At 34.8% G+C, this 70,212-nt stretch overlaps 9 protein-coding genes and 1 non-coding gene across 17 annotated transcripts in view; 4 read left to right on the top strand and 6 right to left on the bottom strand.

Annotated features, from left to right (window-relative positions):
* The window catches only part of LOC18034803 (scarecrow-like protein 30), a 2,662-nt gene extending 1,584 nt beyond the window's left edge, over nucleotides 1-1,078 (bottom strand). Inside the window, exon 1 of the mRNA XM_006424794.2 lies at nucleotides 1-1,078. This exon is cut by the window's left edge and continues 1,584 nt beyond it. Within this exon, the coding sequence (XP_006424857.1) occupies nucleotides 1-657 (657 nt within the window). The 5' untranslated portion in view covers nucleotides 658-1,078.
* A 1,957-nt stretch (nucleotides 1,079-3,035) lies between these two features.
* LOC18035228 (scarecrow-like protein 9) lies at nucleotides 3,036-4,934 on the bottom strand. The gene has a single exon (XM_024179932.1). It carries the CDS (start codon nucleotides 4,932-4,934, stop codon nucleotides 3,036-3,038), a length of 1,899 nt encoding a protein of 632 aa, XP_024035700.1.
* Nucleotides 4,935-6,842: 1,908 nt separating this feature from the next.
* Nucleotides 6,843-10,524, bottom strand: LOC18034429 (scarecrow-like protein 33). The gene is made up of 2 exons (XM_006424792.2): nucleotides 7,469-10,524; nucleotides 6,843-7,184 (listed from the first exon to the last, which is right to left on the bottom strand). Exon 1 carries the CDS (start codon nucleotides 9,931-9,933, stop codon nucleotides 7,531-7,533), a length of 2,403 nt encoding a protein of 800 aa, XP_006424855.1. The 5' UTR covers nucleotides 9,934-10,524; the 3' UTR covers nucleotides 6,843-7,184; nucleotides 7,469-7,530.
* Nucleotides 10,525-20,492: 9,968 nt separating this feature from the next.
* LOC18035362 (telomere repeat-binding protein 5) lies at nucleotides 20,493-26,093 on the bottom strand. 8 transcript variants are annotated; one of them, XM_024178789.1, is made up of 10 exons: nucleotides 25,777-26,093; nucleotides 24,467-24,642; nucleotides 23,500-24,376; nucleotides 23,171-23,395; nucleotides 23,003-23,065; nucleotides 22,819-22,898; nucleotides 22,202-22,443; nucleotides 21,715-22,032; nucleotides 21,455-21,518; nucleotides 20,493-20,837 (listed from the first exon to the last, which is right to left on the bottom strand). In XM_024178789.1, exons 2-10 carry the CDS (start codon nucleotides 24,545-24,547, stop codon nucleotides 20,667-20,669), a joined length of 2,121 nt encoding a protein of 706 aa, XP_024034557.1. In that variant the 5' UTR covers nucleotides 24,548-24,642; nucleotides 25,777-26,093; the 3' UTR covers nucleotides 20,493-20,666. The 8 variants fall into 8 exon arrangements, with proteins under 8 accessions (XP_024034557.1, XP_024034555.1, XP_024034558.1 ...); XM_024178787.1 differs by having other exon boundaries at nucleotides 25,796-26,093; XM_024178790.1 differs by having other exon boundaries at nucleotides 23,171-23,380; nucleotides 25,796-26,093.
* Nucleotides 26,094-36,860: 10,767 nt separating this feature from the next.
* On the top strand, nucleotides 36,861-38,763 carry LOC18034766 (uncharacterized protein C20orf24 homolog). The gene is made up of 4 exons (XM_006424785.2): nucleotides 36,861-37,312; nucleotides 37,592-37,695; nucleotides 38,253-38,382; nucleotides 38,495-38,763. The coding sequence occupies exons 1-4, from the start codon at nucleotides 37,184-37,186 to the stop codon at nucleotides 38,531-38,533; spliced, it is 402 nt and encodes a 133-aa protein (XP_006424848.1). The 5' UTR covers nucleotides 36,861-37,183; the 3' UTR covers nucleotides 38,534-38,763.
* Nucleotides 38,764-39,307: 544 nt separating this feature from the next.
* LOC18034764 (PGR5-like protein 1B, chloroplastic) lies at nucleotides 39,308-42,315 on the bottom strand. Its single transcript, XM_006424784.2, has 7 exons — nucleotides 41,970-42,315; nucleotides 41,171-41,233; nucleotides 40,983-41,069; nucleotides 40,604-40,841; nucleotides 40,303-40,376; nucleotides 40,049-40,147; nucleotides 39,308-39,632 (listed from the first exon to the last, which is right to left on the bottom strand). Exons 1-7 carry the CDS (start codon nucleotides 42,210-42,212, stop codon nucleotides 39,546-39,548), a joined length of 891 nt encoding a protein of 296 aa, XP_006424847.1. The 5' UTR covers nucleotides 42,213-42,315; the 3' UTR covers nucleotides 39,308-39,545.
* Nucleotides 42,316-42,597: 282 nt separating this feature from the next.
* Nucleotides 42,598-42,669, bottom strand: TRNAG-UCC. The gene has a single exon. It is a non-coding gene; the product is annotated as a tRNA-Gly (tRNA).
* Nucleotides 42,670-46,655: 3,986 nt separating this feature from the next.
* On the top strand, nucleotides 46,656-49,334 carry LOC18034763 (RHOMBOID-like protein 1). The gene is made up of 6 exons (XM_006424783.2): nucleotides 46,656-47,104; nucleotides 47,299-47,462; nucleotides 47,703-47,866; nucleotides 47,950-48,209; nucleotides 48,709-48,835; nucleotides 49,085-49,334. The coding sequence occupies exons 1-6, from the start codon at nucleotides 46,656-46,658 to the stop codon at nucleotides 49,205-49,207; spliced, it is 1,287 nt and encodes a 428-aa protein (XP_006424846.1). The 3' UTR covers nucleotides 49,208-49,334.
* A 722-nt stretch (nucleotides 49,335-50,056) lies between these two features.
* LOC18034593 lies at nucleotides 50,057-55,440 on the top strand. The gene is made up of 4 exons (XM_006424782.2): nucleotides 50,057-50,359; nucleotides 51,189-52,374; nucleotides 53,770-53,886; nucleotides 54,014-55,440. Exons 2-4 carry the CDS (start codon nucleotides 51,241-51,243, stop codon nucleotides 55,001-55,003), a joined length of 2,241 nt encoding a protein of 746 aa, XP_006424845.1. The 5' UTR covers nucleotides 50,057-50,359; nucleotides 51,189-51,240; the 3' UTR covers nucleotides 55,004-55,440.
* Nucleotides 55,441-64,236: 8,796 nt separating this feature from the next.
* Nucleotides 64,237-66,823, top strand: LOC18034411 (expansin-A4). The gene is made up of 3 exons (XM_006424780.2): nucleotides 64,237-64,464; nucleotides 64,549-64,867; nucleotides 66,009-66,823. Exons 1-3 carry the CDS (start codon nucleotides 64,314-64,316, stop codon nucleotides 66,316-66,318), a joined length of 780 nt encoding a protein of 259 aa, XP_006424843.1. The 5' UTR covers nucleotides 64,237-64,313; the 3' UTR covers nucleotides 66,319-66,823.
* The last annotated feature ends 3,389 nt before the right edge of the window (nucleotides 66,824-70,212 follow it).

Here is a 70,212-nt window from a genome sequence, read left to right as displayed (position 1 = left end):
ATCATTTTTCCTTCCTCTTGATCCATAAGATGAATGGTGCCTCCCGTCGTCTGCTGAGCTCAAGAGAACCCCCTCTCCGTGCTTTGATAGGCTGACCTTCGGGGCAAAATTAACCCCCTCCCTTTTTAAAAGGGACTCTATCTCACCGTGTAAGTTTGGCACGAGAAGGTTACTTTCTGGTGAATCAAGCAAACAGTTGGAAGTACTAAAGCTGTGATCACTGCTACTGCTGCCGCTGCTGCTACTGGTGTAATGAACATCTGGGCTATCGATGTTTTGCCCCAAACAAGGCAGGACATGGTTCGGCGAAGGAGGGTACTTCTGACCAAGGACATCATAAAAGGACTTTTCAGCAGCTTGGAGAGCCAAGCAGTCCTGTAACATGCAGGTCTTCCCTTCCAAGTCCTCTTCCATGAGAATCTCACTTATGTATTTGAGAACAGCATTGGAGAAGTCACTGCTGTCCGGAGAGTCTCCATCTGAGTTTAAATTGTCACCAGCAGGAGGATGAGGATTGGTTTCAAGGAAAGGTGGATGATGATTTGTGGAGTTATGTTTCAGTTTGAATGCATTAGCAAGATTCTGATTCGAACAGGATGAAGCTGGAAATTTGAACCCATCCATGGATCCTGGAAATCCCTCAAAAATGGCATCCATACAAACCTTTATGAGAGGATATATCTAATGGGAAGTTTATGATGAAGAATTTAAGTTTTGAGTCAAGAAATGAAATAAAATGCTGCGATTTTTATGGCGGGATATATCTCAGAAACTCAAGAACAAGACCGGAAATTTATGCAAGAGTACAAAATCAAGCACAAATAATTGACAGATTGAAGAGAATATTAATTGAATCAAAGAAGAATGAAGGGCACCTCAATCAAACCTCGGCATGTTCTCGAAGTTGAGTTTTCACTGGTATGTGATTAGCATTAATGCCCTAATCCTATATAATAAAAAAAAAAGAGCTATAACTTAAAAGTTTTGATGAACTTTCCGAGAAAGTCAGTTACGCCGAGCCACAGTCGGCCGCCAATCAATACACACCGTTTTGAGACTGGTGATCCCAGTTACATTGAAGGGCTTTGGGAACATAATGTTATGTGTATTATTAATTGTGTTATATTATGTTTTAACTTTTCAACACAAACAACAGCTAGCCTTGGTCCTCAAGTCATTTGACCAGATGTACGTGACAGATTATGGCATTATCTATAGAAGTGCCGTGGGGCTTTGTCATTCTTGTTCCGATCATGAGTCAATTATTATTTTCACCTTTTTTTTTTTCAATTTCATCGTAGAAGTTGACTAGTCCTCCTCTGAATAGCATATCTTACTTGCATTCCAAAAATTTTCACGGCATGGCCCACACGAGACCGTCCGATGAAATCACGCCATGTGTTGTATTAGTGGCGTGCTTAGGATTTAAATTCACTTTTTTTAATGGGACATAAAGAATTTGATTTTCCCAGGTGTTTTTATTTTCTTTTTTATTTACATACTCAATTACAGTGATTTTAGTGGCGAAAAAATAATTTTAAACCTATCTTAAGATTATTTAAATCCAGGAGTTATACGTAAAATCTTTTATTAAAAAAAAGTAAAAATTTTTAGATGATACTTAAAAAATTATTTTTTAAACAAAAATTAGGACCAGCAGGGACAGTGCGTGTCGTTGATAAATCATTGATCCATTGGAATATATTTGTTTCAATTTTATTAAACGACCCTACTAATAACGTGATAGTCAGAATGCTGAAGCATATGGATAATATAATGCAGCTGTTCTATTCTACCTAAGTGTTTCTCTCTCTACCCGCATAATTAGAATCTGCAAGACCATTAATTTGCATATGGGATAATTGATGAGACTTTTTGTGTTGGTTCAAAAGTTAGAAATTTATACAAGTATAAACTTCAACGAGACAGATACAGCAATAATTAGAATATTCATGCATGTGCAATATATATAAACAAATAAAAAAGAGACGATCTCCAATGAAACTCCTGCGAGCTGTGATCTGACCTAAAACCCACCATTGATAATTATATATATCAAGTTTGTTGAAAGCCTCCAAGCAAGGAAAATTGGCCACAAATGATTATTTGATGACTTGGGGCTTAGAAGATCCAGCAGTCAAAAGCGAACCCGTTGCTGGTTATTTATATATATATATATATCATAATGCATATCAGTCAAAAAGAAATTGAAAAACCATAATGCTAGGAGATATGTCATAAACGACGATAAGCACATTCATGCATCATTCATCTGAAATGGAACTTTCCCTTGCATTCTCTTGAGGGCTTTGAACAACAATATAATTAGATTGCCCCCACTAAAAAACAGGATTTTGTTGTCAGTCCCTCTGACTTTATGTATCTTTACTCTTTTTTTTCTTCATTCTTTTACTAACAATATAATATGACGATAAGGTCGTGTAGTGAATTCAAGAACTAGGAAAAAAAAAAATGTAGGAGTAGTGATTTGACAAAGTTAAAAAATTTCAGTAATGGGAAGAGCCAATCTGGCACGAGCATGAAGATTTGAAAAAGAAAAAACTTTGATGGCTGCGTTCTCTAAAAGTACAAGGTTTCGTTCTGTAGTCAATGATAACAAAGGGGGTTCAATGTATACATAATTATAAGCTTAAGGTAAACTACCTTAGAATATACCGTTTCCACTCTGCCACAACACTGTATCATTGATGGATTTCATTATTTAACTCTCTGTGTTATTACAGAATTCAGTAAATTTTGTAACCATGAGAGTTAAAAGGGCATTTTTTTCATTTTTGTATTTAAATTCAATACATATGTCATTTACTCATTTTAACTCCCAATTGTTGGCCTGAATGCTTGAAAATTTAAAGTTACGGAGAATTACACGAATTCATGATATAGTGTAACCTTGGAGTTGCAGGAGTACAGAAAGGACTAGGCTCCTCCAAGTTGCAAAGATAATCTAAAGATGAAAACTTGGAATCTGAGAGTGGTTGATCATCACCTGTAAATTGGTAGTAACTTGTAAAGTTTCAATTTTGTGAATCCTGAACAGGTTTCCAGAACGAAAGAGCATAAAGTATTTTCCCCTTCCATCCCTGCAGCATCCACTGCCCATTCTCATCAGCATCGAAGTCCTTGTGATAATCCATTTTCACCATTTTCTTCACTCTCCTCAAAAGCTCTTGATCCACTGGAAGCTGTCTGAACCCAGCTCTCAAATTTCTAGATTGCCATTGCCTGTAAGTCTCAGGATTATCAATTCTCTCTAGTCCCTCACAAGCTAGCACATTCATAGCATGTCTACCAAATACCTCTCTTTCATAAATCAGCCTCCCTTGATCTTCAGTAGGTACAGTAGCCTCTAACATATCAAATAAAGCAGAGAAATGGAACATAGCCTCCTTAAATCTTGACACAAAAAATGGAGAATTATATGTCCCATTAGCAACTCCATGCACAAATAAATCCGGGTTAATTCTCTTGATCAATCTTAAGACAGCATCCCGCAAGCTGTCCTTCACTTGTGTGTCATCAGGGAGGTAATTTAACCGGTACATGCAAGTAACAACAGTCACCTCATCTCTATCAATCTTGAGATCGTCAAGTTTGATAGTTTCCCATTTCTGTGCTATCGCACTGTACTCAAATGGGACATTACATCTCTCAGCAGCCTTCTTTAAACGATGACCGGTTTCTTCAACTCTTTCCGCTGGCCGGAAACCTGGTTCAGGGAGTTCAATTCCTGTTATTCGAATCTTCGGAGGCCCTCCCGGCCTAAATGATTGGCGCTGGATGAAGCATGGCCATTGAAAGCCATAAGAAATTCCAAAATCAATGATGTGAACCTTTGTTGCTTTCTCTGTTGTTTTGCCAATCATCCTATTCGTCAAGAAATTGGATGCCTTCCTGAACGGGCTTGCTGAAATGTACACAATGTAAGCTTTTAAGACATCGGCAACTGATGTCTTGCTAATAAATGCTGGCGAAAAATATGGTGTCCGGGTACCCGACAGGCGAGCCTCGAGGCCATTGGCAAAATAATGAGCCAGCCTTTGAGTTCCATCACCATCTGGGGAAGAATGCTGCCTTATCTGCTTTAATAGCTCGATGGCAACCCTATGGTCATTGCTTACCGCAGCTTGCGCGCATTGAGTTAAAAGACTCGACAAATCTACTACTTCACTTGTATTGTCTTGCCTCATCATACGCAGTATTCTGCTATTTGACCCTTTAATCTTCGTTTTGTCACATGGCAAATTCCGAGCAGCTCTATTGCCTGCAGCTTCAAAAAGAGGACATTGTACTGAGTCATAGCTCCCGCCCTTAGGAATCATCACCTCAACGAACATATCAGATCGTTCAGCTTCTTCAAGCAAAGGCACCAGCTGCTTGTTGCTTCTGCCTTCATCCAAGAAATCTCTATCATCAATCTGATGAATTTTTCTTCCCCTCGAACCTTTTAATGAGTAGTGCCTTACCTCTTCATCTGATGCGTTGTTAGTAGCATCACAGCTATTGTTGTTATCAATACTGCTACTACAATCGATGTCATCATCCGGGCTGTTGCCATTTGGATTGAAACAATGAGAATACTGGTTAGGAGATGGCGGATATTGCTGGCCAAGAACATCATAGAAGGATTTTTCAGTAGCTTGGAGGGCTAAGCAATCCTGCAACATGCAGGTATTAGAGGCTACGTCTTCCTCCATAAGTATATCATTTATATACTTGAAAACAGCATAAGAAAAGTTAACATTCTCAAAGTTGTATCGAGAGGCTCCATCCGAGCTTGAAGCCAAAGATGGAGCTGAGTTAATAGAAAGGTGATGATCAGTTGGATGATCCATGAACTCATTCATTGCTGAGTGATCAGATTCATGATTTGAACAGGCCCGAATTGAGCCCCGGCCAAATTCAAATCCATTCATGGACCTAATCGAAATATAATATTGAAATGTTTGGCTGAGAAGCTGTGCAACTTATGATAAAACCTGAACTAAATATGTAATTAAAATTTGATGCATAGGCTTTGACTGGCCAGTTTACATCTTTGTTTTTGTCTTTAAATTAAACCTGGAGAAGAAGAAATGGCCAGGAAAGTGGATTGAAGGCAAGACAGTATAATTATTGCACCGGTACAGTGTCAACTTTATATCAAGCAATGAAATTTCCCGGACGGTACCATTTAAAATATAAAACTTGCCGCCGCCGCCTTATTATATTCAGCAAATCACTTTCAACCATTTTCGGACCTTATTTTATTCAGCAGATCTCTTTCCACTGTTCTCGAATGTGTAATGTCATCATGTTGAAGTCAAATGAGAGCCACATACCATCATTTGCTAATGGCTAAGAGCAATCTGATTATCTTAACAAAGCCGTTATATCCAGGCAAGGTAAACGGTCGGTTACTAGCTTAAAATATTGCGATTTTGAACATAGCAGTTGGGTTCTAACTGCTTCAGCATTCAAAAGGGAATTGGTAGCTCCTAATTAACGGTCGATCAATTTTTCTTCTTTTTCTTTTTTAATAAAAATGTATTCAATCTGTTCTGTTCAATAGAAAAAACCGGGGGAAAAAAAATGCCAAGAGTATCGTCATAGTGGCCCAAATTCATGTCACCTCTAATGGAAATGGAGCTTTCCTCCAAAGCCTTAATTACACGAAGTTACATTACAAAGGCCCGAGTTGTTTGATGCATTCATGGCTGTTCAGAATCCAATCCTATCCGCTCAATTTATCTGATCCGTAAAAATTCGATTCGTAAAAATCCGATTGGTGGATTGATGGATTGGATTGGATTGAAAAATTGAGAATCCGTAGTCAGTGGATTAGATATGAATTTACTTCTTTGAATCCGTAAAAATCCGCGAATTCGTAAAAAAAATTAAAAAATATATTAATTTAATAAGAAGTAAACTTGTAAATATGATATTATACTTACTAATAAATAAATAGGTTAAAATATAGTTACATTAAAACTATATTATGTCTTATTCGATAATAATATAAAATAAAAATAATTAAATAAAAAATATAACTTCCCAAGTAGTTAATTTTTATGTACTGATCTAAATAAATGAGATTTTTTTTTATTTTAGTGTGTTATATTTTAAAACTTTGAATGTATTTTCTAGCTTTATTTAAACAATTTATTTATTTAAATATTATTTAATTTTAAATTTAATCAGTAGTAAAATTATTTTTATATTAATTTTTTTATTTAGTTAGTTCATGAATAGGACACGATTAAAAAATTTTAGCTCAAAAGTCAATCCGCAAAATGGTGGATTGGAAATGAATTAAGTCAAATCCGCAGACGCATCAATTGAATGTGGATTGAATTTCACTAATACATAGATTGAATTGGATTAAAAATTTATAATCTACAAAATCATAAATTGAATATAAATTGATGTGCAATCTGTAAAATTCGATCCGCGAACATCTCTAAATGCATTATTCTTAAATTGACTGTCGCATAATTTGGGATTTAACGTTGTGAGGAGTAAATATTTCGACATCATGAAATGATATATTAATCGTAGTTTAATCCCCAGGTCCCGGAAAGAAAGAAGTGATAACAAATGAGAAACCTTTATTAAATCAAAAAAGAATTCACCTCTTCCATCACTGTGACATCCGCTGATTATCATTCACTGGGTAGCGGCTAAACCATGAGCAGATTTCATAGACAGAAAAGTCTCACTCACATTAGCAGTACTGGAACTCTCAATGAACTTTTGATTCAAACACAAAGGTGAGATGAAAAGCAGACATAAACCAATCAAAAGCAGTGCACATAAGTTTAGAAGTAATGATGAACATAACAGCAAAAAGAAATAATGAAATTTCAAATTTCACTTTCATTATTACTGATAGAACCAAAACACAACTAATGTAACTAAAGGAAATATTTACAGAAACAAAAAGATGAGGTCTACACTGGAGTACCATCACAAACAGCCCCTGCAACAGAACTTAGGGGATTGGAGAATGTCCCCAAGCTTTTCTCTACCACATGAAGTTTCTAAACCTATAATTGTCTACCACCAACATCATCAAGATAACCATACTTTGCAGAGTGACCAACAAGCTTTAACCATACTACAGTAATTGCACGATCATCTGCTGGTTTTTTTTTTTATTCACTGATGATAAACACCAGGTCAGGAATCTGAAATCACAACAAAACCACAAACAGTTAGCTGTGTTCTAGATTTCTGCATTAGTCAATTTTCTAGAACCAAGCTTGTATTGCTGCATATACTTTAGCTTTGTTCTAGATTTCTCCATTAATCAATTGTCTAAAACCAAGCTTATATTGCTATATATACTATGATTATTCTAATTTTCATACATACATGCATAATGAAATACGTACATGGACATCTCATATATTTGAATGTACGTGAAAGAGAAAGCAGGAGAGAATAAAAATGAACTTGTTGGGGATAATACCTTCATCCACTTCCCAGGTTATTCTTTCCTGACTGGTCCAGGAAAAATATCATACCTCCCAATCACAACTCCGGCGCAGGTACCCAACAAGAGGAAGCAAAAACAATTCTCCCCTTCCATCCCTGCAGCATCCAGTTGTTGTCTTGATCAATTACAAAGTCCTTGTGGTACCAAGCCTTCAACTTACCCATAAGTTTCTCCATCAGCTCCTGGTTCAGTGGCAGCTGCTTAAACCCAGCCCTTATGGTCCGCGCCTGCCACTGCTTGTATGTCTCAGGCCTCTCAACCCTCTCCAAGCCCTCGCAGGCAATAACATTCATTGCCTCTCGCCCATAAACTTCTCTTTCAAACATCAACCTCTCTGGATCTTCACGGGGCATGGTAGTATCAAACATATCAAACAGGGAAGAGAAGTGAAAGATTGCTTCACGAAATCTTGTGACAAAAAAAGGAGCATTGTAGGACCCATTGACAATAGAATTGACAAAAATATCAGGCTTTATCTTCCTGATTAGCTTCAAGACGGAATTCCTCGGACAGTTCACATCCACAGTCTCATCAAGGAGGTTCTTAAACCTGAACAAAGAGTTCACAGCAAGCACCTCATCTGGGTTTATCTTCAGGTCCTCAATTTGGATTGTTTCCCAGTTCTGCGAGGCTATGCAATTGTACTCAAATGGAACATTAAACCGCTGACAATACTTTGCCAAACGACGACCAGTCTCCTCAATTCTTTCTGCTGGCCGAAAACCAGGTTGGGGAAGCTCTATCCCAGTTATTCGTAGCCTGGGAGGGCCACCGGTTCTCATTGAGAGAAATTGAATGAGCATCGGCCATTGGAATCCATACCGGATACCAAAATCTACAATGTGAAGAGTTGATGCTTTTTCAGACACTTTCATAATCATTTTGATGGTAAACATAATGGCTAACTTCTTAAATGGGCAGGCAGAAAGATAAACTTTATAAGCTTTCAACATATCAGCAGCAGATTTCCTAGGAGCGAGGGACATCAAGAAACTTTTAGTTCCTGTTCCACTGCCAGCCATGCGTGCTTCAAGGCCATTGGCAAACCAATGTGCCAGCCTCTGAGATCCATCGCCGGTCAGGGAAGAGTGTTGCCTAATCTGCTTAAGTAGCTCATTAGCAGTCCTGTAGTCATTAGAGGAAACAGCTTGTGCACAGAGAATAAGTAGAGTCCTCAAATCCACAGTATCCTTCCTCTTCCCCTGCTTCCTGGAGCGAGATTTCTCACCAGATCCATTTGATTGTCCCTTTTGCAGCAAGCTGTCTTCACCTTGACCCTTAGTACACATTATAGGCTTACCATTTGAATCAACATGAAGCAGCAACACCTTATCAAACATATCAGATAATTCACTCTCTTCCGTGTAAAGAGCCGATTGCTTATTACTCCTCTCTTCATCTAAATCCACATCTTCCCGCTGGTGGTTCTTTCTACCCCTTGACCCTTCAGGCGAGTTCTCCCTCTCTTCCTTCTCCACCTTGACCACCACTCTGGAAGTGTCTTCCTTTTGTTCTGTAGAGAAACCGTAGCTTTCCAAATCAATAATTAGTTGATTACCAGTAGGAAGGAACTTGCTAGCTTCCTCCATTCCTTTCTTGAACTGCAGGACAGACTCCCTATCACTAAGCATGTTCTGAGCCAGAAACTCATTCACAGAACTCATCAACCCAGTGCCAATAGTAGTCATGCTATCTGGTGGGTTGACAGAAAATTGCGAACTCTGCTGCTGTGAATTGGACTTCGAATGGTAATCCTCAGGTAAAGGGTTTCGTAAAAAAGAGCCATTAAATTCTGCAGTATCACCAACCAACAGTGATTCGACAAAATCACTGCCGCCGCTACTGGTGCTACTAACAGCACCAGAATCACTATTAAAATCACTGCTATTATTAGAAAATATATTGCTTTTCTCACCGCTCCCGGAATTCAGGTAGACAGAGGGTTGAGGTTGATTAAGTGATGGAGGATAGTATGGCTGCCGCTCACCAAGTACTTCATACAACGATCTCTCAGTGGCTTGTAAAGCCAACGGATCATAAAACATACACGGCTTCTCCTCCATTTTCTCTTCCATGAGCATCTGGCTTATGTACTTGAGAACTGGGTCTGAAGAATCACTGTCATCCGAGGGAGAGGAAGCCTCTCCTTCCGGACTCCAGCCTGAGGACTGAGCAAAGGAGCTTCCATCCGGGCTCAAACTCGTAGAGGCGCCCAAAGATTCTAAGTCTGGACTCGCAGTTGAGGATGGAGTGATGATACCAGGATCAGGATTAAGGGGATTAAAAGAGATATCTAAAAAGTTTAGATCAGGTGAGGGAAGAGTGAACTTGAATCCATTTTCAGTATTTGAGTACTGATTTGCATTTGGTACAACGGTTTCATCATCAACTTTGAAACCACTAATGAAATCAGAAAACCGATTGGAATTTGGATCCATGGAAATCGCAACAGCCAAAAGCCTCAACTCTAAAATCTAAGTTCAAAATAAAATAAAGCTAACTCCTTCAAGCTAATTTTGTAACAATTGAAAACAAAGGGGGGGGGGAAAAAGACAACTAAACTAGTAATATGTTGCAAGAATCAAAACAGACCCAGAAAAAGAAACTGAAGCCAGCCAACAACAGAAAAGCAACGAGCTTTTCAAGATATAAGAGGATTAAATCGAACCTGAGAGATCTTACAGACTCTCACCCTGAAAGTGAACATCTATATCATACATGTATATAATATATATAAGCAGCACGGCAAAAGGAGGAATTTTTTTTTTATTTTGGGTATGCAAAGCAAAATAGGAACTTTCTAGGAAGAGAAATTAATTTATTACAAAGCCAGCCAATCCCTTCGTGGCTTATCAATCTCTTCAGTATGCTAACACTTACAGAAGGCTGCGTTTGACTAGTTGTGTTGCAGTGTTGTGTTCTTGAATCTTGATCCAATACAGTAGACAAGATGGAGTTATTGGCCCATCAACGGCACCAAAATATGGAACCCCCGCATGCAATCACGCGGCTGGGATGGGATGGGGAGCATCATCTTTATGTGCTAGGGGCATGGAATGTCAAACGGGGTCCAGTAAGTTACACGTGACAGTTACCTGTTGACTGACAAAACCAGGATTGGTAAACTTGTTGCTTTGTGGACACGGAAAGACTGTCTTAAAATTACATGTGCTGCCAATTGCCCTTGCCAAAAAGTCTTTTTCCTTTTTTGTATTTTTTTCCATCACAGTCAAAGGAAATTGTCATCTTGTTTTATCATTATTATTATTATTATTGTTATTTGTTTATGCATTTTCGCAAACAAATTAATGAATTATCTCCCGCGTACATCGGAACGGTTTCCAGTTCCAGCCCTCTTCTTACACCATCTCTAAAAAGTATGATTAGTTAACTAACAGTTACAAACACTCACGTGAAGAAACAAATAGAAATATATGATGGGAGCCCCTATGTTACATTAAATGTACCTTACATAATTCATAAGAATCACATAAATTATAGGACCCACATAATTGTATGGTTCTTGTTAGTTGTGTATGGTCCTTTCAATGTAACATAGCAAAATCCATATATGATTAGCACCCACGTACACAAATGTTTTCCATTTATTGAGAGAAATACTACATACCGTACCATCGTCGTGCCAACCACAGCTCCCACTTTTTGCTGCAAACTTTCATTTTTTGGTTACCCCCAAACCGAAATTTGGGGTTCATAATCAAAAGCTTAAGAATGTAATTGGAAATTTCCGGTTTGTAACATAAAAAAAAAAAAAATGGCATTTATTGAGAATGTTAGTATACCGTTTAGACTAAAAAAAAATACATGTAATGAGATATGTGCATATTTCACTAAATTTCAGATATATTTCGAAAGCCATAACTTAGGCTACATGTGTCTGTTTTAAGTGTATAATATACCGTTTCGAAGCTTACGACGAGACAAATTAAATCCAAAATCATATACTCTATAAAGTCATTGGGTTTATGTGCGACAGGCACTGCGTTTATGTGAGACATGCACATGTCCTACTGTCTGTCTCATTTGTTCTGGACTTCATTTTTTGCCTGATTTTTCTGTGTTTTCAATGATTTTTCTTCATTTCTCAACTCAAACTAAGTACTTTAACAAATCACATTATTTTATGAATGAAAAATAACAATATTTACAACAAAATTCACTTTAATTTCGAACTTAGTTGATAAAATCAATAGATTAAAGGTTTACATTGTGTAAGAGCATAAACTAATTTTAAGAAGCTCTCCAATTGATGATTATATCTTCAATTATGCAATGTTTGTTTGATGGAATTTGTTGATTTATTGAGAGTGATGAAGTTTGTTGAGAGTGATGAAGGTTTGTTAAGTTGTTGAGGAAGATCCGTATTTAGTTGTGCTGGAATTAAAAAAGTGACATGCCTTTGTAAATTTGATGAAAGTGTGAGGGTAATCTAGTCCAAAAATATGGTGTTTGGCTAGTTATGATAGAAAATTTTTTGGGGGGTTAAAGTTAAAAAATGCAAAAGTTTTATGACCATTTTTATAAATTTCCCAAAAACTTTGCTCACTAGACACTAATCTTTCTAATGTTATTATTATTCATACTCAAACGATCAACCAGATTATGTCTAATGGGCCATAATGGTTGTAGTTTAGTTATGCCCTTATTTCCAATAATATGTATTTGAATTGAGTATTTTTATTATTGATATAATTGAGTCATTAATTTATTTAAGATAACATAACGTTATCATGTTAATTACCCTTCTTTCCCCCCCACCCAAAAAAAAAGACTTGACAAGGTAGAAAGGGGATGACTTGGGAATCAAGGTTAGTTTTTCCATTGGCCCTTAATTGTTTGAAGTTTGAATTTTGTATGGTCCAAAAGAAAACTAAATCATGAATCGTCGTCTTCTTTTTCTGGATTAGTAAAAACTTGAGAAGAAAGTTTCTCTTTCTCTCAATATTTTAATTCAGTTGTTCAAACGAGCTTAATTGCTATTCAAACAAATTATAGTACAGTCCAAATCATGTAAAGTTCCGCTGTATTATTGTACAAATTATTCATGAAAATAACAACAACGTACATTTAGTACCCACCCAGTGTGCTACACCCTTGCATGGCTTCATCCAGGCTAATTTATAGTACTGTTTTATTTCTCAACAAAAATCCCATTAACCTTCTTAAATTTTTAATGAAACTTCAACTAATCTTTATAGTTTTTGAAATTTAGTAAAAAAAACTCCCTTAAATATTTTCTAGAATATTCTTGGTTGCCAATTTGGTGCAGCTACCAAAACAATTTATACAACTAATTAGTGAGACTTCATATTAATTATTATATATTAATAGTTAATAATGATAACGAAGGAGTTACTTCATCCTGATAGGACCAATTACACCAACCAACTCGTTGAATATTTATAATTTGTTGACTGAGACCTCAAGAACACAAGGAGAGAAAGTAAATATTTCTTTGAATATTTATTTATCATAAGAATGCTTATCATTCTAGCGATTCACTTTCACCTTTAATTTTCTAATAAAGCTATGATTGATAGTTCATAAATTAATAAATGACAAAGTGGTGACGCCCCCACCACTCGTGATAATTCATTGAATGTGTAATGTTTCGCTTTCAGTCAAGTTTCCTAGGAGCAATCAATATTCAAGGGTCGTTTGAATATTATATAATAATGGTTAATGCTTCTTTTGTTTATCCACAAAGCTACTTTTTTTTCAATCGAATTTGGACGTTATTTAGGAAGAAAAATTTAGGATAATTATTCACGGACAACCTTTTTTTTGTGTTTTTTAAAAAGTATAGATATATATTTTTAATTTAATTTCACTTGAAATTGTATTTTTTTACACCCGTCCACTTTCATCTGTATTCTTTTTAAACTTTATTAACGTCATATGAATAAAATTATCATTTTATCTATACAACAAAATTTCATCATTTAACTCTCACGGTACGTATCTGTGTTGGTTTCTTTGTTTATCGTCTTCAAGAAATTTCTGTCATTTGATCTAAGAATCACTTGGTTAAGAATATTTGTTTCAATAACTTCCAATTATTTTTTTCATTTTAATTAGTTAGTGTATTATTGTAAGATCCTTTCATTTCAATCAGAACCACCGTGCAAATTACAGCTAATTTGTGTTTTTAAAAAAAATTGGTGAAAAATAATCATAGAGAAGAACCTAGCAGCCACCACCGAATATATAATAAACGACCCATGGTAGAACATGATCCTAGCCAATTGGAGCCATCAACATTAACATCTAGCCAACCAGCCTCACGACGAGGATGCCCTCACCGCATGCTGACGGCATCCCAGCCTTACTCAACCGCACGATTTCTTCAGTCTTCATTGGCGCCTTCCTTCGTTTATCAAGACCTCCATCAACTCAGAAGGAGTCGGCCGGCGAAAGCTAGCTGAGACCGCAATTTCTCATTGATCACTTTGTTAAGGATGGCAAAAGTATATAGATCCGGCATGGATCCACAAAGATCTAGAAGATTCGGATCCACACATTAAAAAATGCGGATTCGGATCTTTAAAATTAGAATCCGTATAGATCCGAATCTGGAAAATCGAATATTCGGATCCGCATTATTTTTTATTAAATTAAAATTTAATAAAAATATATAAGTTAAATGAAAAACATAATAGGATTAGTTAAAAAAATATAGAAGTCAAATTAAATTAAGAAATATATTGGGATCCGCATTATTTTTTTAATTAAATTATTTGTTAAATTAAAGTTAAATGAAAAATTATATAAGTTGAATTTTAAAAAAAACATAATAGGATTAATTAAAAAATATAGAAGTTAAATTAAATTAAGAAATATTTTGGGATCCACATTATTTTATGTGGATTTGTGGTAATGCTAGATTTGAATTTATGTTATTCATTTTGTTTGATTTATGTTGTGTTATTTTTATTTGTGACTTTATGGTGTTGTATGTTATTCTAGGTATTCAATTATTTTTATTGAATTATGATTGGATTTTATTTAATATTATTATGTAAATTGTTGAATTTTAAATTATATTTTAAATTTTTACAGATCCGAATATTCGGAATATCCGTCCGCAATCCGTGCGGATATTACCTGCATTTTTTTTTTTTACGGATCCGAATGCCGTTTCGGATATAAGAATATCAATCCGGATCTAGATCTGGATGCATGTATCCGAATTTGGATGCACTTACATTCGGGTCTAGATCCGAATTTTGCCATCTCCACACTTTGCTGAGTGGACGGCGCCATGCGATTCCGGCATCTTTTGGGTCAAAGGGAAATGGGCTGAAATCATTGGCTGGGGGTTGAGAATAAGAGTGATTGAATAATTTGTTAATGGGGTTTGCAGTGATGGATGATGAAGCGTAGAAACAAGTGTCAGACTGGGCATCACGACGTCGTTTCTGGGAAATTTGAGAAAATGGTTTTTTATTGTTTTCGTGAAGAAATGGTGATTGACTGACGAACCGTATGCTAGCTTCCATTGATTGGTGTGGAATTTTTTCGTTTTTCTAGTTTCAGAATTATAAGTAGTTGAAAATGGTTGGTTGCTCAATGCAATTTGTGAATTTTATCACTTAACAGTGACCGAATTCAAGTTGTACTACTTGTACTGAATTTGCCTTTAGTGAAATTGAATTTGAGTTTGAAAATCAACCAAACCATCAATGAATGGAAGTTTTTCTCAATGGATTTTTTTTTAAGGCATTCATTTTGGGTAAAACTACAATTTTATATTTGGGGGGTAAAAAAGTCATTTGTTCAATATTCGGTTAGTTCTCTTAATAACATGCATACGAAATGGACAGGTGCAAGAAAATGCAATTTCAGGTGGATTGACAAAAATAGATATATATGTATATTTTTAAAAAAAAGCACAAAAAACAAGTGGTTAATGGATAATTACACAAAAATTAAATAAAAAAATCAGTAACTATTATACTAGATAGTATAAGAAGAAAAAGATAAAATTATTAATTAATATCATTCCACCTTATTCGTTTTGTCTTTCTTCTTTTTTATTTTGTACTTTTAGCATTTTTCTTTCTTATATTCTATTTTCACAAGATAAATTTTTAATATTTTTACTTTTTGCTTGGGCTTCAAGGCAGGAAAGGGTGAGCAGTAATGGATTCACCATGTGACCAGCGAGGCTAAAAAAATAAGATCAAACGATAAAAAAGAAAATTAATTTGAGTTTCTATTTTACTCTTATTAAATCTATTAAAATAGCCACCATAAATTTATAAACCCATAAATTTAAACTATAAATTTTAAAAATTATAAAACTTACGCTTTAATTAAAATAATAATAACTTATTGCTTAAAACATAATTCTATTCTAAAAGATAGAATTACCTCTTTCAATTTCCACAACAATAATAGAGGAAACATTTTTAGCAACGAAATTTGTTTAGTATCATCACTTGCCCTCTTTCAAAAGTCCTATGAAGGTACCAAGCATAGGAAGCATAGACAATTCGACCCTTCCATCCCGGCAGCATCTAATTCCCATCCTCATCCACTGTAAAATCGTTGTTATAACAATCATTTAACTTACCTCTCAATTTCTCCATGAGTCAAGGGTCCAGTGGCAATTGCCTGAACCCAGTGTGGGAGTTTCGAACCTACCATTGTTTGTGTATCTCCGGTCTCTCAACCCTTTCCATGCTCTCGCATGCTAAAATATTCATAACAACCATTCTATGGAATTCTTTTTCAAACATCAACCTCATCTCATCTTCCCGGGGAATGTTGGCATCCCACATGTTCAATAGTGCAGAGAAATAGAAAAGTGCATATCAGAACCATGTGACAAAGTTCATGTTTGCGATTGATACTGTAATTTAAAAAGTATAATTGTTGTGGAAAAAAAATCGTAACTATAAAACAAAAATTAATAAGATATAGTAAATATAATTTTTGAATAATAATTTTGACAAAATTATTGAAGATATAATATATTTTTCATCATACAACAAAAAAATCATAAAAACATTGTTTCCAAACTACAACAACTAATGTTTACCAAATACTTTAATACTGTAACTTTTAATTTACAATTGTCGAACTTCAATCCCGAACAGGACTAAAGAAATGTACATTGTATGATGCATTGATAATAGCTTGGATAAAAGGGACCAAGGGTTATTTGAAGTTGAACCTCATAACAATTTATTTTAAGTTGAACGAACCCCATAACAATTTAATTGTTTAATTGTAATCAGTCAAGTTATTGATAGGATTTGCCTAAACAAAAGGAAAGCACATTGATTAAAATAAGGTAAGAAACAGACAAGGGACAGCACATCTTCAACTTTACATGGTCCTAACTCATTGAACCTCTTGGTCCCTTTTTCATCTTACAAATGTCTACTAAAAATTCAAAAGTGACGATATTGAGAAAATTGGAAGTCACACCATGACAATAGTTGAAGCAAAACCAAAGAACTTTTAAATAGTTTTAGATCTAATGTTAGATTTGATCTTATACCGAAAAAAACATAGATCCTTTTAAAAAAATTAACACAACTCCGATCACTGTCGAACGCAAATTCTTCGAAGGAGTCAAAATCCTTTTAGTTTCCTGAAGCATAAGTCACCATGTATGACTTTACTTGTGTTTCTTGGAAACAAAAATTTTGTAACAAAAGTAAAGAGTTTTTAGTGTCCCACTCCCACCAAGCAATAGTGACATCTCAAAATAAAAAATGACCCCTTTTCGGAGTAACTGGTGTCTCTTTCAGCGATGTTTCCTATGAACAATCCAGTTTCGGTTTCTTACAAATTTTGGCTCTTTCAATTTTGATCTCTCCTCCTCTATTCTTGTGTTCATACTTGTATGCAATGAAACGATACTTGTAATAGTTGACTTTTAGTAGCTGCCAATAAAGTAAGTTGACCCATTTTGCTCTTCTGTCCTAATGGACGATGCACTGTTCAATGTTGAGGTTTCAACAGCACTCGACGCGGCTTTGCCAAAAGTTTACATAACCGATCTAAATCAACCGGTTCAATTTTGGGAACCGATTTGGATATATATATATATATATATATAAATTTATAATTTAAAAATTACGATACATCACTCCCAAACATACCCTATATATAATGTCTAAAAGTGAAAATAAAATTAGCCAAATCAGCTCACTAGCTACTATAATTCGATTAAGGATCGGTTTAGAAAATTTTGAACCAAGTCTCATTTATACCCACTCCTATTGCCAAAACTATACAATTGCCATTGCTAGCCTGTCTTTATTCTCTTTCTTTCTGAATTTTGTCCTCTTTGTTAGGAATTGTGCATAAGCCAAAGCCCATCAATCCAAATTGCCTGAATTTGTGTTTTTGGGCCCATTGGCCCAACTTGGCAACCCCATTTCACCAACTTAAAATGGGCTGAAATTAACAAGTAGAGTTCGGATTGGATCACACTTCCACGAGAACTCATTAAATATATGAGCCAAGCTATTGGCACTCCTGCATTATTCTTACAAAACCCCCCTTTAAATAAAATTATAATTAAAGACAACTGAAAATTAAACGCATATAATTTTTTTTTTCCCAGTAAATTACTTAATTCATAATCAATCCTTTAAAAAAAAAATTCTATATGTTACTTCCTATCTAACGAAAATAAATTGTACAAATTTAGGATAATCTATTATTTTCTTTTGATTGCTTATTGATTAAATATTTTTATACTTAAAATTGCTTTGAAATTATAATTTGAAATTTGTATAATTTCAACCAATGATTAATACTAAAAAACTTATTACCCATATAACTTTTTAATTTGTGTGTAGGGTAATAATAAAATTGAAAATAATGAAAAAGATAGCACAATAATACTTTGAGTTTTAACAATAGAACAAATCAAATGAAAATTGAGAACTTAGAAAAGTATATCTAAAAAAAAGGGGTATTTTCAAAAATAAAATGAATATAACTAAAAATAGGGTCTTATGAAGAGATTAGAGAGGTGCCAATAATCCAACTCTAAATATATAATGTTGTAACCCATTTCACCAACTTAAAAGTCCCTCGAATTATACTATTATTACATAATTTAGACTTTTAATAGATCCTTAATTGTAATATGTCGAGGTCAAAACGATGACAATTAATTGGAAAATAATAATGGAAGGTGTGAGTTACGATATTATATTGCAAAAAACACATCATGAGCAGATAAAATCGACCCAATTATGGATTTGATTATGATGAGAACAAAGGAATCTTCAATTCTATATTCCACTCCATTATTATATTCCAAGCCTATCTTGAAACATGAACCACAAATAAAATAAACAAAATATTGTTCTAGCTTGATGGGCATGGTGCCTATCCGCCTCTCGTTTAATCTTCATTTTATTGTTTTGGAACAAAACATTTGTATTTTTTTTCGTGGCCTCTTGTACTACGGATAGCCCTCGTCAGTCTATCAAGCACTAGTTTTTGTTTTGTTTTTGTTTTGTTTTTTTTTTTTGTTTTTTTTTTTTTTTCTCCCAACTCAAATAATGCAAAGATTACTTTTGGTGAAAGCGACTGAAAGTGACATAGCGAGTGCATTATTTGTTTACCAATTAGGCTAAGAAACTTTAATGACTTTAACCAACTCTTAATGGCATTTCTCACCACTTGCTCAATGAATACGTAATCTTCTTTTTTGCTCCTTATTTGATGCTCTACATAAATTTTTATTTTACTACAATATTTTGTACATGGAAATCCCACTTTCATGGATATTTTTTTTAAAATCTTTTTGTTGAAATTTCTAGATAAGTGCCGATGACATATAATAAAGTCATAAAGATATATATATTAATATTGGGATCATAAATGGGTTAGATTCAAATAAATAATAAAATTTTCGTATTTGTATCAATGGGATCATTAATTCAAATTTTATCTATATGCGGAACATTAAAATTTTCTATTACAAGTCACATTTTTTCTTCTAATATTTTGCAAAAGGAAAATATTATCAAAAGAAATCGTATATTTTGATTATTTAATGCTGTAACCATATTACTACTAGTCCTTTGAAATTAGGAACTAAAAATAAAACTAGGCTAATGGAATGACCAAAAAACATTGACATACCCAGTTTTGTTAAATTCAGCATAATGGCCTCCCCCTTCGCATGGTTGAAAGAGATCCTCTAATTTTTTATTTTATTTTATTTCTTTTAAAGAATAGCATATGAACTCTGTTAATCATTGTTTGTACAAAGAAGCTAGATTCTAACCTCCACCCTAATTGTTCGGTAAAAGCACAAAGAGAATAATAAACATTAAAAAATTTGTAATTAACTTTTAATCACATGCAACCACGTGCCTACCAGTTAGAAAATTTTCCCTTTTCTTAACATAGGCCATGCCCATAACCCAATTTTTTGCCTTCATTGTATTGTCTTTTAATAAATTAGCAGCATGCTCGAGTCCTACAACTACAGGACTCATGATTTAGGTGAGCCTTGTAGAGCTGAATGCATCCGATCCAATAAAGATTCCATTGCAATTGGAGCTTCCTTTCTGACAATGTTCAGTTTGTTAACAACTATCAAGAACTTGAAAATCTCAGTTCTTTGTCCGTTAAGAGTTGGCTTATTCTTCTTCTTCCTTTTTTTTTTTTTTTTAAGTTTTAGTTGCTGCGTATTCTTTAAGGCAACAAATACACAGGTTCTTCAAGTATAACACTTGCTTAGAATTCAGTAAAGCTGATTGAGAGAACGAGAGAACAAAACATTCACAAATGACACTAGTAACCAAGCAATGGAGGGGGAGTACAATCACTATAATTTTTTTATTAAGAAAAATGAAGAGAGAACTGTGTTAAAAAAAAAAAAAAAAAAGCAACCAAATTTTCATGTCGACGAATTGAATTCCGTTAGCAAGCTCTTATTCCGTCAGTCATTTACAGACGCCAGGCCTCTCTCCATACGTCGGAAAAGAATCAATGGCGCGAGCGAAGTAACATATTACATAGATATACCTTCATACTTCTATTCCTTTCACAACTTTTTACATAACCAAAATACAGGGGGAAAAAAGGGGAAATAATAGTAATAATAAATCGTCAATCCTTCACTAAACCAATCTGTCGGTTTTGCGAAACATGTAACGACAGTTTCTCAAAGGAGAAGGCAAGTTTCAGGCTGCTGCTTGAATTGTTGTTTCGCTTGCTGCTGAGTCCAGTAAGCATGGGCAGTCAGGACCCTGTCAAGGAGTTCTTGTGGCACAGGTTCTCCTCGCCTTTGCTGCGGGGATATTCTTGCCGTGTGCACTAGTGTTTTCCACTTATCCTGGACAAACCCAAAGAGGAGAAACCATCAAAACTGAAACTAAAATAATGTGACAACCAACATTTAATCAACAACCCACATCAAGAAGATTACAAAAGAATACAGCTAGCCTAATCACTACGAGCTGATAAATAAATAAAAGTTTTATATTATAAGCAAAAACAGAAAGGGAAAAGGCGGGCTAATGCCATTTGACAAAAAGAGGCATGTAAGAGAAGAATGGGGAACAAAAGGTATACAGGACAAGTCAGTGTAAAATGAGATTTCAGGAGATTCCTTGTGGGACAGTTGTTGTATTTACAGATAAAGCTAAAAGTTTTAATAACAAGGCTATGAAGACCATCTAATCATTTACCTGTGGCACAAGCAACTATATGCCTTAATAGAATAACATTTCTGCTCTTGTGGGTCCAAGACATAAAGTAGCCTTTTGAATTTTAAAAACAGATTTAAAAATACAACAGTCAGGGAACAATCAAACAATTTCATCGAAGTTACAGCCCCATAAATTACAGTAGAATTAAATAGAAGAACGATTGGGCAGGAAAGGGTAAACTTTTTGAGGGAAAAAAAAATGTATTTGAATAAAGAAAGAAAATGAGAAATGCTCTACTTGCCTTCAAATCCACATAAGTTCGATGCTTGGCGTTATCAAAAGCTCGCAGTTTAACATCACGCCATCTGTGGATCAAAGAAAACATTAGAACCCCATCTGTAACAAAGTTGAGTCAGTTGGCTGGTAGTTCCAAAATTACAATTCAAAGCAAGTGATCCCTATAAAATTTTACTCGGGTATCATTCCAGAATAATCCAAGATTGGCAAATATCTAATCACTTTGTCACGTCTTACAAGCAAAAATATAGCATTTCAACAAACCTTCCAGTCCCAAGTTTCTCAACAGCTTGAACAAGAGCTTCAACTTCAGCAACAGAGAAAGGTCGACGAATTCGGCGTTGCACTATTTCGGATCGCTTGGATTTCCGGTGCACTGGAACCACAGCCAGTGCCTCCACACTCATTGCTGGAACAGTTACCAGTGCTTTAGAGTCCTTTGTGCTTTTGTCTATTGACATGTCAGTAGGAGAGGGTGCTGAATCATGATCACTTTCAATAAAGTTGACAGCATTGGCCATTTGCAGCTCAGGCACAGCATCACAAGTTCCCTGGTGAACAACACCTGGAGCGGGTGGATACCTTGTACAAAGAGAATTAATATAAGCTTGAGTTACCTATATTTCTTCACGTTTGACCTAGATTCTTGCCTCTAGAGGCTGATAACTTAAAATGAAGAAAACAAACATTGCAAAATTAGCTACATGAGAAATCAAGTTTGTGGGGGAGTGTAGAAGCAAATTCCTAATACCTGGCAAGAGGCTGAGGTGCATTGGAGGGAAGCATAAAGGGAGAATCTCCACTGCACAATGGTGGGGGAGTTCGTGAAGTCTTAGGCTCCAGGCTAAAACCCAAAACATCCTTCTGGTTATCATGAGAAATCCCGGTCTGAAGTAGCGTTTTGTTGTCATCTTTGACCTTCTTTCCTTGAAGAAGTACGCCAACGCGTAATCCGCCTCCAAGAATAGCATTCACTGCCTCCATAACCCTCCTCTAAGAAACAATCGCGGGTATCAAAGAAATGAGAATGCATTGAAGAAACCAAGTTGTTGATGAATGAAGCCCATCAATCAAATGGCAAATTGCAATAGATGCTATCCTTCACCATGTTGAGTATATAGAAACAAAGCATGCATGTATACAAATATATCAAAATACACAGGTGTACCACATAAATTATGATTCTTCAAAACCAAAAAATAAAGACATGCAGACATCATCCTTCAGTCAGCCAAAATGACAAGAAAGCAAGGAATGGAAGAAGACTAGATGTAGAACAATCTCTAAGCATCATCAACCAATATGTTTTGACACCGAAGTAACTGCCAACTGCATTTATCAAGATCATCAAAATCCAAGACCGTATACCTTCAGAGAACCAACAGTTGCAGTCTCTGGTAGTTCAATAAAAAGCTCTGGCACCCTGAAAGACTTGATCCTAAGTTTCACTGGGCAAAAGGAAAGACATCTTCGTGTAAGAATATCTTTGAATGTCATACAACAATCAATTCAAAGATGTTCAAATGAATCACTCCATCAAAGGCTCTCATACCGTGAGAATCCCTAGATTGAAATGATGTGTGTGAACCTGCCACTGAAGATGATGCGCCAGTCACTGCATAACAATTTAGAATTGATCAAAGACTGCAGGTAGCAGTAAAGCTAAATCCAAATATAATAAATCATCAAAACTTAAGAAAAAGCATGTATCTTAATATACCTTCATGCATCTTTGCACACAAAGCAGAAACATCTCCATTGATGCATCTCTCAGGTGAAACACAAATACCCTCACTACGAATTTTTCGATCATAATTTGGTACTGAGCTACAGTTAAAAAGTCTCCTTTTCTTGATTGGATAATTCCGTTCAGATCTTATACTTCTGTAATAGCTATTCCTATTATGGTAAACAGTCTTTAGATCACCATCTGAAACCATCAGAACTTCCATTTATAAGATAACAATAGTCAGATTAGTGAATCATGTTTAAAATACTGCAATATAATCTCAAAATAAGGAGAGACAAAATGATGAAGGAGCCACTTACTATCACAAATTAGCCACTTACCAGTATTGGAAAGTGTTGCATCCTTCAATTTTGGAGCTACTTTCCAATATTTAGATGCCAATATTTTCCTTATTCTTCTGTCCCCAATACGTGGTGCTGGCCTAAAGGACCTTTTGGTGGTGTTAGGGTGAGTACACCCTGAGGAATTTTCGTCATCATCTCTACTAACTACATTTACATAATCCTGGCTAGCAGGAAAAGAAATATGGGGACTGTGGTCCCCGCACAAAGGCGCCTTGGCACTACTATCTGAACTAACTGCAGGAGGTTTCCCATCCCAAACCAATGGATCCTCAAAACTGCACCCATCAGCCCTAGTACCAAGTTGCACCTTTGCAGTCTTATGTGACTCATCTTTCATAAACTTATTAGTTTCGGCCTCTACTTTACAGTTACCATACCCCATGTACCCAGATGGACCCACCTCTACTTTGCTAGCTAAAGTTCCCATTTCATTCTTGGGTTTGCCATTCACCAACTTCTGATCACCAAACCCCTCAGAGCAATCAGAAGTTGTTATTACTGAGGCAAATCCAGGATGGGCATCAGCCTGTTGACATGATGGTGGCTTAAGACTACATTTCTGATCATGAGCTTGTGAGACAAGATCAGAGACAAAGAATCCCCTATCACAGCTCCCTTGATCACATGTTTCTACTTTCAATTGTTTGTTTTCGTCCTGCATTGCTTTTTGCTCAATCTCTTTTGCAACTGCAGACTGATCTTCATCACTAGGTGTGTTACTGGAACTAGGAGTACATTGTTTCTCAAGCAATAACTTTCCAGCTACGGTGGCCAATAAGTCAAATGCACACATTTGATTGTCTTCAGCTCTTTTCTTGAACGAACACCTCTTCTGGAAAAAATGATTGTCATGGATCAGCAGAAGGAAAACACAGAAGTGCAGAAATAAATTGGGCCAGACAAGCATAGTTGAATATATTACCCTAGCTGATCTGGTGGCTCGAGGTGTATAAGGCACCTGATAGCCATTAAATCCGTAATCTAACCTTTTCTGCAACACCATATCTCAAAGATCACACCAAGAACAATTCAGCAAACAGCATTCTTAATTTATTTTCCAATAATGGTGCACCACGGAAATCTTAAACCCACAAACCCCTGAAATAGTACCCAGGGAAATATTAGCGTAAAAGTTTTCATGCCTTACAGAAAATGTAGAAGTGACAACATATTTACACCCGAAACTGCTTCTATATATTAAATTATAAGCATCAATGTACCATATCATACAATAGACCAAATTTCAATCTCCTAAATGGTAAATAAAATAGAACGGCATAAATCAGTCAAAATCCTTCCATTTGCACAGAAAACGGTTTCAAAATTTGATAATTACTACCAATTCTAGGGCCTTAATTTGATTAAAAGAAAACAACCAAGACAAATTCATCGACACACACCAAATTTCACATAGAAACCTATTTCCGCAACTACCATCAGATCCACATGATCTGACCTTCTAAAACCAAAATCACTAAAACCCAATACAATAATCAATAAGATAAACCTCAAAAACACAAAATTGAGTGAAAATTATATGCAGATGCACATATGGGTAACTAACTAGAGGTGCATAAAAACCATTAAAAACCAAAAATTCTATTAAAAAAAAAACTCCTTCAAATATATGAAATTTTCTCAAAAAGATAAAACCTAAACCACAACAAAACCCCGAAACAGAGAAGGATCCAAGCATAGAATCCATAGAATTATTCCAGACTTGAAAGACAAAAATTAGGGATAATTTGGCCAGTTTGCAATCAAATTACGAAAAAAGGAAAGTGATCTAAAACCCTGAACAAAGATCGATCTCCAAAACTCAACAGCAAATTAAAAAAAAAGTTTTAAAAAGTGTAAAGCTTAGTCATTTGTTAAAAAATGTTGAGTATTTAATATAAAATATTTGGTGAAATATTGAATTATCCGTCAAATCCCAGATCGAACCCATGAAAAAGTCCCAATTGGGGTCTAAAAACAAAATCAACAATAAAATCCCAAAACATCAACCAATTTCGCAAAAGAAGATGAAATGAAAAATTAAAAACAATAAAAAAATAAAATAAGAATAAACATTTTGGTGCCAAAAGTAGTTGGAAGCAGGGCATTTCGGGGTTTAAATTTCCTTTTAATTGAATTTTTCCGGCACCCAAACACAATTGTCACCCGAAAAAAAACAAAAACAACAACATTATTTTAAATTACAAAAAAAAAAATCCAGCCAAAAAAACTCACAGCAGTTCAAATTCCTCACCTCTGAAAGCAATTTATCGTTCAAACGGGAAGCCTTTAAGCGAAATTGGCAGAAATGAAAAGATCGGATAATTGAAAAAGAGAAATCAATTCGCTCAATTTCTTTCCAAATCCAAAACCTTCCCTCATTTTCTAACCCATATTTTCCCGAGAAACAAACAAACAAAACAAGGAAACAAATCCACGTTTTAAACTCAACCCATCAAAATTTACCTTCTCAATTCCTCTCTTCAATAAACAAAAATTCTCTCTTTTTAATTCTTTTTCTTTTGTCTCTCTCTCTCTCTCACCGATCACCAAAACCCTCTGAAAACCACCCAACAATTTGCTTAAACCCCAGCACTTATACCATTGACCCTTGTCACCGAGCCTATCGGTAAACACCCATTTCGCTACTGGCTATTGCCGGTTTCCATTAAACCACCTTAAGACCGGTTCTTCCTAATTTGGTGACCCTCCAATTTTTCCTTTGTGCTCCGATTCTGCCACGTGGAAGGTTGCTGTATCCTGTGGCCATGTATCGCCTTCCACAATCGAAAAAAACGTTGGGTCACAAAGATACCGAATTTTTGTACTTTATTTATTTTTACCTTAATATTTGGTAGAATCTAGGGATGTGCACTTAGCACTCAAAATTTTGTATGAATTAGGCATCTTTTTTTTTTTGGTTCACGGTCACACAAAAGTTTGGTACAAATATATGTAGCGCAGAAGCTCAATCTTATTTTGCTGATTATAAAATGTGAATGTATATGTAATTGTCAGCAATTCAATATTGATTGTGAAAATTTCATGCTAAATTGTTGTGAATCATATAAAAATTTCACCCACAAATATTCGTGACGTATGTATCCACATTGTATTATGAGTTTTATTATTATATTCTTCACTTTATTTGTAGAATCTCGTTGTTGTATATCAAAATTTTGTTAAGAAATAGGGGATTAGAGGACAATATTAAGTTCAATAAAAATTGGACGTATAAATCAAGGTCTTAATTTGTACTCATGCGCAAATTATGGGCTTCAACCACGTTAAAGTACAAATATTAAGGTCAATTTTGGATAAGTTTGAGGAAAAACCATCATTTTTACTATTCAAACCGATTTCTTTTTTTAATTACTAGTAGAATCACACTTAAAGACGTTGGAGAAAATTAAAAATAAATAAATAAATAAATAAACACGCTCAATTAATAAAATAAATAAATAAATAAATAAACTTGTTCAATTAATCGTGCTAGAGATTTACCGCACGTTTAATTTAAGGACGAGGACAGGGGAAGTTACCGCATACAACTGAAAACTCGCAAGCCAACGCCAGCGGGGCAGTTACATAACCATCACGTGGCAAACAGATCTGATACCAATATTTTATTCTTTTATCAGATGGCGGAGATTCTCAGCCCAGATCTACAGGGGATCTGATGTCCTAATGGGCTAATACACAAAATTACAGGGGCGTTTACGTCATTTAAGCTTACATTTTTCATCGTAGATGGTAGGTTGATTGAAGCAGTTGTTAACTTGTTATCCCGATAAGCATGTTTCGTACTTTTTTCAGTTGTAGCAAGTATTTGTAGCCATATGTTTTTGTGCCACGTTGGATCTGGTAGAAGACAAATTTTATGACGTGGCAAAGAGAAAGGTTCCTATTGGCGGCTTTTTGGTCAGTATTATCAGGACGCTTTTTTTTCCTTTTTTAATTTTTGGGTGGTATTTGTGCGTGTTGCGGTGGTTTTAAATTTTAAAACTTTTTAAAATTTTGAAACGAAAGGGAGCGCAGACTAGCCTAGGGACAGGTGGTGCTATCATTAACAGTGACGGCGTGAGGGGAATCTCCGTTTGGGATGGAATGTCCGACGGCAGGGTTGCGTCTCACGTGGCAAGTCAAGGATAAGGATCGTCAACGGCGTTATGTTCGGGGATAAGGCGTATGGGGGCTTGTGGTGGGTCCGACGCTAGTGGGGGGCCCCATATTGGATTATTCGTTTTTTAAGGTGTAAAAAATTTTCGGTTCTTAATTTTTTTAAATGAAAAAAAAAGACTAGTAATTAATAAATGAAGCGAGCGTCTTATTTGATTGACACGTGGCCAAAGGTCCGAAGTTATGGGTTAACCGAAATAGAAAAATATGTTGGAAGTTTATTTGTATTCATTTTACGTGTTATTATTATTTTGCGTTGTGGATGGGATTTATTCAATTCTCTGAACCACAAAAGGCCATTATTCTTTTACCGATTCTTTGGTAAGTGGTAGTTATGTCCACTAGGTGAAAGAAAATTCTGAATAGAAATGAGATTAATTTGGATATTAGCCATAACTTTATTGACGTTATTTTTTTTTTATATTATTTAATTTATTGAATAGTTGTTTTTAATTGAACCAACAAAATGGATAATCAACTTGATTGATTCACTTAATTATATATTGGAAGAATCTTGTTTTGCATAGCAAATTCGTGTTTTCTTTCGCGATAGGAATGATCGTTTACTTAAAAAATTGAATTAGTTCGAACCATAGACTTTCTAATTTGTGTAATCATGTGTTCTATCATTGCACTTCATTAAACCACTCACCAAACGCCCTTAGAACAACATCTAAGTCATTGATTAGGATGAAATTCTGTTTTTAACTCTTAATATTATTCAAATCATCCTCAAGCCAACAATTTGGGTCAAATCTTTTAATCTAATTATAGTAGTGCATGTTAAAGAACTCTTTGAAAAGATAAATTATACAATATATTTATAAAGTTGTTATACTATATATAAATTGGTCATTTATCATATTATCTCATTAGCCATTTTCATGTGGTGAATTTCTCTTTTTTATTAACATATTTTCAGATTTATATAAATAAAAAATTTTCATGTGGTGAATTATATGAGTTTCACACGTGAGCCACATTAGGTCAAATGCAAACTTTGTATACTAATAATATTAAAGTGTAATAGATGACACAGAGCAAGTAAAGACTGTCATCGTTGTTTTTTTTGTCCCAATCTCTTTTTGCCTTAAAGCGCCAATAACAAGATCAATTTTTTTTTTTTTTGAAAAAAATAATGTCATTTTTGTAACCTTATCACAAATAATATAAATTTTTTTTTATAGGGTTGGTTAGTTTATAGTTAAACATAAATGATTTAGTGGATAATTTATCCCACCACATAGATCAACAAATATTACATATAAATATTTTTTTATCTAATACCGAAACCGTCGGTTAAATAAATAACGCACTATAATGTAAGTAATGTCCCTCATTACATCATTGATAAATAATTATCATTTGATGTGTCAATCTATATATATTATATACTTCCACTGTACTCACAGAGTGTGAAGGGGACTAATTACGACAGAAAATCTCTCACTTTTAGCGCAAAAATTAGACTGAGTATGCGGTTGGCAAAACCGAAGGCTAAGGTGAAATCAAAATTCCATATAAATTAATCAATCATTAATTGGTCGGCCGCTAAATGCGAATATATCTGCAAGTGTTGCAAGGGCATGACTTCTTCATAGACTTGTTGCATCGATTAAGTTAAAATGAACTATGATTATGATTAAATGAAAAAAAAAAGTTTATTGATATCTTTGCTTTTTCCAAATCTGTGATGAACAGTTACAGTTTATGCACCGCAGCAAATGAACTAACAATTATTACTTGATACTGGTAGATAATGGTTCAATATAAGCCCCATAACAATTTACAAGTTGGGTATTTAATAAATAATCTCTCAATATAAAGCCAACCTAAAAGAAAACAAATTCTACAGTGATAAAATGACCTATAAAATTAAATGCACAAGGATATTTTCACTAAAATAAACAGAATCGGTAAGCACGCAAAATTTAGTCAGTTAATGGAACTTTTTAATGACAAAGAATATTCAGTTTTATTTTGAAAGGAGTTGATATCTCCTCGTGATTGCAGTTTAACTCTGTATATTTGTATAATAGCATGCAGCTTTGATCTCAAAATAAAGAAATAAACATGCATGTTTTTCTATTTAATTATTTAATCGTTAATTTTTATTTGAACTTGAAATAATTAATTTTTAATCCATCACAAACATAGATTTGGGAGATTAATGACATATGTACTGATTGGTCCTTATCATGGAAGAAAAGTTACCTTCATTTGGTCGTTTGATCATCCATATATAATGAAAAAAAAATTGCATATACAATTATTATTATTATATATAGTTATTAAATTAAATATAGACAGTTTGGAGATCGCAGTTTAATGAAGTTTATTATTAGAGTTCCAGCTCATCAGTTATGAAGATGGGACAACCAGACATAACATGCAAGATGTTAGAAGATAGAAATAGGGGTAGGGGAGCCTGTTAGTGTTACTACCAATGTGAACTCCGGCTCATTTGAGCCTGTTAAGTGTCAACGAAAGTTACAAATAATTATGCTAATTTCATTGTTGCGTTATTCCAGAGCTAGCTCTTTCATGCCATAAAAATTTTCACCTTCTTTTTATCTTGCACATCTTTATTAATTCCTTATTATATCTAATCTAATAACCCACCAACTTATCAAATAATAATAATAATATAATAATAATAACCCACAATCATTTCCCATCTGTCAAAATTAAAATATTTTTTAAAACCCACGAAACCCCGTTTATACGCATGCATGTTTTGATCATGAATGCATTGAAATGAAACGTTAAGAACAACGAGCAAGCCAGCTACCTTTATAGCAGTACCACGCGTACTAATACGACAATCTCTGGTTTGCCTTGTAAGCTTTTGCAGGCTTGGCTGGATGGAGAGAGAAAGAGAGAGAGAGAGAGAGAGAGAAAAGATAAATAACTACACGCACACACATAAAAACTCCCCAAGAAAGCTGGAAAGGGGCGGCATTTGTTGTCTATTAGATTGAATGCATGAGACTAGATTTTGCATTGCATGCAGCAGAATGGAGGTAGAATAAATACGTATGACTCCATTAAACTTTTTAGAAGCCAACTCTATTAAATTTGTACTGCAGATTTGTTGTTTTCTTTTGTCTTTCTGAGGTTAAAAAGTAAGTACAGTACAAATTGTAGGAGCTGAGAATGGTGTGATTAATTTGCATGAGATGGCTAAGTGACATATGTGCCACCATGTTGACTCGTGCACAGCCAGCTAATCTTTTCATGCTGGCTGTCATCGATGGGGCACCACAACAATCCGCAGGACAAAATACAAAAAAAAAAAAAAACACACACATATATGGGTAAAGGAGAAAATTCCCCGCTTCCCCCCGGACCCCGAAAAACTACACCTCCACCGTATTAAAAATTAACAGTTATATGGTATTATTATTATAATTGTTGTTGTTATTATTAGAGTAGTGTTTAGCGTAAAGAAAGATGAGATAAATTTATCCTCTCTCTTTTTCTTTTTTCTTTATTTCTCTCATATTTCTCTATACTTAGCATTTTTCATCTTTTTTATTTTGAGTTTCATCTGTTTAGATTTTAGACAGATGATTTTGGTGTGCATAATTTTTTTTGGTATATTAAACTATTTGATCACATTGGGCTCCGACTAATTTAGATTCGAGTCGGGTGGGACCACTACAGTAGCAAAAATTTCTCAACACGTATTTAACGCAGCTGCATTCCCAAGTTTCGAATCGTGAACCTTAGTTAAGATAAAACAATCTCATACCAATTAATTTACGCACTTATTGGTGTGCATAATATTGATCTACACGCTTATTGGTGTGCATAATATGATAATACATTAATACTAACATAATTTAAATATCCATTCATTTTTAAGCCGTGAGATTTAATCTTACATTCTTAAATCAACGGGGCTTAACTATCAACTGACACAAATTTTGGATTTAGGTGTTTTTAAATGTGAAATATAAACTTTGAGTAAAATTGCATTATTTTGTTTGATAAATGCATTAACTTGTGTAGCAATAATTATTGTGTTTCTTGTTTAATCACATTACTAAAGTATATTTTATACATGTATACACCATTGGCAAACGGAAGTTAAAAGAAAAAAATCATAATATATCACATTGGGATTGAATGTTGTGGTGGTTTGCTGACAATCTCGGAAGCCACAATGATTGGATTTGGAAACGAAAGTCACGAGAATGTAAATCGTTGAATTATCTATTACGGGCAAGCAAAAGCACCAATTTGTTACAAATTAAAGGGCGGGAAAGAATAACAAGTTTGGAAGAGATTATAGTTTACGGAACTCTTTGAGCTTTCTTGACGTTAAAGCGACTATCAACTAACTCATTCATTAAATTGAAGGTCAATGGAGATGGTGTGACTTGGATCAGAAAATTCCTTGCTTTTTATTTTTTTGTTTCCTTTTCTGTTCGGTGGCACCTTTCAATGCGGACTTTGTAACCTTATGATGGAGAAGAGAACTTGATTCTTATTTTGGGTAATCAATCAAGAATTAATATTTTACTAATAATAATAAGATCAGGCTACGGTGCAACTGTGGTACCGTGCCACAGTTGCATCTAGCCGTTGGATGCAGTTGGATTGGTGGAGTCCACTGACATCCAACGGTTAGATGCAACTGTGGCACGGTGCCACAGTTGCACGTAAGGTTCCCCCATAATAATAATATTAAACTTTTTAAATTTTACAAGATATGAAAATTTATCATCAATTTTGCTGTTCAATATGTACAACATCTCCTAAAATTTATTGGATTCATTGTTGGTACCCTTAAGTTTTCGCTCTTAACTCCTATCTTAAGATATTTCATATATAATATATAAAAATTTGAGGCGTCAAATATCGACAACGAAAAATTTAAAACGATAAAAAAATTTAAAATTTGAAATAAAAAGAATGTGAGGGACTGTATTGTAAACAACGGTACGCTATAATTGCCTCGGTAGGTATGTCTTTTAGCTTTGATACCCAAAACTTTAAAACCAACTTTTAATGATGGCATTGTTCGTGCTTGTTAGAGTGTTTGACTAACAACTGAAAAATAAGTACACTCGGAAACTTAACCATGAAGTAGTCATGAAATTTTCTAAATTGGATTCTGGGCTACAAAGCAAGCCTCATGGGCCAAGTTCCCGGCAACATATGTATATGCTTTTTGGTTGTTGTGAACATAGGAAGCATGCACCTTTCACTGGAGGAGCTTGCGAAATAAATGAATCTTTACTTCTCAGGGGCCAGCACAGTAATAAATTATAAATGTATGATGAAATCGATCTTGAAGATTTTTCTGCTACAAGAGTGGGAGGTTGATAACGATGATTCACACAAATTCAAAATTTAGATCATGGGGCCAAGTAATAAGTAATTTTGCAGATTTATTTAAAATTTTGATCGTGGGGATTGTTATTCCAGTTATTGAAAGAAAGCATGGCAGCGCCAGCGGCTAATACCCCTTCCCTTCTTTTAATATATTCAATTTGCTACTAATCTTACCGCCAATACTCACATCATCCCTGCAATGGTAACCGATAAAGACCACACACACACACAAAAAAAAAAAAAAGGTTACTCGAAAGAAGAAGGTGGAGCACAGAATTTTCGGCATCAGGATTAGATACTTGATAGGATTGATGAATGAATAAATATACTAGGATCTGTCATTGGGACGTAATGCATGGTAGCAAAAAAACAACACATTGCTTCCGTATCATCCCAAGAAGATCTATCTACTAACTGCAGATGATCCAACAGGCATGGGTTGAATGCGATTGATCTATAACATCAACCTCATTAGTTCATTATATTTGCCATTGAATTGGCAGATTCCCAAGTCACCTCAAGGCGTAGATGTAATTTCCTCTGTTAAATCGAACCATCGTGGGGTAAACACTATCTCTTTTAAGAGTAACACGGATTCTGCAAATGACGAAAATTACATGAAATGGGTAAGTCTTTTGCAAGATTGGAAAGGAGTAACAATGAATTAAAGTTGTTATTTGTTAATCTGGTTGCAGTCCAAATATAGCTTTTGCTTCTACTTCTTATTGGCAAAGCAAAATCCATTATGAAGGCAAGAAAGATCAGATGATTACTAGCATAAACTCCCTAATTGAGCCCAGCCATCCTATTTCCCCCAACCAATATAATAACAACAGTCATTTCAATTATTTTCAACCTCCAGAATACAATAACAATAGTCATTTCAAGGACTTAACTAGACTCTCACCTTCCAACAGGGTAAAAATCAACAGAACTCCCCAAATATTTAGTTTTTTAACTTTGATGTCACATCATAAGTAAAGTGCTCATTTTCAGATGCCCAACTCCTATTGGAGGAAGATGACTAACCTGATATTCAGATGTATATAGACAAATGATGAATAATATAACAATTGAGTGGAGAGAAAGAGGGAGGGTGGTCTTTGCACGTTCTATATTAGCTAACCTAATTGAAAAACTAAAGAGAGGAGGAGAAAAGCAGGACACACTCTGTTTGGTGGGAAATTTGGTATCTAGACTAGTAAGCACGTGACACTTGGGCTTGTAGCCCAGTGGTGAACCATTGCCCTCAAAGTTAAGCATGACTATGAGGTCAATGGTTCGAGTCCCCACGGATTCAATCTCCCTCAATTAAACATAATTGTGTGGAGATTTCTTATAACGTCTTTCTCCATTGCGAAATGCAAGTGGAGTAGAGACATCCCTCCTCTGTGAGGGGTATTTGGATGGGCATGTACTTCATAGAATAAAAATGTAATAATATAAGTCCCATGTATATATATCTTATTGTAAATATCAGTGTAATGACCTGGTGTCATAGCAGTTGTATATATCTCTGTGTAATACAGTAACCAACTGATGCTTAATCAGTTTAAAAAAAAAAAAGACTAGTAAGCACGTGGTCAAAAGAAGCCAACTAGAATGCAATTAGCCCATTTGAGCCAATGAGGATGTAGGTTTCTTTAAGCAAAGCAATGAGGGGGAGCCATGTCAACTATTCTCTGCTGCTCCAATGAAACAATCAACATTCTTAGCGGCATCTATCAACCGCAGATAGGGATCCTCACATTCATCTGTCTTGATCCAACAAGTGGCAGTATTCCATCAACTGTTAAAGGCATTACACATCTTATATGGTAAGACATATTTTAAGCTGCGTATAGAGGAACACAAACTATTGGTGTTGCCAATAGAGGCAGCACAAACCTCAGGCATCTTCTGAAGCATAGTCATTGGCTCGAACATGATGACTGGAAATGTCACCATTGATGTAACATCTGAGCCTATATATTTCTGCATCATCTGCCAGTAGCTATCTCGTTCTTTTTAGGAACAAGAAATAATAGATCAAACCATCAGCATTGCAATAGATACTGCATATCTATTAGCAGCAAGATTGTTCCGCACTTCTCATTATGATTAAAAAAAAAAGAAACACACACACACCCCCTCCTGCTTCCATCTTCTTTTATCTCACAAAAATTAAATTGTCAAAAACTGTTTAAGGAAGCTCATGACTGATTGGCTGCCCTAATTATTTAGGCAAGGAGTCTTAGTTGATTATCACTTCTTTAATTTTTTTATGGATTTCTCTTGGATGAAAGAATTAAAGTTATGTTTTAGGAAATTTTTAATTCTCATATTATAGCATTAATAACAAGGTTATTCTTAAATGTTTGAAACATATAAAAACATATCGAGACAGTTGCAAAATGTATTGAATAAAATATTTTAATGAATTTGTATTTTGGTACTTGTTAGAACATATTTTAAAAGTATTATATTACTATTTCAACTTATCCCGGTTACATCGAATTCCCGATATTGTCACTATTTTTTAGTACGAGTTAAGCCCGTAACGTTCCATGTTTAATTTGAATTTAAAAAAATGAAAGATTTTTAGATCAACCTACACACACTCGAGTTGTCAAGTGCCTCCCTAAAAGTTAGGGGTAGGCATTTGGTTCAGTTCAGTCCGAACCAAACTGAACCGAATTGTATTATAGTAATTTGGTTCGGTTCAGTTCGCATTATAAAACTAAATGGTTCAAAATTTCTGAACCATTTGGTTTTTAATTTGGTTCGATTTCAAACCGAACCAAATTACTAAACCAAACGGTTTAAAATTAAAATTAGAAAAAAAATAAAGTGAATATATATTAATAGGAAAATGAAGAATATTAGGTAATGAAGTTAATACTTTTATTTGCTAGTTAATACATGTGATTGTATTTATATATGTCATATCATATATTTTTATTTATTCTATTTAATTGTTGGTGCTTGGTTAATGACTTATTTTGACTTGGAGAGATAATATAGGCATTATGAATGTGAAAGGATGAAGAAGTGGTGATAGGAAGAGTGCTCGTTGGCCATGGAAGTTTGAAGTTTCTTTTGTAATATATAGTGAATTTTTAAATTATTGTTGGATTTTATGATGTTAATTTACTATTGTTAGATTTGGTTATGTTATTTATTGTGTGGGTTTTTAGATTATTGTTGGATTTTATTATGTTAATCTACGATTGTTAGATTTTTTTTTTTATGTTGTTTATTATTTGTGGATTTATAGACTAAGGATTATTGATTTATTGTTGTAGTAATAGTGTATTACTATTATATCATTTTTATTAAATAATGAATGTATAGGTTGAAACTAAATCAAATCAAATTACCGAACCGAACTAAATTAATTTGGTTCGGTTCAGTTTGATTCTATAATTTAATTCGTATTTAGTTCATAAATTCATAAATCATTTCGTTTCAATTTGGTTCGGTTTTAAGGCTAAACCGAATCAAACTTAATAGTGTCCACCCCTGCTAAAAGTGGTTTGACGATCAAATCTTAATGCATGAAAAAAAAATCTAATTAAGATCATCTCATATAATGATCCTCATTCAAAGAGTTCCCTATACCAATAACTAAATAGTTATCGGCAACCAACTGATTTGATACTATAAATGAGACATTTTTATTTGACTCCTCCTGCCAACAATCGCCCTCCCTTTTATTTTTTAAAATTATTATTATTATTATTATTATTTATAACATTACTTTATTTAATTATCATATGATTATATTCATATTTATAAACTCTGAATGCTGATCATATATATAATCACGTGTAGTACTACACTTAGTGGTTAGTTGCGTTAACGAATGATTATACTTACATAAAAGCAGTTCCCAGACTCTCGGTTGCTGTCGCTCACTTCAGATCTACAGCAACGCATTTCAATTATTAATATTATTATTTTTTTATTTTTAATTTCAATTTCTCAATCCGATCACTTTCTCCAATTTGCGAAAACCCTAGTTCATGATTATTGCCGCTCTTTATTTCATAACGAAGTCATAAATTCGTTCTGACTACTTGTTAATTAATTCATCAATTAATCTGTCGCGATTTTGTAAGTCGTCGTTGAGATTCGGAGAATGAAAGAGGGAAAAACCGTTAAATTCAATCTTCACAGTCACCAGCAACAGCAACAGCATGCCAACGGCGGCCACTTGTCTCCGTTCAAATTCGCCAAGTTGTTAGATCCAGACGCGTCCTGGGACAAGGTAACTGGTTGTCGAATCGCGATCCTTGATAAACCTTCTCTTTTTATTGGTTTTATTTGTTAATAATTTTGAAATTAGTAACTGCTTTTGTGAGTATTAATCCCCGTTATTGCAGTTATTTACCTAATTCTACTAATTAAGTAATATTATGGCCGTGTTCTTTTGGTTTTTCTTTTTCTTCTGGGTAAATGAAGTGGATTAATGAATTTGTATTTGCAGTGGCAAACTTGGGCATGAATTTGATTTACTACTGTTTGTTGTGCTTAATTTTTGGGGCAGGATCAATTGGGAGATGTGTTGCATTGGATTAGACAAGTGGTGGCTCTTGTGTGCGGGTTGCTATGGGGCTCCATTCCATTAGTTGGGGGCATATGGATTGTCATGTAAGTTTATGCTTACGCGTATTAGTTTTGCATATTGATTGTTAATCAATCTCTTAGTTGGGTGGAATAATGTGGGTTGGTTTTAGTTCTTATAGGATCATAGTGTTGTGTTTTTGTGAATTATGTAATATGGTTGTAGTTGAGGATCCTTTGAAGGTAGGAAGAGGTGGACACAGGGTTTGATGGATTGGTCGGCTTCTTGGTAGGAGGATTTTTGTTGGTTATAAGAATAGTAGAAGACGTTTAGAGCTCAGAATGCCTAACGGGTTATGGTTTTGAGAGTATTGTCATCATCAGAGACCTTTCAAGTATTTGGAGGGCAACAGTGTCTAATTTAATTGGATAATCTTATCTCTTGGAACTGAAAACCAAATGGAAATTATAGCTATCGGTATATTAACATTTCACCTCAGCAAATAATAGAGTTGTCGGTATATTAATATGACGTCTACATCTGCTGCTATTCGATTTAGAAACCAGATATAGTTGACATCTCCACAAAGTAATATATTGATGCTGTATGTGCCATCTTTTCTATGTTGATTTTGATTTTGCAGTTTTTTGCTGATATCATCTGCAATTATATACGGTTATTATGCAATGGTACTAAAGATTGACGAAGAAGATTTTGGCGGTCATGGAGCTCTCCTTCAAGAGGGGCTTTTTGCTTCTACCACTCTTTTTCTGGTATCCTGGCATCCCATAACTTTTTTTCCTTTTTTTTTTTTTTTGTGCACTTGAGTTGAATGAGAGTGCATTTGCTGGTCTTAAAACTAACACATGCTTTTATATTGTTCAGCTGGTATGGATTCTAGTATACAGCTTGGCACACTTCTGATGGGTTTGGCATCACCAATTTGACTGTCCTCGATCGCCCATTGATGTTTGAATGAACTTAGTTACATGTGGCACCATTTGCCTCGGCCCTGAAAACAATTAGAACGAATCGTTTTGTTGTTATTTTGCTTTTCTCTTTGGATTGTGACACATTTTGTTTTGGCAGAGCAAAAACATGCTAGTTTTTAATCTGTAGTAGATAGATGTTTCAATTTGACAATCATTGGTAAACATCCCACGCTATGTAGCAATTTATCCTCCACATACTGATCATACGCGGAATTTCCATACTGCAAATAAGATTGCTTGGGAGAAAGCTTCTGGTACACCTGCTCTGATTTTGTATGCTTTTTGAGAACTCTGAAGATTTTAGCTATATTTGGTTCAGTTTCCTTTTTCGTTTTATTTTCAAGCCCATGGTGCATTGTAAATTTAATCTTTTTTTCTTTTTTCCCAAAAGAAAAGAGGATGGAATCACATATCTCATGGTTAAGCATTAGTTTACAAAGTGTTTCATTTGTATCTGTCATTCTACTCTGTGTACGGTTACTTTACTCTGTTGTTTACAGAATGGGGGTTGTATACGTTGATTTTATAGTACCTCTTCTAGGATGTTTTACTGCGGATTTGAAAAATAGGTTTCCGTTCCCACAGCTGCGCTGTTCCTCAAACGGAAAGCTGTTTGCATGTATTAGAAGCGAATGAATCAAAATTGGGTTTAATCACAAGAACGAAGTACATTTTACATGCAGGTATCAAGGACCACAAGAAGAAGTTCCGAGAATGAAACACAAACATTTTCTATAGAAAGATATCAATCAACTTTTAACAAATCTCCCATATTCAAGGAGGGTATCGTAGCAACAGTTAATTCAAGAATGAAGATGCCCGACAGTCCATTGGATTTGTCAAATGTAACAGTGCGTTAAGATTGTCACTCGTCACCAAGAAAGGAAAGAATTAAGCTTCTATGCAGTCTTTGAGAAATGTGCGTCCACTTGTGGGCAATGATTTTACATCCATCTCTGGCGACGGTTTCTTCTTGATAGAAGATATATGCGGCCATAAACCCATTGTCTACCTAGTCTGGAACTTGATTGCTGCACAAAGCAGTCAAATATATGATTCTACTAACAAAAGTTGCCTTTACTTTACACCTACTTGGTGATCATATAAACAGCAACGAGCAACCAAATGGGAAAATGAAGAATGGCTGACTTAGGCATTTCCAACACCTCAAAAGCTAAAAAATTAATATCATATATCAGAAATTCAGAACCATGAAATGTCAGAAAGACTATGGAACTACAAATGTGACAAAAAGTCATCGTTTCTTCAATATCTTTTAGTTCTTTTCATGAAATCATGGGAATTTAGAAAAAAATAATAATAATTTACTCAAGTCTTGGGAGTTTTAATTCATTATTAGCTACTCATAAGTATGACAAAAGCCATTAAGCTCATGTTAAATAACACATTCATTTTGAAGGATGAGCTACAAAAGAAACTTACTTACCTCAACCTTGGTGCGGAATTCTAGTAAGGATCCACACACGTGACAATCTGATCTATGGGGGGAATTTTTAGTCTGATCAGAATTCACAAATGCAAATACCTGCAGGGAAGGCACTGAAACCAGTAAGCAACAGCCAATTTGAGGTTCATAAGATATGATCATTGGACATTCAACATGTGCGCAAAAATTGAGGTTGAAGAGAAAAGCAGAATAAAACTGCTTCTACAAGATGTATCCGATTTGATAAGACTGACCTCTTCTCCACAATTAGGGCATGCTCCTCTTAATGCCACCAAGTCATTCCTCCACAGGCCTTGAAGAACTCTAACTGCAAGAATTGTGGTGCACAAGTAAATAACATTATCACGTACAAAATAACATGTTTTCCCATCTGTTGCAGAATTCTCACATTCACCATTTTCTAATATCAAGGGTTACCCACAAAAACCTAACTAGCTAATGTCCCCGTCAAAGAATTTAGATAGTTAATATTTCCTAAAGTTCCTTATTTAATCGATTATTGAAGGAAAGAGTTTACTATCAGTGAAACTTTACCAGAAGCTGATGCAATCGGATATCCAATTAATGAGCCAACTGCCATGAAAAGAATGACATTCACCGCAGCAAGAAACCCCGACACGGATGCGTGACTGCCATAGGAAATACCTCTACTGAATGCATCTTGATAAGCTAGAAAAACAGTGTAGATGATTGGCACAAAGCATATGGAACTGCCAAACGCTAATATCAGGATCCAGATGATTCCTAACGCCAAAACCTGTGATAGATCTTCCTGCCCTACATCCATGTCAACTCGATATTCACAGGGAGAAAAGAAATAAAAAATGCTCTTACTCAGTATCTCACACAACTCTTAGCGGTATAGCCAAATTACATTTTTTGGCATAACAAATGTAATGAGTAGAAGAGTTACCTCTGCATCTGCATATGTTGACTGTCTCCTAATACTACAACGGGGATACTTGATAACAGATTTCGAGCCATACCACCGCAGTTTTAGCTGTTTCAATTTGAAAACAAAAGGTAATTTCTAATGACTGCAAAGAACAGGCATCATATAAATCTAAACAAGATCAATCATGGTATGGCCTGTGAACTCACCTCCACTCTATCAAACATGTCGTCAACTATCAAAGGTTTACCACTGTAATATGCATCCCTTGCCTAAACAAGATCAACCACAAATATCATATGAGTTTCTCACTATTGCTACACGTTGCAAATAAAGGAACAAAACTCTAAAGAAAAACAGAGTACTGTAGGATCATATTTCATCCATGAAATTCCGAAAAACAGTAGTTATGAACTAATTTTAACACAATTCCAAGTAACTAGTAAAACTATAGCTTCAACAGAAACCTTTAGTAAATAGAATCTTGAAACATAACTAAGGCTCTGTTTGGTAATATTGGTGTTCTGGCTTAAAACGCCAAAACTGCTGTACAATGCAAGGTTTAGCTGTGAAGAGAGTTGATGGGTATTTGGTAAACATCATTAGTCATTTAGTTAGGAGTTATTTGTTGCTATTTTCAAGGTTATTTTTTCAGCAAACAACTGTGAAAAATAATCAACAGTGTTGCCCAACCCAGGCTGCAAGTATTTAACAAACAAATTTGCAGCTAAGCTGTCGAAAAATTAAAACCAAATGGGAGCTTAAGAGTATGTTTGTAAACTGTTGCGCTTCTGCTCGATTTTGAAAGCACAAAGGCCTACTCATGTACATCTAGCCGGAATTACCAGCACTTAATTCTCGAGATAAAATTACTTTCGTTTCAATAGACAACAAGAAAATGTTATATAGATACATAAAAGAGAAATAAATTAAAATATTTTGAGGAATTTAAGTAAAAAAAAAGAAGAAAAATGTTCAAATATTATAGACGATAAACGCAGAAATTACTTGGCGATAGAGAGCTTCTAGAGTTTCTTTACTGGCGGTTTCAAGAGGTCCGACGAATATACACGAAGGACCCTCCTCGTTCTTACACATGGTGGCGGCGGCGGCAAATCCTCCTCCTCCGTTCCCATGGCTCTTCGTGGATATCCGAACCGAAAACGGAGCTCCAGTTCTGCCGCTCCGAGATAATTCGACGAAAGTGGATCCGATCACGTGAGGAGTGATGGAGTTGCCCGTGCCGGCCATGAGCCGAAGATTACGAGAGCTGCTAAGGCGAAGCTTACGCACATTGAATGTTGAATAAGGTCGAGATTCGAGAAAAGAAACGGTGCGAAGAAAGGGGAGTGAATGTTTTTAGCCACAAAACTTGAAGCGGGGACCACATTAGTATATATACATACAGTGGGGGCAATAATTTGACCGGATTGCCCTCTGAGGTTCTCGTTTGGTTTTGGCGCCTAAAATATCCGGTTGGCTTGCTTGATTGGTTGTGTGCGGACTTTCATTTTGCTTCCGGGATTGGCCTTGGACTTTTCTACGATAACAAAAAGACACCAACGACGTGTCGTATCCAAAGTCTTCTGAAAATGAAAACAAAGTGTCTTGAAAATTTTAAGACATTTAAAAAAGCTGCGTTTGCCGGGAGTCGAACCCGGGTCTATTGCTTGGAAGGCAATTATCCTAACCGTTGGACTACAAACGCTTGTTTTGTAAAAAGTCTAAAGAGACGTTTATAGAATTTTCAAAAGTAGAGCTTTTACTCAAAAAATTTTATTTATTTGGATTGTCAATTAAAACTTTTATTAAAAATTATAAAATTATTTTAATAGATAAACTTTTTAAAATTATGTTATGAAAATAATAAAATAAGATTGTCAAATAAGTAAATGATATATTATATATTTTAACATTTAAAAATATTTTCAACCTCTACTCTCAATTCTCAAAAGTTTAAAATTTAAATGTTTACTAATAGAGATAAAATAACTTATTTAATCTTCAAAAACTCTACTAAAAAATAACTAAACAACAATAAAAAAATTTAAAAAAGCTTATAAGATAAAATAAACACTTACTACAATTAAATAAATCATACCCAAAAAACACTAACAAATTTATCATTTATTACTGAACTTCACATAGGTTGCCTAGAGTAGGGATGGCAATGAGACATATATGGGTTGGATCTACTTTGCTCCATATCTAAATTCATAATAATAATTGAGATCCGTATATGCTCCAAATCCATCATAAATCCATATTTTTCGCTTCATATTCAGTTCAAAAAAAGAAATAAATATCCATATCTCTTCCAAATCCTAAAAAAAAATAATAATCCAAATATGCCCTAGGTTCGTCATGAATTCTAAAATCCAACAATGAAAGAGCAATAATTTTTTAAAATAGAAATTAAAGACTAAAATGTATTGATAACAACTAAATTATATAATTTGTCTCAAAAATATAATAAATATTGTAGCTTATGCTTTTAAACCAAAACAAAAAAATAAGAAAGATAATAAAATATTCTTCAAAAGTAATTGTAAAAGTAAGATTAATCTAATATTATAATGTCTTATTCATCATTCTAATATTTGCAGTACACCCACCATCATTCCTAAAACATTAGATAATGACATATAAATTAAATGTGATTTATATTTAGTATTTTATTATTTTTATTATGATCTTATTTGACTAAAATTAAAAGATGTGAATGTGAATGTAGATTTAAATATTAAGACAGATCCAGACTTGCTCAATATCCGTATTAGATCCGCACATTGATATCTAAATTCGATTCAAATCAATTTTAACCAATTCAAATCCGATCTAATTGAATTTGGATTACGTGGATCTTGAGTTACATTCAATCCGTTGCGATCCCTAGCCTAGAGTATATGTAAAATCTCGTACCACAATATGAAAATCTATATTTTCTTGAAGCTCTTCAATCTTCATTGATCAATGGTTTTACAGTTTTGATAGAATTTGTGAAATTTGGCTTTGAATTGCCCACAAATGAAAAACAAGTTCCGGACCAAGTCCTTTGTTTGATGTGAACTCACACCACACATATTAGTCCGTTTACTGCTAATTGACTCGCAATGCGTCAGCAAATCTTCATTGAATCTGTTTTGAAGATGATTCACAAAATCACACGTGAATGAAGCTACCCTTATAACCCACTCATTTCTTTAGCTTTTACAGGATTCAAAATCTAGCTTATCGGTAGCTTTCTTAACAGATATATAGTGAGTACTCAAGACTTCATCAGCAACTTCTACCCAATATTCACCCCATGTGAACAAATATTCAATGGGATTGCTACCATTTGTTTCTTTCCTTCGCATTGTGACTAAGCTCTTAGTTATTAACAAAAGTGCCATGATTGTGGGCTAAAAAAAGTGATACTGGCCAGAGTTTATTTTAAAAAGTTTCAACTTCTAATCTAGTTTCGTCATTATTATTATTATTATTTTGAGAGAGAGAGAGAGAGTACGTCATTAGCTCACAGTTTCTAAAAATGAGAGCTTTAAGCCAACTGCAGACAGCTTGGATATATTAATGCCATTTACCGCATTTGGTCAGCTTATAAATAAGCTTACTGTTAATGAACCAAACTACGGTATCTTCTAAATCAAGTGGCTTTCATAATAAGCTAGTAGACATTTTACCAAACAAACCATTTATGAGTTTGAAGTTGAAACTTCGTTGAAAGACATAAAGTTCAGCATCTTCAAACCGTTTGGTATCTCTGGAGGCAAAACTCTCTGCTGTTAACTTAACTATTAGGTTTATAAAGAGTACAAACTTTCGTGTTCGAGTCTTCAAATTGGACCTCAATTTTCATATTACTCTTTAGTGTCTAAATTTGAATGAATAGGTACGTTGATATTGTTAACGTGGTGTGTTCATCTGATATAAGTTTTTCAAGTACATTCTTAATTAGTTTTTAAGTTTGGGTTCCGATATTCCATGTCAGAGCTTTCAACTTATATAACAACATCTTGAACCTTTGAAAACAAATAACAGTTAAAAAGGTTGCGTTTATGATGTCTTGAAGTTTTGATCAACTAAAAGTAAAGTCTTTCCAAGAGTTAGGAGAATGTCTTGCTCTACAGGGAAAATGATGCGTCCTAAAGCAAAGTGTATATTCTCATTGTCAGAATGAAATCAGGTTTCGAAGTTTTTTTTTTGTGCTTTGTTTTTACTTAATTCCCATCATGTTTGTAATTGAGAATTTTATGCATGGTTAAAAAGACGAGTTTTCCCATTTTAAAACAAAAAATTTGGCCGAGTGGTTAGGGCTGGAGGGTAGCACACAATGTGAGAATATTTACTTTCTTAATTATAATGTATAATTGACTGAATGTAGTTTTCTCTCTTACCCAAATGTGAGTGGAGTAAATATTTCTCGAATATTAGACAAAGCTCTATAAGTATTGATGTAGTTGATCCCAGTAATAGTCTGATTTGTAAATATCAGTTATAATTTCAATATGAATTGTAATTTGAGTAATAGTCTCATGTAATAAAAAAAATTAAATCAAACATTAAACATTTTCCATCGCTTCTTTTGTAGAGAATTAAAAATAGTCAGAAATGAAAAAGTACATTTCTATCCTTTCTTTTTCCTAAAATACCAAAGAGTTTTTTTATTTGTTTTTTTTTTTACATTTTTAAAAGAAGAAAAACTATGTTAATCATGTTAATCAACCACTCGCTTCTTAGCATTCATTTTTATTATGTAATTATTTTTTTAAGAACCATTATCATGTTAATCATGAATAATCTCTGCTAATACTAAGTTGTGGCAAGTAACAAACCAACCAAATTATTACTCCTTTCAACTTATTAAGGTAAAAGTAGCCATCAATTTAAACCGAGCATAATTCCTGCCACATTGGTGTTATCTGCGCATCATCATCATCATCATCATAATAATAATATTTAAAAAGTAAATTTTTAATTCATCCCAAAATAGAATAATAATCTTTAATTTATTTTAAAAATATAAAAACTTTAATTTATCTTATTTTCATTTAAAAGAGGTTGATTTTTTTAGTTTTTTAACAGTAAATAAAGTAAACTTAAACTTCCCCAATTGACAGCAAAACACACACTGCTAGGTTCCATATTGTTTGAGAAATAGGCAATTAGAGTCCTTTTATTATTGAATTTTCATCTACTTACATCGAGATAACGGCATTTATGTACTTTAATCTTCATCATTAACAAAATTCACTAACAGTTTGAAACTTTTGAGGAAACCTATGGGTTTTCCAAAATTACCTATAAATCGCGATGAGGATGAGCAAATATATTTCTTTTTCTTTAAATAAAAGAATGTTTTAGGTAAAAAGAACAATTAATTAATTAAATTAGAACAGAAACGAACCGTTTTTCAATCACTTGAAATTCCAACGACAATACCATTTAATTGTTTAAAAATAGACACAAACCCAGAAACAATAAAAACGTTTTCATAATTCTTCTTCAACTTTCAAACGCGAAACAAAACGAACCAATTTGCCCCTTTTTTTTTTTCTTTTTTCTTTTTGGCATTCTATTTTATTCTAAAACTCAACGCTGTAGTTGTTGTAGATGTTGATGTTGTCCTTTTAGCGCCACTCACAGGATTTTTTATTTCAAATCAGACGGCGGTGATTAAATCAACCACCAATAATGGCAACCAACAATAACAAGACGCCAAATGACTTTGAAATCACGGTGATGAGTTCGCCTCGGCCTCGGCCTCCACCACCGCTTGAGGCAGCGAGTTCGCCGGCGGAGACGGAATCTACATCATCAACGACAACGGCAACGAGGAGAACTTCGGTATCGTCACCGGGAGGAGCATCGTCTTCGTCGTCATCACGGCCAGCGTCCACGGCGCCGCCACGTGGAATCCCCGAAACGGCGATGTACAGTGATTTTTTGAGCCCGTTTAAACGGCATTTCCCGTGGATGGTCCCGGGTTTCGTCGTAGCCAACATTGTTTTGTTTGTTATCACAATGTACGAAAATAATTGCCCTCAAACTTCTGCTACTGGTTGTTTGGGTGCCAAATTTTTGGGTAGATTTTCATTTTTGCCCCTGAAAGACAATCCCCTCCTCGGCCCTTCCTCTCCCGCGTAAGTGCTTCCTAACGCAATTTCTTTCGATTAATTAAATGTCAATGCATTTGGAATAGGAGAAAACACCTGAAGCTTATTAGAGCTAATAGAATTGTTAGTTGTTGGTTGGTTTTTTTTTTTTTTTTTTACTTTTTTTTCCCTTTCAGTGGGCTAATGCTGTTTATTATGATGTCATTACTTCATTTGATCAGGTTAGACAAGATGGGTGCTTTAACAGTAGCCAAGGTGGTAACTCAACACCAAGTGTGGCGTTTGTTGACTTGTATATGGTTGCATGGTGGGGTTTTCCATGTACTTGCCAATATGTTGAGTCTACTATTCATTGGAATTCGGCTTGAACAAGAATTTGGATTTGGTATGCCACCTTATATCTTCTTAATAAGGTTATTCATATCCCCGTGCTTTTACTACTTGTAATTACTGATTTTATTTAGGGTCAAAACGTAGACTGTCGCATGCCTGGCTTGTTCAGGTCTGGTCACTTCAAACATGATTATGTAATACACTCAGCTGCATTGATCTAAATGTTGTTAATTTAGAGTTGGATTTTGGACTGACGCATGGTTTAAAGCTCTAATTTGATTTGTACGAACAGTTCGAATTGGATTCCTCTACGTCCTCTCTGGTTTTGGTGGGAGTTTGACGTCGGCTCTTTTTATTCAAGAGGGTATATCTGTCGGTGCCTCTGGAGCTCTTTTTGGTTTACTTGGAGCAATGCTCTCGGAGCTTTTCACAAATTGGACTATCTATGCAAATAAGGTACATAAAGTTGCAATAGTTTCTCTTCACAGTTTGCTGTATGTATATCTTAGGTATCTCACAGTTTAAATTTCTGTGTGCAGTTGGCAGCATTGCTTACTCTCATTGTCATCATCAGTATAAATTTGGCAGTGGGAATCCTCCCAAAAGTGGACAACTTTGCTCATATTGGAGGATTTCTTTCTGGTTTTCTTCTTGGATTTGTGCTTCTAATCCGGCCTCAGTTTGGATGGATTAGTCAGAAAAAAGCTCCCCCTGGATACATGATAAATTGCGTGAAGTCTAAACATAAGCCATATCAGTATGTATTTTGGGTCATCTCTTTGATTCTGCTGATTGCCGGGTAAGATCCCCAGTCCTTGTTTGTAATTGTCTGAATTGAAATAATTTATTTGACACATTGCAACTGTAAAATCCCCTTGAAGAGTGCATCCGATTCTGATAGAACAAATCGAAGTGCTTTCTTTTTCCCTAAAGTATCTGCATAGACAAATGATGAGATGAATAGATGTAAACAGGCTACCTAGAACGAAATTTAGTTTTTCCTATTTTTACTTCTTTTAGTTTGAGATGCTCAACTTTCTTGGACCTCTGTAACTGTTACCACTCCTGCCATTTATTTGGTTATGGAATATAAACTTTATTTTATTTCCTATTCTTTTTGTTTTCCTTTTCAGTTGATCACTCTTATATTGGTGATATTGAGAAGGCATGTATTAATCGAATGAGCCAACGTATAGATATCACCATCATAATCATTTTATGAGATTCATGCACGCCTTAGGTGCTTGGCCTCATTACTTTTTGGAATTCTCTTAACTGAAGATTTTTAATTCTGACAGATATACAGTTGGCCTGATTTTGCTGCTAAGAGGAGGTAACTTGAACAATCACTGTTCCTGGTGTCGTTATTTGAGTTGTGTCCCTACTCCTTGGTGGAACTGCAAAGCTCAACAATTATCTTGTCAGGTAACTGATGCAAACACTCTTCTTTTTCCTAGTTTCTGTTCACTAGCTATGTTCTTTTATGGTTATGTCGTTCATACCAGACCAAAGCAGGCAATGTAATGTCCAACAGAACATTTAAGAAAGAAAAAAAAGTAAAAATTAGGTTTGCAATGAATTTGCCATTAATAGCATTATAATTTACTTTCTTATATATGAAATATAATTGTTATTGATGTCTTGCCGTATGCTTATGTATCTTCGACATTGCAGTCGAGCCAAATGGGAAGTCAACTCAATATGACATGTACAAGCAATGGAAAAAGCAAAGCGTACACAATGCCAGGCGATAAACAATTCGACCTCCAGCAGTTATGTGCCCAGCTCTGCAGTTAGGTGCTTGTAAAGGAGAATAGTATAAGGGTTTCTTGAGCAACTATTTAGTCCAAATGCTTGCTGTATTATTTTATATGATTGATTCGTTCACCTATATGGACCATTCCTCTGCATCCATTGAGCAGAGATTCTTTTGGCAATCATTTCTTCTTCTTCTTTTTTTTTTTATCATTTCTTCCTGATATATATTTTGTTTTTCATAATTTCGATAGGGATATAGTCATGGAAAATACAGAAAGTGTATTTTAGGTTATAATCGTTAAAATTAACGATGTTTGGTAAAATCAATAATTGTACTACCCAATAACGTTATGTTAACATTGTATCTATCAATTGATGTATCACATGTTGTGAACCTGTTAAGCGTTTGCAAAAAAATTTTCTAATAAAATGCAATAAGTAGGCGCACAAAGTTAACAGCTATAACATTCTCAAGTTATTTACAAATTAATTGATTAAAAAATTTATGAAATATTTAGAAGATTTTGAGGAAGAAAAACCGAATGCTTGTAAAGTTTATATCCTTAATGATGGGTCATTAATTAAGGATTTTATATAAGACCTTGCTAAGTTACACACCAATATAAGAGTAATATCTTATAATTCAAATGAAGGTTAGTTATCAACTTTTTTGTGTCATTAGGCGCCACACACTCTTATGTTGATATAAGGAAATTTCAAATATTAACTTATTTGGAATACTCTTTGGTCTTTTTCTTTTTTTAATGGTCTGATATCACTATTAAAGGACTGGTGATTTCTATAATTAGATATTTTTTTTTGTGATTATTTATATTTAATTTATAAAGTATCGTTCAAACTCTTTGTCCGACTCTTACTAATATTTAAAAGATATGTGCAGTGGGGTATATAACAAATGTGACAGCTCTTGACAGCGGCCAATTAGGCAGTGGCTCGGCGGGCATTTCCAGGAACTCTTAAACTGACCATCCGCACGTATCTTTTTTCGATCTTAATTAGCATTTATCGTTGCTGAAATTTTTTTTTTTTTTAAAAAAATTCACATGTTAGAAACGGCACCGTAGTTGCGCATGGTTAAAATCACATTTTTAGAAGCGATACCGTGGTTGCGGATAGTTAGTAGATCCATTTTTCTTCTCCCACGCTCAGATGAACGGTTCGTTAACAAAGGTGAGTTTCATTTTTCTATTTAACAAATTTTAACTTAAGTTTCTTCTCCTATTTGATTTAATCGCTTGATTTTGGTAATTTGATTTATGTGCTAAATGTTTATAGATGAGGTGATTGTTGAGTTGTCGCTTTTAATCTAATTATGCCAAAACAGCTGATTGTTCAAAATTTAATTCGATCAAATATATGCTAGTTTTATTTATTTATTTTTTTTAATGGCGGTTTTTGACATACGAAATGAGTTTGAATTCATGGGCTATGAATAAAACCTGGGAAAATCCTAGCTATGTTATGAAAGAATTTTTCGAAGTTATTAAATATTGAGAAATATGATGAGCTAAAAGAATTATTAATCAATTCTCGGTTTTCCTGATACATATTCTGGTTATGTTAATGCTAAAATTCAGCTACCAAACAGTCTCATAACTCCTACTATAAGGAAACAGCCGGCGCGGGCAGTAGAACATTCTTTTTATGTGTATATTCAGACTTAGGATTATGAAACCCTTGTGGGCTTTCATGTATGATGTATATACATGTTTCAGATGGTGAAATTTGGATTGTAAATTGGAAGTTGATTAACCATGGCAAAGTGCCTAGAAGTTGATGTAGCCGCCCTTTGGCTCAATGTGTTGTCATAATGCTTTCCTCAAGTAAAAAGATTCTAGCAAAGCTACTACAGGCAGGATGGCAAATTGAAAGAGTTTGGAGGACTTGAATCTTGCCTGCTCAATATCTCGTTCTTGTTGTTTTTTATTTGTATTTCCTTTTGCAGAATCTTTTAGAGTTTTTTTTTTTTTTTCCATGATGAGTGTTTCCCTACATACAGGCTGATTGTGGATGACAAGATTGGGCTTACATCAAACTTTGGTGAAGATACTATGATTGATAATTTTGATAGTGAGATGGTTCTTTTATATGGAATGGAGCTGAATGTTGAAGAACCACTTGTGGCTATTGGGATTGAGGACAAGGCAGGGCATCCTAAAGAATCTGAAATGGTTTATAGAGATGAAGAGAAAAATGAAAATTATATAGAAGAGGTGGGGAATGACGATGATCCAAGAGAAGAGGTGAATATTGAAGACAATATGGAAGAAGATCCAGAAGAAAAGGTGAGGAATGATGAAAATACAAAAGAAGAGGAGAATGTTGAAGAAAATAATGATGAAGATCCAGAAGAGGAAGTGAGGAATGATGAAAATAATCCAGGAGAAGATGTGAAGAATGAAGAAGATGCAATGAATTATGTAAGAAATGAAGTAAAATTAGAAGCAATTTCCAAGAAGAAGGTGAGCAAGTTGAGAAAAAGAATTCGAATGCTCAAAAAGAAGAAGACTGCTTTGAGGACAAAGGTTAAAAATGTTCATATCTCTACATCAAAACTGGATGAGGATACTGAGATGATTTCTCTGCCAATGATTGATGAAAACAGCACCCCTAATGATGCTGAAACTAGAGAGTTTGCATCAGAGAAAAATAGCATATTTGATAGTGGGGTTGTTTTATCTAATCAAAGGAAAATGAATGTTGTTGCTCTTGGGGATGAAATAGGGGAAGCAGTTGATGAAGAAAACACAAGAGAGGAATCGCAGAATGAAGGATACCCGATAAATGAAGCGAAAGCTAAAGAAAAATTAGAAGGGAATTCAAAGAAGAAAGCGAATAAGCAGAGGAAAATACACAAAAAGAAGAAAAAAGCTTTGGGGGTTAAGAATGAAGTGGTTGTCAATAATAAAGAAAATCCAGAATCTTCCAAAAGGCAGGTGACAATTAAGGAGAAATGCAAGGGGATGATATTCATGTGCAGCTCTAAGACAAAGAAAGACTGCTATCATTACCAGGTTTTAGGATTGCCTGCCAGCAAGAGAGATATAGTATTTGAAATTTATGAAGGAATGAAATTGTTTTTGTTTGATTTTGATTTGAAGTTGATGTATGGGATCTATGAAGCTGCAGGACCTGGGGGTTATAACATCGAGCCCAAAGCTTTCAAATCTGCATTTCCATCTCAGGTTAGTGGTATATAATTAAAATTGATTTTTTTTTTTCTGTAAGGACTTAAAGTGCATGAATCACATATTTGATCTGCCCATGCTGTTGGGTTTCAACTTATACTTGACCTTCAAACTTTGTATGACCAAAAATTGTATCTTGAAGCTTCCTAGTGTTGTTATTCATCTGCCCTTGCAACTCTGCAACTTTACGGGCAGCAATCACGTTGATGATATTAAGTGCCGGTTAAATTTGTTTTTAAGTATTCTATTTCACTCATTCTCTACGCTAAACTTTATCTTGGAGGAGTTACCACTTAGCAATGAAACATGGAACTCAAATACGGTAAAATTTGTTGCTCTGATATTTGTGACATTGTAGTCTGGCAATGCAAAGATGGGGGTATGTATAAGCTAACAGCGTGAAGGGTTTTAATCCTCTTTTCAAATAAAAGAGTGCCTTGTTTTGGTTCCCTACAGATCTTATATTGGTTATTGCACATTATGCTAGAGAGCATGTGTAACGGCTGTGGCTTACCAGGGTGCTTCTTACAGATTACTGTGTAGATTGAAAATTTTTTGTGTTAGTTCATGTGTAGGGAAGCACTGATCCCCTGTTAAAAGGTGTAGGTGGTGATTCCAGTCCAATTTCAATGCATGAGAGTAAAAGGCAATCTACCATATGGTGGGTATTTGAGTTTGTGTTTGGTGTTTGTTCATGGAGGCTTTACTTTGTTAATTATGATCGTGTTAGTAATGGCAGATGGCTTAGTAGAGAAAAATTGCTGGGGAGATGGATTATGGGTTGAAGATGCAGATGAGTAGCTGAGTTGCAAACTAATTACATTATATATTCTTGGAAAGTAGTGACTAAATCACTGGTAGTCTTGCAAATGGCAATGGTCTATAAGTTCCTAGTCTTGCAAATTGCAACAGTCTAGTTTCCTTGTTCATTTTATAGGATTTACAAAGCATTTAAAACAATAAAACTGTAAATCTTTTACTTTTCAATCTGACATGCATATTAGTGCTTTAAATTTCTGAAACTTCTAAAAGTGAAATCATATATCAATCCTTCTTAAGAATATTGATTTCTGCTGGCTTAAAGCTAATGTTAGTGCTTTCTGATGTCTTATGTTTTCAAGATGTATGAAGTACAGGTACTCTGCTCAGCTGCTTCACTAAATATGATGTGTTCGTTCATTTTTGCTATATGCTTGTCTTGGTATTCATTTTCATGTTATTACGTGAAAAACCTAGATCTTGGATGCCTCAGTAGCTTGTTAATTTAATTAGTTTTGTTAATCTTCTGCTTGGCATGTTGATCTTTGGTAATAGTATTTAAGTTTTATTCAGTAGCTATGACTGGTTTGCAAAACTAATTTTAGGTGAAAACTTTATATTTTTTGTATTAAGGTGCGGTTTTCAGTTTTGGAGGATTGCTTGCCATTGGCAGAGGAAAAGTTTAAAAAGATAATCAAAGACAATTATTACAGCAAGATCAAGTTTGACTGCCAATTGAACTCTAAACAGGTCTGATCCCGTTTCCAGTAATAGACATCTAGATGCAAAGATGCAAGTGTCTCAGTTTTCCAGGGTCTTCTTTCCTTGTCCTTGTATAGTGTGACAATTGGTAATTGTTGCTTGTCTTGGTCGGTAGGTGGAAGGTTTGTGCGAGCTTTTCAGAGTTGTCAGCAAAGGCTCCACATTCAAACAGTTGCATGGAAGCCAACGAGTAGAAGCTTCTGCATTTGTAGATTATGGGCCCAAACAGCCTTCCAGAGGCAGCAAAGCAGAAAAGCCACGAAGAGTAGCTCCTGCATTTGTAAATCACGTGTCCAAACGGCCTCACAGATGCATGAAAGCTGAAAGCCAGCAAGTAGAAGCTCCTAGACCTGCCGATCGTGGGCGCAAATGGCCTCGTAAAAACAGGAAAGCTGAAAGCCTGCAAGCAAAAGTTCCTAAGCCTGTAGATCGTGAGCCCAAACAGCCTTATAAAAACAGGAAGGCTGAAAGCTCACGAGGAGAACCTCCTGCATTTGTAGATCGTAAGTACAAGCAACCTCGCAGGAGCAGGAAGGCTGAAACCCACCAGTTTGCGGACCACAAGCCCAAACGGTTACGACGAAGTCCGAGAGCAGAAACCCAAAACTTATTATATGGAGATAGTAGGCACCATGGATGGGAAGATGAGAGGCATCATACTCTTGCCAGAGACCAATTGTATCCAGAAGATCCAGTGGCATACAGAAGGGCGGTATACGAATCTCCCTTGGAACATCCACTCTCACGGCAACCTTTACACCGACCATTAGCCTCTTCACTACCTTTCTCGGAGAGAGATGTTTACTGGAGGGACCAACTTCAGTATCATGACCTACGACCTTTGGATGTGGGAGTGAGGCGTCGAGATGAGTTTGAGCATCTTGATTCTTATGCAATACCACGATATCAAGATGACTTTGATCATCGTGGCTCTTATTTAGCATCCAGGGGGTATTTGTCATACCATGATCCATCATCTTCTGCTGCCCAGTCATCTAAACATTATACTCCTGCTTATAGAACACCAGCCTCCACCTACCATTTATCTGCTGCTTCACCACCTGACTATCAGCATCATCGCACTGCATATGGGTATTATCCTTAGAGCTTTGCATTGAAATAAAATTTTGCATGGGCTACCATCCATATGAAGTTTGTCTTTCCAAGTAATTTGTTGGGAAGCAGCGACTCTGTAGGTAGAGATTGCTGTGCCTAACAAATGTTCAAATTTCTTTAATGATTGGAGTAGTCAGCAAATCCGTGGACTCTGGTTACCATCCCTTCGTTTTGGTACCTTATACTAAATCCAAAGTGATTTAAGTTTGAACTGGGTGATAGGTTTCTTCCCAATGTTCATTTTTTGGAATATTGACTGCATAATAATTGCCTTTTGCAGCACTTGGTGTGGAAAGCCTTCTGTGTAGCATTCGAAATTATTAAGTTGTAATTATGCATGAAGATTTTAGAGTTGTGAGGAAAATGTAGATTGAGAAATGGGAAGAGCTACTACTCTAGCTCATAGAATGAATTGGACCGAAAACATTTATTTATTTATTTATTTTTCGACTCTAAACACAATTTCATTTCATGAGGTGCGGGTGTGGCTGACGATGAGATCATGCATGATTTGTGAAACAAATATCACTACTTTTAATTTGGGTTTAAAAATAGTTTTATTGTCGCACATTACGATTCATGACATGAGGGCATAGCATTTACTCTATATGATGTAAAGATAAAAAAAAAAGGTGTAGTAAAACACATCTTCAAGTCCAAGCAAAGCAAGGCATCAGTAATTTGACTGAGTTTCTTGCTTCCTGTTGCCTGTCCACACAAAAGCAAGAAATACTTCCAGGGGATCATTAATTTTGAGGTCGGTTCGTTTTTCTGAGAACCAGATGGAGAAACCGAACCTGGTCGGTTCAGACTAACAGGTTCGGTTTAAGTTCAATTTATTTCATCGGTTTCCTTTAATTTTTCGGTTTACGGTCCACTTCTTGAAGTCCAAACTGAGTCAAAATTGATCAGCTGGCTATACGAATTGGGATTTGGGGCAAAATGACCACTGTTTTAAAAATACAAAATAAAACCGGTTCAATAAATGCATGAATAATTGTACAGCGGACCCACCCTGTAAATGTTGGTGAGAAATGGAAATTTAGTAATAATTCATCAAGATTTACGGGGACAAGCTAACTACCTCTCAATAAAGGTAACGATATTGTGAGGCTTTGCTATTATAATTCTGTCATTTGCCTGCATGTTAAGTATTATTACTCTTTAACTACTTTCCCTCCATTTTCTGCTTACCGGGCTGACTGGCTAAGAGACAAAGGGCATCTTTAGCCCTTTAGAATATCTTTGAAAGGCAGTTAAGTTGGTTGTTGTGGTGGTTGGCTCTTTATTCCAGCCTTGATAATAACATTGCTAGTGAAAAATAAATAAATTATGAAGAATAATTTCAACTGCTTTTGTGCTCTATAAAGCAAAAGGGTTGAGGATTGATGCAGTAGTAGTAGTGACGGTGCGTGACATGGGAACAAAGAAAGTTCCAAGAAATGATGCCATGTTACCGTCTTTTTTCTGCTTTGCCTGAGAAACTAGAAGCTTTTGTCCTTGTTTTCAAATCTTTCTTTTGGGCCATCGCCTATCATCAACCCAGCTTTTTTTTTTCATAAGAGATTGCTTAAAGCTGAAACAAGAATTGGGTAGGCATGCAGTGTTTCATCAAAATGGAATGCATGATTTAGTAGTAAAAATTGATGGTCCCAACTACCAACCACAATGTAGACAAACCCCAGGCAGAGGGTTCTTGATGATGGCATGCTCCATGAGTTCAATATTATTGTCCCAAATTAGAATTGACTACTAATTGATTTGCAAAAAAAATTTCATTTTCAATTACCATGTGATGTCTCCTCTAACCATCAACTGTACTATTTTTTTATTTTATCCTTTTTCCCAATAAATAAGAAACCAGCAACCTACTTTTGGCTTCTCTGTTAAATTTCCTTCCAGGCTTCTAGGCACTATGTAGATGAAATGACTGCTCATGAACTGAAAAGAGAGGGAAGTAGCGGTTGTCGCTTCAATCATTTTATGAAGTCATAAATCACACTAACATATTACATATATTACATAATTGGCAACTGGTCTACTTGTTCCTTGATCGCAATTATTTTATATCCATGCTATATTATCTTAGAAAAAGGAGGAAAAAAATTGGCTAATTAAATTCACCATCAGTACTATGTTGTTAAGAAAATGCCTCCTGCACAGGGGTTATCTAATGCAACCCTCACATCTGAAAAATCTCAAAAAAATTTTATTGTTGACATCTCAAATTTTTGTTCATGTTGAATTTTTTGTGTTACGAACACTAGTGTAAAATCTAGGATGCCAGCAGCAGAAACTTAAAGATGCAACAAAAATATGGAAGTTTTCAATGAAGAATGGTAGTGTTGTATGGTTGTTTATATTCATAAGAACCTGCTGCAAAAGCACTTTTAGAAGCACCCTTCTCCCCCACACGCTCATTTTTCCCCCTTTTTTTTTTTAATTTTAAACTGCATGGCTGTATGCACTGCGACAATACTGTGAAGAGTGTGAAGAGTATCCAAGATATGCGGTTGCAAGTTGCAAGCAGCAAATAATATCTTCAATGATAGGACTCTTTTTTGGCTATATTTTCCCTTACAATTACAATCTTCAGGTTCCAAATTATGTAGCATGGTGGCAACGAATTTATCCACTTAGCTGACAAGCTTGTCTCCCTCTTTAGTCAAAACAAGGCTTTAATGTAAAGCTCCGTGAATGAATGTCCCTGTCCATTTATTCCAAACTGTAAAAGCCTCTTTTGTTGCAGAAAAATTACTAGTTTCAGTTTGGCTTTTGCAAACCCAACAGCTGTGCATCAGGCATCATCTAGCCTTCTGATTCATCAATGCAATGATACCACTGCATTTTCTGATCATCTCACCAGCTGCTTTGGTCACATGCTTTTGCAATTCATCAAATGACCTCACCTTCTTTAAATGAAAATTGAAAATTCTCAATTGTAAAATTGTGACGACTTAAAGGTTTTGAAACGTGAATTTCTAAAGTTGGGGCTGGTTATGTTGGAGTTCCTCCACCTTGGAGCAACTCCAATAATGATACGATCATAGCCGTAATCAAACGGTCGAAGGAACGACTATAATTACACGACTATTCGAGTTGCTACATACATAGCCATGGCCTTTAAAATTTAGATTTTTTTTTGTTTTTACCATTGTATTTATAGTTTTGAGAGATTTATGGCATTTTCAAAAGAGAAAAAAAAAGTGAGACTCTAATATTTACTCTCTACACAGTAAAGAAAAGAATATTTTATTCTGTAGCCAATGACCCCCCTAAAGTAAGGAAAACAATAATCAAATTAAATTGGTGATTTTACGCACTCGCCCACCCTTTCGTCAAATCCAATAGCTCGTAATCTCAAATCCAATAACTCATAACTAAGAATGATGTGATCGAACCACTTTATTTATTTGAGAGGTCACATTCATGGGGACCTTATGAAAATGGGCCTAAATTTGACAAATTAGATGTTGTATTAAGCATTTTAATTAATATTAATTAAAGATGAAAATTATTAAAGATACAAAAAGGAAGATAGAAAAAATAAAATAAAATAAATTATTATTATTATTATTATTTTAAATAGGATTGCTCTTTGAAGATTACTAGGGAGTCAAGGACCTTGCATGGATAAAAATTGTGGGGGCACATTGGCTTGTCGCTATAGCAAAGTCTTCTCTCTACAGCTCGGTGCCCACTTGCTTGAGCTTATGCTGTTATCTTCCTTCTCACCGCATGCAAAATGGTCTTTCTATCCCATTTATTTATCACACCATCTATATATCTCACTCTCTCATTCATATGTGACACATACCATGTGAGTGTGACAGGATCCATTTTCAAAGAGTTTGAAGTCTTATCCTCTTAAATTCTATATGCATTTGCATTCATACATGCAAAGATGACCCAGATTGAGTCTACTTCAGAATTTTACCTTTATTCGCCGTGTTTATCAACCAAAATGACCTCTTTATTGAGACTCATCTCGACTCTGTTGATATAACATTTCAGAAAAAAAAAAAAAAAATTGTTTGAAGGTGAAAGAATAGATGGTTATGTATACGACATAAGTCCTTGATAGTAACATAAGAAACAATGTCAATGCAATCGCAGCTGGTCAAAAAGAAAAAAAAAAGGCCATGGAAATTGGCAATTGGCAATTGGCAATTAATGTAATGTTTATTCACGATGTTCACACAATTGTTATTTGCGAGTCACTGACCCAAGACTAAGGGCACTTGCTGCGTACTTGTGCCAATAATCAAGCCTGAATAGGTGGCGATAGCACGACATTCATTCAAAGGACCAAGACTCAGGGCGGAGAAAAGAAAAAAAGAGAACAACAAAGGCCCCCAAGAATGATGAAATTCCATGTGTTTGAAGGCGGTTGTTGGAAAAAAAAAATGGTGACTCACCAAATTAAAGTTGAATTAAAAAGTCATCTTCCCAGATTTATATCTTGTAATTATTAAGCAAAGGTCGGGTCAGCGGCAGGGCAGCTGGTACGTACCAAATAATCCCTCACCCGCAAAACCCTATCTTGTTGGTCGGGGCTTCGACCCCGGTGACCGAAAATTAATAATTTTTCCATTTTGTGTAAAAACAAGATCAGACGGTGCTGCCTCCCCCCCAAAATCAAGGCTCCATGTTTTTTTTTTTGTTTTATTGTTAGTCTCCAACTTGGCATACAATCATTAGATGTTTGATTTGACATTGTATTTATGTTAAGTAGTTTGGGTATAAACAGAACACAGTTTATTATATAATAAATAAAACGGTCAATTAAATTCTTCTCTCTTTTTTTTTTTTCCTTTAAAATTGTTTCTAATTGTTCTGCTGCAATTACTATATTATAAATTGAAATTTAATGTAGAGTTAAGCATTTATTTTGACACAAGTATTAGGTTACCTACGAGATTTATGATATCAAACTATGGGGCACGGTATTAAACTTGACTAGGGAAAGTAACAGTTTCATCCCTCGTTTTAAATAATAAAAATAATCTTATAATTTTTTTTTTTAAAACTTTTATTTCTGTCTCTGATGTTAAAACATAAATAAGTGTAAATATGACATTATACCATACACGTGCCGAGAACGATAAACGCGTAGAAGTGACGGAAGCGAGATTCTCCTCCCATTTGAATAAAGCTGTACTGACCACTGAACAAATGGACTTTATCATTATTTTTTTGAAAAAAACTTAAAAATTCACTGTTATTCATTATCATGTAATTTGTCATTATCTTTGAAATTCCAAATTACAAACGCTAGAGATATCAAATTAAAAAAAAAAAAAAAAAAAACCTCAGTTTAATTAACAAGTTAATCGCATCTTTCCAATTGGAAAAGAACAAAAGGAAATGAGAAAAAGTAAAATGATTTGACCCCATAAAGCGCCAAGTAAAAACAGTAAAAAAAAAAAAAAACGTTTAATAAAATATAGGTAGATAGATGGTTATACCAAATTACCAGGTGCCTTGTATTTCTAAATGGATCCGCCTAACTTACGTTCAAAGTAAGATACGCTCAGCCCGTCCAATTTCATATAGTCCCCTTATATTCTATACTATTTATATTATATTTATAAATATTAAAAACTTTTTGAAATAAAAAATTTCGTTTAACCCCCTCTATTCAATTTTATTTTGTTAAAATCATAGAGTATGAATTCGCCTCCATAATTTTAAATTCTCAAAATAATCTCTATTTAATTAAAAATAGAGATTATTTTGAACGTAAGTTAGGCGGACCCTTTCTAAATATATAGAACACAATTAGACAAATGAACCCGTCTCGTTTACAAAGAAACAAAAAATACAAAAAGTAAATAAAAATTGTTTTCTTATGTATAAAGATGATTTTGTGGAGAAAGAAACTTACATACGCTAACGAACGAACAAAAGATTCCAACGAAGAAAATTGAAGCGCTAGGGTTTGACATTCATTATTATAAGCAATAATAATGTCAAAACAAAGTATAAATTTATGATTGCATATGCAAGTCGTACGTATTAATAATTAGAAGATAAGCTTATAAGAAGTCTTGTTTAAACTGCAAGTAATTTCAAAATAGAGAAGACATTATTTGCGCATTCTCATTTGAATTTGAGATATTATTTTGTTTAACTTATACTTTTATCTGTGAATAAATAAGAGTTAATATACTCCGTCAAGTGGCAATTATAAATCAATGTATAAATAACAAATTGATGACACCCTCATTATAACAAAATAAAAATGCCACTAACAAATTAAAAAAAAAAATACAATCTCTAATGTATTAAAATCTATATATATATATATATAGCTTTCCTCTAGAGAACATCTTTAAAGACGACTTAATAGTATTTTTAATTTTAAAGTCTAAGATTTTAGATTTCCATTTAATCAAATATTAGTCAAATGTGTCCCAAATATCAAAGTAGTGATGAATTAAAAAGAAAGTGACCAAGCAGCTTCCCTTTTCTTTTCTTTCTTTTCTTTACTCGTACATTTTGACTTGAGAAGCAATGAAGCAATGTTAAAATGATTAGCGAACACATGCTTCTGAGAGTGAGAAGCATGTTCTGATCACAATTTTTAATCATGGCTCACTCTTCAGGCTGGTCCCTTACAATCAAATCCCCCGAGCTCATCGAACATTACGTGGACATATGACATTGGTTCAAGTGTAAATACCTCATTCGATTAATAATCATCAGCTCGATATTCCACGTTCGATGGTTTGTACCGTATTTAATTAACAACTAAATGATTTAATTTTTACTGTGATGGAATTAAATTAAGAACGAATATGTTCCTTGTGTCGGGAGGAGCATGAGTGCAAGCCATTAAGCCCACAAATTTTACCCAATTAATTAATTGGCTTGTAATCATTTAATTTGCTCTTGCCCTATTTTTTTCTCTTTTTATCCGGTTCTTGACTTCTTTGTGACGATCAATTACGCTTTTGCAACTTGTATTCATAAAGAGAAATCTAAATGTTGATTTATTTTATTTATTATATGCATAAGCTTTATTCTTCGACTCATTTTTTTTCAAAATTGATAGGTAAAGATCGAAACCGAATTATGTGTGTAAGCTTCCCAAGAAATTACATGAAAAATACTTGTCAAATCAGAATAAAGTTGATAAAACTCACAAATCCTATGCTACCAACAACTTGAACCTATTCACGATCACCATTTGGGTCCAAAATCCAACCTTATCAAAGTATTAATACTCCAATTTCTCCAAAAGATAATAAAAAACTAATAATCCAAAGATCCAAATTGCCTGTCTAACTCATGAATTTATCTAAATTTGTGCCCAACTTCCTTCACTTTATTCTTCGACTCTTTTTTTTTTTTTCAAAATTGACAACTAAAGATCGTAATAAAATTAGATTGTTTTTCGACTGTATGTATAAGCTTTCCTAGACATTTCATGAAAAATACTTTGTCAAATCAAAATAGAGTTGATAAAACTCACAAATCCTATGGCTACCAACAACTTTTCAACCTATTCAGGATCACCGTTTGGGTCCAAAATCCAACCTTATCAAAGTATAAACACTCCAATTTTTTCAAAAGATAATTAAAAATAATAATCCAAACATCCAAATTGCGTGTCTAACTTTTGAATTTATCTAGATTTGTGCCTAATTTCCTTCACTTTCCGCCAAAATTCAAAATTTTTAAACATCATTTAAAGTAAAAAAATCCAACAATCGAATTAGGTCAAAATTGTGTTATTAATACACTAATAAAAAGACCATGAAATGACGTAACTTAGGCAAAGAACATGCATGCATTATGATTTTCGATTTACCACTTTAGCGTGGGAGAGCAGAAATCAAGTGCGCGCGTGTGGCTCGAGATTGTGTGTACCCCACTTACAGTTGAAGCACAGCGGTTTATAGGGACCGCTGATCACGGGATTAGGTGGGTCCCACTTTAACCCACGTTGGATCCTCCTCTATTATAGCTCTCCTTAATTGGCTTATTAGCGTTTGCTTCTCTGGTCACCACTCACCACTCACCATCGCGTTTAAGATTCCTTTAATAAGTGTGGGTTTTATTTATTTATTTTTTTTATTTTTATTGTATCTATCCTCTTCATACCCCATAAAATCTTTCAGTGGACCCAACTGTCCCTCGCATCACGACCGCTCATCACGCCTCAACTTCTGCGGTTCTGCCCAACGCAAAGCCCCCCTTTTCTGTTTATTTATTTATTTTCAGATGGGAAAAAAAAAATCAAATTCCCAGTTTGTTTTTAAAGTATAATTATTAATATAAACTCTCTTATAATCCTTTCGAGTTTTAAATAATGTTACATTTTTAAATTTAGTATTACAAAATTTTCTTTTCAACTTACGTGGCATATGAAAGTGAATTTTAATATAAAAATAGACATTAACCGGTAAAACAATAAAAATAAATAATCATTTGACTTATGATAAATCATAATATTACATATTAACATTACTTGGAGTACAAAATAAATTTTATCCTGAATAAATTAAACATTGTAAAAAATCTCATTTAAATTTAGAATTATAATTTGATAGGTAAAATAGTTTACCTTATAATAAGCGACAGCTCACACATCTTTAATTCTTATTTAAAAAAAAATTAAGATCCTACCATACAATTCTTCCAATAAAAACGGACGCATAAATTATTGGCCACAGTAAGATGAGAGACTTTACTCACCAAATCAATTCTCCCCAAACTTATAACCTCTATTTTGAAGAGAATTTTTATTTTTTTTTTAAGGAATTTTTAGAATCACCAAATGAGCTTTTCCTACTCTATACCTTTACTTTTATTGAGTAGTACTGACTTGTACTCTTAGCTCAAATTTTTAATTCCAAAGTTACCCTCGTTCTCTTCAGCATGAGCTAGTACAGTATCTTTCAGGGGCATAAACGTCAAATCAATTAAAAAAATGTCACAAGCGTTACGAATATTCCCGTTACATTTTCCTGTCAAACACTGTCTTCTCTTTAACAGTTAGTAACAACCCAATCACAAAGACTCAAACACCGTACGCTACATGCGTCAAATTGTCAATGAAGGAAAGTAGCCGTAAGTCCGTAACAATAGAAAATTTGTTTTCTGTTCACACCAAATGGCAGCTACATTAACATTACATTAAAGATCATCCAATTTTCAAAATTCCCGAAAGTGCCCCTGTGGAAGTACTAGTCTTTCTCCATAAATAACAACTCTTGCCTCCCTCATTCCTCAACCCAAAACTAACTACACGGAGCTGTGTCTTCTTTGTGAGTGAAGAGAATAAAGAAACGATGGCGGTGGTGAATTGGGCTGGCGTTATCCTCTCTTTAGTATGCTTAATGTGGGTGGCTGATGCAAGACTCCCTGGCGATTACTCCGGTGGCCCATGGCAAAGCGCCCATGCCACCTTTTACGGCGGCTCTGACGCCTCCGGTACCATGGGTACGTAGTACCTTTACACACGGCTCGAGTTTTTTTGGTCAAGCATTTTTGACATTATACGTTCTTACAATGTACTTACTGCAGGAGGAGCGTGCGGTTACGGTAACTTGTACAGCCAGGGCTACGGCGTGAACACAGCGGCGCTGAGCACGGCGCTGTTCAACAATGGCTTGAGCTGCGGTGCTTGCTTTGAGATCAAGTGTGCAAACGAACCCGCGTGGTGTCACTCCGGGAGCCCTTCCATTTTGGTTACCGCTACAAACTTTTGCCCGCCCAATTACGCACTCCCAAGTGACAATGGCGGCTGGTGTAACCCTCCTCGCCCTCATTTTGACCTCGCCATGCCCATGTTCCTCAAGATTGCTGAGTACCGCGCCGGCATCGTCCCCGTCTCCTACCGCCGGTATGCTCTCTCAGTCTCTCTCTCTCTCTCTCTCTCTCTCTCACACAAACACTCACCTCTGTTTTTCCTCTGCTCCGGCCCTGTTTTTCCTTTCATACGCCGTGAATGCATCAAAAACGCTGCCGTTTTACACAAGTAATTTTCGCCAAATTACAGTTTTGTGGCTACTAAATCTAATTATCTTGCATTTTTTGTGTGTGGCATTTGTGGCATGTGGTGGTGGGGTCAGTCAGTAATTGGTGCATGTGGGTCGGATTTCGGATCTTTATTGTTTCCGTTGGACAATATTGCTTTTTGTCAGATCGTACGCCGGTTTTTTTACCTCAAGCGTCGATTGGAAGACCAAAATGCCCTTGTTGTCCCTTTTAGATTTACTATTTAACATCGTCTATAATTTGTACCGCGACTCTTTTTAACTTTTACGTTGGAACGTTTCAAAGATTTTCGTTATACCCTTAAAATTTTGTTGTAGATTGTTAAAGAAATTTGGGTGCGTAACATTAAAATTTGGGGTTACCAAAAAAAAAGCAAAAATCTTTATTATAAAAATAGGATTGTTGTACTAGAAAATGTTATAAATGGTGATCTAAAATTTTGCTCAATTTTTTGTTTAAGTGAGAGAGATTTTAGCTTATTGTTGAGATCTTGGACGGTTGGACCCGTTTCTGGTCACTTTCGTTACTTTGTTTTCTTTCTATGTATATACATTTAGTTTTTTTTTTCTCCAATTCCAACAGAAAAAACCAAAAGGTCCATTTTCATATGTTTCTTCTTGTAACCAAATTTTCTCTTACAAAATGGATTTTTTTATTCATAAGACGTGCGTTGGCCGTTAGGTGCGAAAATAACTAAAATCGTCCGACGTCAAAGTATTTATTGTACGGTCCCGATCAGCTTGACTTGGTGAATAAATTAGTGGGAGGATCTGAGCCGTTGGATGATTGTATATTCTTCACGCACAGAAAAATATTCAAAATGACATTATTTTCTATGTAGCAATTTCGTCAAATACGCCACACGGTCTCCAAAGACATGAGAAGTCTTCTTCTCGATGATGTCGTGTCAGTCCAAGAACCGCGCTCCTCGTTTGACGAACCCTTTTTACCGAATTGTCCTTGACGTGCTGTTGTTATTTACGCAGGGTACCATGCCGCAAGAAGGGAGGAATCAGGTTCACAATAAACGGGTTCCGCTACTTCAACTTGGTTCTGGTCACCAACGTGGCGGGTGCAGGGGATATCCTGAGGGTGAACGTGAAAGGGTCAAGAACTGGCTGGATGAGCATGAGCCGTAACTGGGGCCAAAACTGGCAGTCAAACGCAGTGCTGATAGGGCAGTCACTTTCGTTTAGGGTGAAAGCCAGTGACCGACGCAGCTCCACCTCGTGGAACATTGTGCCAGCTAACTGGCAGTTTGGTCAAACATTCGTTGGAAAGAATTTCAGAGTCTAAGTTAACGGAGGACTTTTAAAAAAATAGAAAAAAAATAATTAATCAATCTTTCCCGCCATGGCCATTTTCCAATTTTACCCTTTCTTATTATAACTTTAAATATATATATATATATATGTATATTTTTCTTTTTTGCTTTGACTTGTGGGTGATGGTCCTGTTGGAGAACGTGAAAGTTAAAGAGTAAAATCGGGAGGGTAATTGGTTGGAAAAGAGTGAAACTTTATTATCATTTTCATTTTTTTTGGGTTTCTTTTTGATTGGTGGGTTAATTAATGGCTTTGTTGTTGAATGATTGGTGTTTAGGGAAAGCTAGATGAGGGCTGAAGCGGCTGCAGTGGAATGATGTAGCCCGCAGCTTTAATTAATTAGCTTTTTTATATTTCGTTTAGTGTTGTAATATTATTAAGTGTATTATGAAGATGATGGAGGTGGTGGTGGTGCTGGTATATATAATGTAGTAACTTAAATATCGAATTAATGCAAGATATTTGGTTTGCTTTCCCATTCTCTATGATCGTTGATGTGCCCACCCACATTTGCTTATCTAACAATGTTACACAAGTACCAGCAGAATCCCACTTCAAAATTGATGCAAGACAATCAAATTGAATGAAGTTTCCTTTGCAAGGGAAAGAAACAAACATTCAATAGCGATTGGAGTGGAGAAGTTTCTACTTAATTTCTTCACAAATTTTGCCAAAACTGATTCATGATTGAAACCCTTCCTTAATGAAAACTGGAGGCAGTAGTAATAGGATAATCTAGTACAATTTCTTTCATAGAGAATGTGTGATTGTCTAAAGTCCCATCAAGTGGGAAATTTCAAAGAATGTTCTCTAGGAGGGTGTTTTCCACATACTACTTACTATTTGTAAATATGTTAATTAAGGAAGCGAGAGTTCAAAAATTGATAATATTTCGTCGTTATTTATGTGGTTTTCTATGATAGATTTCTCTAATTTGTTAAATTTAACAAATTTTTTTTTGGGGGGAAAAAAAACAGAAAAATACTATGTAAATGCTAGACTCTATGAAAGAGCAAAAGCAATAGCAATTAAAATCCAAATTCACAATAAATTAAAGTCACAAAATTACTTGATTTCGCTTTCATTTTCTTTTCCGGATTGAAAGCCACGACAAAAGTTTTGTCACGTCAATCAGAAGAAGAATAAGGGGCCGGTGGTGGGATTAGCTTGAGGCGCAAAAGGCACGTGGGTGGGGTTGGGTTTTGTTAAATGCTCTGTGTGCATGTGGATAGAAAGTTGGGCTGGTTTCTCTTTTCCAATTTTGTTGATTTTATCAGGGAAAAATTAACTTTGGATTCCAAACATGAAAGTTGAAATGAGTTGAGCGAGAACACAGTAGGCTAGGGCCTTGGATACCTGCTGCATATTTGTTAACTTTTTCACTCGTGTTTTAATAGTGGTAGTGGGCTCTTTTCTTTCTTTGGTGAAAATTCCTCACAAGCTAAGAGTGAGACAGTGTGTTAAGATTCCTCTCCTATGTATGCTCATCATTTGCCAATAGAAAATTTTCGGATTAAGGAGGCATACACGAGAAAGACTTGCCTGAAACAACCCTATCAAGTCATCATCGGTGCGGCCATCTAACAACATTCTAACATTTTTTTTTTAGGAGACTATTGCTCATGATATTTATCATCATATAATTTTTTAGATTAGTTTACATCAACTCTGATATAATACCGATCATATTTTTATTTTCTCAAATATTTGAGAAGATTTTAACCCTCTTAAATATTCGAGGGACGTCACGTCAACTCTCCTCCTGTGTGAAAGACTGTTTTCACTCAAGTTTTAAGGAAGAAAATTTAAATTAAACTCCTGCAATACGTCTGCGGGGGCTCGAACCACTTCTCTCACACTCGTGAGAAAATGTGAGAGAGTGGCTCTAGCCACTGGGCCGGGCCCTAATGGTTCAGTATAACATATTTTTTAAACTAACCAATCACGACGGATTTAGATGCCAATAACTCCACCTAAAAAACTACTTGTATATATGGAGCAATGGTAAACTTACAAAGTTGACATACAAATTATATATATATAATCAACAAAATGTTTTCATTTCAATCTGGCTTTCTACCACTATGAAAAATAAAGCATATGCATATTGATTTCAGAATCTCAGATAGAAACAAAATACTGGTGGCAAAATAGAAGCCGCTCTTCTTACATTAGTCTAGCATGGGCATAATATTTTAAGCTGTACATTTCAAGTTAGAGGTCTAAGAGGCAATACTTGTGAAATGCACCTCCGGCTTCTACTCTTTTTCTTTTACTTTTCCAACAGCTTAAACATACGTGATATTACCTCTTTCAGTTGCCCTCCTATTCTCCCTGAAGTTCCGTACCTTCTGTACTACGAATCCATCTCTTATGTTGTATTTATTAATTTCATTCTTTGCTCTAATTACAGCATTATACGCGTCTTCTCCAATTTCACTTTTCAGATGCTTCAGTCCTTCATCCTCTCCATTGATTATTTCCTGCATTGTTTGACCACATACAGTAAACAACAATTTGTACAGTTAATGTACCAGAAATCACTACTCTATTACTAATAGTCTACTATGCATCTTGCAACTTGACCATTTTACAAATGTGTATACTGTCAACCAGTGATTAGTATACACTAGTTGGGACATAGTAATTAGTAAAACAGAAATAAACAGCTTAAACATGACAGATAAATAGCATAATACATACCTTGCAACATCCTCCTTCATCAGTGATGATTCCGTAAGGATGCCAAGTAGGATCCCTGAGATAATCCTCCCACAGCAAGAACACCTCCATAGCTTTCTTCTTTGCCACTTCACCCGGAAATTTCATTTTCATTGCAGAGAGGATTGGTCAAAGTCTAGCTTGCTCATTTCTTTCGCAACTATGATAGAATAGTCTCTTCCTCTTCCAACTCTGTCAAACAACAAAAATTAGAACAAAAAATACAGACTTTTCCATCTTACTAAAATAGAGACTTTACAATTACTAGTACAAGGGTCCAACTATCTGAAAATGCACAAACATCAGAATTAATACATGGAATTCAAGCATATTCAATCATTAAGACATTATCTTTTCCCAATATATTATGGTTAAGAGCTAAATTTAGTAAGGTACTAAGATTTTGAAGTGACTGCTCAATGATGCAAAGACTCCTTTTGTCAAAGCTCCATTTGAAGAATCCTGGTATGCATCCAAATCCTTAAATATTTAAAATTGAGGTTGAAAAACATAAATCTAAACATTTCCATAAAGGCAAATAACATGAAGGGAAGGCTCATAACAAATCTTTAATTTGATAAATGCCATACCAAGATTCAGTCACCAAGAAAAGAAATAGATGATGATCCCAACCTTTCCAGGCACAGATGTCATACCGTATATCAATTGGATTACTTAAATGGATAAATTCCTCACGAGCATCCTGCAGTTCATCAATTATAGCTTGATTAAGAGCTTCCTTATAATGCTCTATCTCCAACTCCAATCTTCCTCTCTTCTTAATTTCTTTTTCAATCTCTCATATTTTTCAGTCCAATTCCTGCTTTGCTATCTGCCATTAACCCTCAGTCATAAAATAAACACAATAAACTCCTAAAATTGAGGCATTTACAACATCTATTTATAGGTCTACCATTAGATGCAAAACAAGAAACCAAAAGAAGAAGAAGAAAGAAAGAAACCTCGCGTTCTTCTGCAACCTTGGACACAATTTTATCAGCCTAAAACAAGACGGTCATAAACAATAGTTAAACAGGGAAAAAAGGGAATACATCGGCTGTAACATTAAACTGACCACTTTTTTCGGTTACATTTCCCAACTTCTCTGTTAAATTTCTCAAGTTTGAGTGACATTTTCCAAATT

The sequence above is a fragment of the Citrus clementina genome, unplaced genomic scaffold, assembly GCF_000493195.1.
Source record: "Citrus clementina cultivar Clemenules unplaced genomic scaffold, Citrus_clementina_v1.0 scaffold_8, whole genome shotgun sequence".
Taxonomy (NCBI): domain Eukaryota; kingdom Viridiplantae; phylum Streptophyta; class Magnoliopsida; order Sapindales; family Rutaceae; genus Citrus; species Citrus x clementina.
Note: the sequence above shows the minus strand (reverse complement) of the source record. Positions and strands in the feature narration are given on the sequence as shown.

Bases quoted from the DNA above. Each gene is read 5' to 3' on its own strand.
- LOC18034763 (XM_006424783.2), top strand. From the start codon at position 46,656: ATGGCAACCAACAATAACAAGACGCCAAATGACTTTGAAATCACGGTG. The intron at 47,105-47,298 runs GTAAGTGCTTCC...TCATTTGATCAG, and splicing joins CTCGGCCCTTCCTCTCCCGC to GTTAGACAAGATGGGTGCTT. The intron at 47,867-47,949 runs GTACATAAAGTT...TTCTGTGTGCAG, and splicing joins GGACTATCTATGCAAATAAG to TTGGCAGCATTGCTTACTCT.
- LOC18034764 (XM_006424784.2), bottom strand. From the start codon at position 42,212: ATGGCCGGCACGGGCAACTCCATCACTCCTCACGTGATCGGATCCACT. The intron at 41,070-41,170 runs GTGAGTTCACAG...AAATTGAAACAG, and splicing joins ACATGTTTGATAGAGTGGAG to CTAAAACTGCGGTGGTATGG. The intron at 39,633-40,048 runs GTAAGTAAGTTT...TGCTTTGTGCAG, and splicing joins AATTCCGCACCAAGGTTGAG to CAATCAAGTTCCAGACTAGG.
- LOC18034429 (XM_006424792.2), bottom strand. From the start codon at position 9,933: ATGGATCCAAATTCCAATCGGTTTTCTGATTTCATTAGTGGTTTCAAA.
- LOC18034411 (XM_006424780.2), top strand. From the start codon at position 64,314: ATGGCGGTGGTGAATTGGGCTGGCGTTATCCTCTCTTTAGTATGCTTA. The intron at 64,465-64,548 runs GTACGTAGTACC...TACTTACTGCAG, and splicing joins TGACGCCTCCGGTACCATGG to GAGGAGCGTGCGGTTACGGT. The intron at 64,868-66,008 runs GTATGCTCTCTC...TTATTTACGCAG, and splicing joins GTCCCCGTCTCCTACCGCCG to GGTACCATGCCGCAAGAAGG.
- LOC18035362 (XM_024178789.1), bottom strand. From the start codon at position 24,547: ATGGTGTTGCAGAAAAGGTTAGATTACGGATTTAATGGCTATCAGGTG. The intron at 23,066-23,170 runs GTATATTAAGAT...ATTGTTATGCAG, and splicing joins GTGTGCAAAGATGCATGAAG to TGACTGGCGCATCATCTTCA. The intron at 22,444-22,818 runs GTATACGGTCTT...ATTGTTTCTTAG, and splicing joins CAACTGTTGGTTCTCTGAAG to AGGAGGGTTATGGAGGCAGT.
- LOC18034766 (XM_006424785.2), top strand. From the start codon at position 37,184: ATGAAAGAGGGAAAAACCGTTAAATTCAATCTTCACAGTCACCAGCAA. The intron at 37,696-38,252 runs GTAAGTTTATGC...TTGATTTTGCAG, and splicing joins GGGGGCATATGGATTGTCAT to TTTTTTGCTGATATCATCTG. The intron at 38,383-38,494 runs GTATCCTGGCAT...TATATTGTTCAG, and splicing joins CTTCTACCACTCTTTTTCTG to CTGGTATGGATTCTAGTATA.
- LOC18035228 (XM_024179932.1), bottom strand. From the start codon at position 4,934: ATGAATGGATTTGAATTTGGCCGGGGCTCAATTCGGGCCTGTTCAAAT.
- LOC18034593 (XM_006424782.2), top strand. From the start codon at position 51,241: ATGATTGATAATTTTGATAGTGAGATGGTTCTTTTATATGGAATGGAG. The intron at 52,375-53,769 runs GTTAGTGGTATA...TTTTGTATTAAG, and splicing joins AATCTGCATTTCCATCTCAG to GTGCGGTTTTCAGTTTTGGA. The intron at 53,887-54,013 runs GTCTGATCCCGT...CTTGGTCGGTAG, and splicing joins GCCAATTGAACTCTAAACAG to GTGGAAGGTTTGTGCGAGCT.